General features: G+C 40.5%; 1 protein-coding gene, 2 non-coding genes and 3 pseudogenes across 3 annotated transcripts; 1 reads left to right on the top strand and 5 right to left on the bottom strand.

The window, feature by feature from the left end:
* Positions 1-6,671: 6,671 nt before the first annotated feature.
* LOC150023118 (uncharacterized) lies at positions 6,672-8,241 on the bottom strand (annotated as a pseudogene).
* Positions 8,242-23,574: 15,333 nt separating this feature from the next.
* Positions 23,575-23,653, bottom strand: TRNAR-CCU (transfer RNA arginine (anticodon CCU)). The gene has a single exon. It is a non-coding gene; the product is annotated as a tRNA-Arg (tRNA).
* A 10,835-nt stretch (positions 23,654-34,488) lies between these two features.
* On the bottom strand, positions 34,489-39,384 carry LOC150023117 (uncharacterized; annotated as a pseudogene).
* Positions 39,385-48,324: 8,940 nt separating this feature from the next.
* LOC150023116 (serine/threonine-protein phosphatase 7 long form homolog) lies at positions 48,325-49,384 on the top strand (annotated as a pseudogene).
* A 2,291-nt stretch (positions 49,385-51,675) lies between these two features.
* TRNAR-CCU (transfer RNA arginine (anticodon CCU)) lies at positions 51,676-51,748 on the bottom strand. The gene has a single exon. It is a non-coding gene; the product is annotated as a tRNA-Arg (tRNA).
* A 763-nt stretch (positions 51,749-52,511) lies between these two features.
* On the bottom strand, positions 52,512-54,336 carry LOC137831401 (rac-like GTP-binding protein RAC2). The gene is made up of 7 exons (XM_068639071.2): positions 54,090-54,336; positions 53,913-54,000; positions 53,602-53,711; positions 53,439-53,502; positions 53,284-53,348; positions 53,114-53,179; positions 52,512-52,834 (listed from the first exon to the last, which is right to left on the bottom strand). Exons 1-7 carry the CDS (start codon positions 54,186-54,188, stop codon positions 52,733-52,735), a joined length of 594 nt encoding a protein of 197 aa, XP_068495172.1. The 5' UTR covers positions 54,189-54,336; the 3' UTR covers positions 52,512-52,732.
* Positions 54,337-72,089: the final 17,753 nt, after the last annotated feature.

Below are 72,089 nucleotides of genomic sequence, written 5' to 3'. Positions count from 1 at the left end.
ACAACTTCAGGTGCGTGGCGTTCCAGGTGTGAGGAATCGCCCCTCCTTCCAGCGTCTCTAAGCGGTAGGCGCCGTTCCCGAGCGCCTCGGTTATTCTGAACGGTCCAGTCCACATGGGCGACAGTTTATTCTCCATCTCGTACTGGTGGGCCTTCCTCATCACCAGGTCGCCTTCTCTAAACTGCCTTGGCATCACCTTCGAGTTATATCTTCGTTCAATCCTCCTCTTCACCGCCTCAGCCTTCAATCTCGCTTCCTCTCTAACCTCATCCAGTAGATCCAGGTTCAGCCTTCTCTCTTCATTCGAGTCTTCCTCTACAAAGTTCTGGAATCTCGGCGAGCTCTCCTGAGTCTCTACTGGAATCATCGCATCACACCCATAGACTAGGCTGAACGGGGTCTCATGGGTTCCTGACTGCTCGGTGGTATGGTATGCCCAAACTATACGGGGCACCTCCTCAGCCCAGCTTCCCTTGGCTTTTTCTAGCCTTCTCTTCAAACCTCTCAACAACACCCGATTAGCTGACTCCACCTGGCCATTTGTCTGAGGGTGCTCGACGGATGCAAACACTTGTTGAATTCCCACCCCTTCGCAAAGCTTCTTCAACAGGTGGCTTGCAAACTGAGTCCCATTATCCGACACCAGGCGTTTAGGCACTCCAAACCGGCACACGATGTTCTTCCACACGAAACCTTCGATCTTGTGTGCGGTGATCTGGGCCACTGGTTCTGCTTCGATCCACTTGGTGAAATATTCAATCGCCACCACCAAGTACTTCATCTGCCTGATCGCCAGCGGGAAAGGTCCCAGGATGTCGATTCCCCAGGTATGAAACGGCCAAGGGCTATAGATCGACTTCAACTCCTCGGGAGGCGCCTTATGCCAATCGGCGTGCTGTTGGCATTGTTTGCAACATTGGGCATATTTCTTGCAATCTTCTCTCATCGATGGCCAGTAGTATCCTGCACGGAGAGTCCTCGCGGCCAGAGCTCGACCCCCGACGTGGCTTCCGCATATACCTTCGTGGAGCTCCGCCATGATTCTCGTGCACTTCTCGCCATGTATACATTCCAGGAGCGGGTGAGTGAACCCAAACCTGTACAGATCGCCATCAATCAGGGTGTACTTGCTAGAATTCTTCTTTACCTTCCTAGCCTCAGTCGGATCCAGCGGGAGAAGGCCATCCGCCAGGCACCGCTTGTACTGTGTTATCCAAGTGTCTGGCTCATGGGTAGCGCAGACCTGCATCACGTTCACCTTCTCTCCCCGACATGCTCTAATTCTTGGCGATCTCAGAGTTTCTTGCGTCAGGGACTTATGGCTTCTCGCGGCTTTCTCCGTCGACTTGCTTATCCGAAGGACCAGGTGATCTGCCACAAATGCTCTCGGCGTTTTCAGAGTTTCTTGAATCACCGTCCTCTGCCTACCCCCCTTGCCTGAACTGGCGAGCTTAGCTAGCAAGTCAGCTCGGGCATTCTGCTCTCTGGGCACATGCACTACTTCAAAGGAGGCAAAAGAACTCTTCAAATCCTGCACATATTCCAGATAGGCCGCCATTTGTGGATCTTTAGCCTGGAACTCGCCTGTTACTTGCCCTGTGACTAGCAGCGAGTCACTCTTAGCCATCAGCACCCTAGCTCCCATCTCCTTGGCCAGCAAAATTCCGGCGATCAGCGCCTCATACTCTGCTTGATTGTTACTGGCTTTGAAGGCAAACCTCAGAGATTGTTCGATCAGCACGCCGTTGGGTCCTTCCAATATGACTCCAGCACCGCTGCCCTGCTGGTTCGACGATCCATCCACCGAAAGTACCCAACGGAAATCGTCCCCTTCAACTCGCATTGCCTCAGATGAGAGCTCGACCACGAAATCTGCAAAGATTTGCCCCTTAATCGGGCCTCGGGGCTCATATTTGATATCAAACTCTGACAATTCTACTGCCCACTTCACCATCCTTCCTGCAACGTCAGGCTTCTTCAAGACCTTCTGGATGGGCAGGTCAGTCATCACCAGTATTGTGAAGCTATGGAAGTAGTGGCGCAACCTCCTCGCCGAAAATACCACAGCTAGCGCAGCCTTCTCCAGGGCCTGATATCTCGTTTCGGGGCCCTGCAACACCTTGCTCACAAAATAAATAGGCTTCTGAGCCTGACCTTGATCCTGGGCGAGCACCGCACTCACCGCCCTCTCAGTTACAGCAAAATACAACCTGAGAGGGGTTCCCACCAGCGGTTTGCACAGAACCGGCGGGCTCGCCAGATACTCCTTCAGCTTGACGAAAGCTTCCTTGCACTCTTTCGTCCAAAGAAACTTATTGTTGCGCCTCAGGCACTGAAAATAGGGATGGCCCTTTTCTCCGCTAGCGGACACGAAGCGGGACAGGGCTGCCATCCGACCTGTTAGCTGTTGAACCTCCTTCATCGTAGCTGGGCTCCTCATCGCCAAGATGGCGGCACACTTATCAGGGTTGGCCTCTATGCCTCTTTCAGTCAAGAGGAAACCCAAAAACTTCCCAGCTTCCACGCCGAAAATACATTTCTCTGGATTCAGCTTCAATTTGAACTTGGCGATCGTCGTGAACAATTCCTCCAAGTCGGCAACGTGCTTGCTCTTTTCCGGCGAGGTCACGACCATGTCATCGACGTACGCTTGCACGTTCCTTCCCAGCATTGGTGCCAGTACTCGATCCATCAGCCTCTGGTACGTGGCCCCCGCGTTCTTCAGCCCAAACGGCATCACCTTGTAGCAATAGCACGACCTCTCCGTCATGAAGGCTGTCTTCTCTTCATCCATGGGATGCATCTTGATCTGATTATACCCCGAGAAGGCATCCAAGAAACTCAGCAACTTACACCCTGCAGCACTGTCAACCAGGGCGTCTATACTTGGTAAAGGATACGAATCCTTTGGGCAAGCTTTGTTCAGGTCGGTGTTCCCGTTACTCTTCTTCACCAGCACGACATTCGCCAGCCATTCAGGGTACTGGACTTCCCTGATGTGGCCTGCAGCAAGGAGCTTCTGTGTTTCATCTCTAATCGCCTGCCTCCTCTCCTCGTTGAACTTTCTTCTTCTTTGTCGCACTGGTCTCACCAAGTTGTCCATCGCCAGATGATGGCACAAGAAGTCGGGATCAATCCCGGGCATGTCCGAGGCGGACCATGCAAACGCGTCCAGATGCCGCTCAATCACCTTGGCGATCTGGTCCTGGAGCTCGACCTCCAGAGATCTTCCCAGCTTGAAGATCTTTCCCCCGATCTCTTTCTCGAGCCACTGCTCGACAGGTTTTGGCCTGGATTCTCGGGCGATCACCGCCCTGGCGATTCCCTGCTCTCTCGCTTCCTCAGGGCGATTCCGCGCCTCTTCCTCCTCCAGACCAGTGTTTCCCTCCACTAGCTCAGCGTCCACCATCTCCACGTCCCTTCCGACGGTCTCTTCCGCTACCGTCGATCTGGGCTTCACACCGGGAGGTGGGGTGGTTGTTACATAACTCACTGATCTCTTGTTTTTCAGGCTATTCTCATAGCACTTTTTCGCTTCTTTCTGATCAGACTTGATCGTGATCACCACCCCCTCCATAGACGGCAACTTTACCTTCATGTGCCGAGTCGACGGAATGGCGCCTATCCTGTTAAGCGTGGGCCTTCCCAACAGGATGTTGTATGCTGAAGGAGCGTTTACGATGAGGTACTTGATTTTCTCCATCCTCGAACCAGCCTCATCTGTAAACGTGGTTCTGAACTCAATATACCCCCTGACCTCCACCTGGTCACCAGCGAACCCATACAGGCACCCTCCATAGGGCCTTAGCTGGTCAAGGGGCAACTCCAGCTGCGTGAAAGTCGGCCAGAACATCACGTCTGCCGAACTTCCCTGGTCCACCAGAACTCTGTGGACCTTCCTTCCCGCCGTAACCAACGAAATGACTATGGGATCGTTGTCATGGGGCACAACGTCCCGAAGATCCTGCTTGGTGAACGTAATGTCTACCTCCGGCGAGTGATCTTCAAACATATCCACTGTCATCACCGACCGCGCGTACTTCCTCCTCTGCGATGCGGTGCATCCACCACCTGAGAAGCCTCCTGCAATGTTGTGGATTTCCCCGTGGATAGGCATCTCGTGTTGCTGGGCTTCTCCACCTGCTGGCTGGGAACTCGACGCTCCCCCCGTCCTCCTATCCAGCAGATAGTCATTTAGGAACCCGCTCTTAACCAGATCATCGAGCTGATACCCTAAGGACAAACACGAGTCCAAAGTGTGGCCAAAGCCCTGGTGAAACTCACACCAGGCGTCTGGCTTTGGTCCCAGCACCTTGTCGCCCACCTTCTCAGGCGCTTTCAACCTAGCAGATATATTGGGAATGACGATCAGGTCCGCCAATCCCATAACAAACTTGTGCTTAGGCGGGCGATTGTATTCCCGGCGTGCTGGCTGCTGGCGTCCCTGGCCCCTCCCCTTGTTCCTCCTATCATAAGGATGGCGAGCCCTCTGGTCCTTCCTGGCCGCCGCCGCTGTCTCCAGTACCCTTTGCGGCTGGATCCTGGTCTGGGCGCGTGGCCTAGCGGGAGCCACGCTCCCTCTCTTCTCGGCGACCTCACTCTCGTCGGCGATGTGAGCCACCGCAAGTCGCCTGACCTCAGCAAACGTTGCAGGGTGAGCCCTGATCAAGGCCTCGCAGAATGGTCCTGGCAGCACGCCCTTCTTGAATGCATAGACCAGCATTTCTTCATCTTTAGCCGGCGATCTGACCATCTGCGCTCCAAAGCGATTCAGGTAGTCTCTGAGGGACTCTCCCTAGTACTGCCTTATATCAAACAAATCATAAGACACCCTGGGCGGTGCCTTGTTCACGATGTATTGCTCGACGAAAACCTTCGAGAACTGCTGAAAATTGGTTATGTGACCGTTAGGTAGGCTCACAAACCACTCCAACGCCGTTCCCTGGAGCGTGCTCACAAACATCTTGCAATACACGGCGTCTGACCCTCCCGACAGCATCATCTGCGTATGGAATGTGGTTAGATGAGCCTCTGGATCCTCCACGCCGGTAAAGACAGCCTTGACAGGGACCACACTCGTAGGAATTGGCGTGTCAGTAATCGCCTGAACAAAAGGCATAGGGAAAACACGAGGTGGCGATGACGGCGCCACCTCTTCAGCAGAAGAACGCCCTTGCTGCTCCTGAAGAGCTTGACGCAGCTCCTCAGTCACCTTGCTGAGCTCCTCATTCCTGGCGCGAGAGGCGACCAGGTCCTCATGCATTCTCGCCTGCTCTATGCGTGAGGCTTCCACAGTTGCCTGCAACGAACGCATCATCTCTGCCATCTGCGCCATGGTCATGGCAGCGACGCCTTCAGCAGCGACGGGCGCAACTGGACTTGAGCGATTGCTTCTCATTTTTCTCATGAAACTCAGCGAATCACAGAATGCGGCGAACAACACTTACTTTAGCTACGATTGAGTCAGCGATCAATCGGAAAAACTGTGCGAAACTCCGCGAGAAAACTCAAGAACACCGCAAACCTTCAAAGAAACTTGCAACTCCACCAAAAACCACTGCTCTTCCCATGGACAACCAAACGAGCGAAAGAACTCAACTCCACCGAACAAATCGCGCGAAAACAGCAGAAAAAACCTCACTCCACCGATCAAAAACCCAAACGAACAGTGTAAAACGCGAATTCACCGAACGAATCTCAAGCAAACAGCGAACGATGGTTGCACCAGCACACAACCACGCAGAAAACTTCGAAAACCTCCAAGAACTCACGCTGTGGATGGGAGCAAGTTTTACACGGCCCCACGGTGGGCGCCTGATGATACTGCCTGTTGACCAGAACGCTGGAAACTGCCTCGTCAAAGGATCGACGTGTGCACCGCTTCACACCTCCGTTCCTCTTCGAGATCCACCTCAAGAACCTGCAAAGAAACAGAGCGGCGCCGCTGCGGCCGATCGCACTCCAACGCCCAAGTCAGTGACCGAATCACCAAATACTAAGAGAACAAGAACCGTGCAAATCCTCTCTCACAGTGTGCTCTAGAACTCGCAAGCGTAAAGTGTATAATCTGAACGTGCGTACCTCAGAAAGTTCGTTGAGAACTCTTATATACCTGGTTACTTTCTCTCTCCTGGCAGTTACAGACTTGGACACGTGGCTCGCATCTAGTCGTACACGTGCCTTCATCTGGAGCCTCCTTGACTTGGGCGCTGCTCCTGACTCTCTCTTTGGCTAAGTTATTTATGCATGGTGCTGCCCAGTACATAGCTAACTTGGGAGTGCGATCTCTACTGGAACTGGCGAGTTAGGGTGCCTTCATACACCTTCCCTGTGGTCTCGCCGGCCGCCTTCATAATCTGCACCACCTTCATCTCTGGCGATGTGCTTTCTCTGGCGATCTCCAATCACTAGGTCGCCTGAGTCTACATCTGGCGACTTCATCTCCAACCTGGTGATCGCCGGTTCTGGTATGCTGGAGATCGGAACACGCCAACTTAATAACTGGCGACTTCACGAGCCCCCCGACTTCCTTCCCTTCTGCCAACCTGGCGCCTTGTCAACACGCCTATATTGTAGCTTGATGCCACGTCATCACTTCCGACTACCAGGGCGGTACACATGTTAATAAAGATTTATCTGAAAGGTCTCAACATATGCAGTACCCACAAGTTCTAGAACTTGAAAAGATATTTCAGAGCCTTTTCAACCACCTTAATATATCGAGTGGACAATGGTTCACTCACTAGGAGATCTTCCTCCCCAAAGGCTATTATCAACTTGTCACCAATTATAAACTTCAGCTTTTGGTGTAGGGTTGAAGGTAACTTCAACATAATGGACCCTAGGTCGTATCAATAAACAAGTATATGTCAGTAGTATGTCCATTACCTGTAAGATGGATTGGGAGTTCGATTTCCTCCATCACTTCCCTTCTACTTCCATTGAAAGTTCTCACAACCATGGCACTTGGACACATATGAACTTCGTCACATGAGCCACTGTAAATGAACACCCATGTTGTAACATAGTCCATGCATTTTACAGATACACCAAAGCCTTGTTATGAGCTATTCCTTTAGCTGGAACCTCGTCATCAGTAAAAGTGAGGTAATTATTACTAACAATCCCTTCAAAGTTATCAAGTGATATATCCTGCTCTACATGGGCTCCGCTTACTATTTTCATAAGCAATGTCCTATGGGTGACTAAGTGCATCAACAACTCTAATAATAAGATATTGACTGTCATGCGATTCAATTGATCCACTACTTTGTATTCGCTATATAATAAAGGAATTTGAGGAACTCTTAAGAATTCTTACGTTTTTTGGGGTCACCTTGTAGCGAAGCCTTACTCTATAGTTCCCTTCCTTCCTTGAGTCTTGCTAGAGATGTGAGTACTAGGGGCTTCATTAGTTTGCTTTCCCTTTTGCTCTCCTTTTATCACATGGACATCATATTTCGAGGGAATTGCTTTTTCACTTTTGTAAGGAAAGGAGGATCATGTTTGTATCACAACAAGGTGTCATGCTTGCGACATATGCAAGGTTTTAGTGAAATGGATCACTAGTGATTTGGGCCCAGACAAACTTTGTTCCTCGCTTGCATAATATGTCTGTCAATTAAATCTTGCAATATACGCTTGAATTCGGAGCAATCATCAATAGAAAGCTTGGTGTCTCCTTGTTTGTATTTAAGCTTTAAAAGCTTGACTTGGAAAAGCGGAGTGAAGATGCATTTCATGGAACTCCGAATTTCGTCGACTTCTCTAATCAAATGATGTCCCTCCCCCTTCATGGTGATTTTTTTTTTTTTTAAGATTTTGCCTATGTCAAAAGAGGTTTTTTTTGACCATGATGGGTTTTTTTTTTTTTTTTTTTACCAAAATGGGGTTCGTTTAAAAAAAATTACAAATTTACGCAATTCGTGCCAATTCGACACGACTTCATATGCAGAAGTCGTCCCAATTAGGCACGACTTCTGTCATGTCATACTAAAGTCGTGCCAACTTGGCACGACTTCTGTCCTGTCATACTGAAGTCGTGCCAACTTGACACGACTTCTGCCCTGTCATGCTGAAGTCGTGCCAACTTGGCACGACTTCTGCTCATTCTCCACACCATCAGATTCCTTACACGTATAACTTTTTACCTTCTCCTTCTGGTACTTTTTCCACTCCACCAAATATATTTGGAATTTTGGCTTTCACCCCTCTTTCTGCATATAATCCAACATCATCCATGCACTATCGACCCACAATGCCCTCACCAACATCTCATAATGAAGCCAATAACAACGATGATGAACATGTCGTTGATGATCCTCTTCCACGAAGACCTCGACGACAAATACAATGACCACATTGTGTCACGTCTTCCCATATATAATTTACTTCTAGTTCAACTTTATAGTTTTATTTTATATCTTGTAATGAATCTTACTAATTTGTTTAGTTCTAATTAATCTCTTCTCATTATTACGTGTTCTGTAAAATCATTACTTCTCAAACTATTTATTTTGCAAATTCACAACAATAATTCTCTATTTATTTTCCAAATACAATAAATTTTCATTTATGTATTTATTTCCAAATTCAATAACAATTTTCTTCATTTTTTAATTAATCAAATAATCAAGTTATTGTATTACATTACCGTCAAACATGATCCATACACGATTATCCAATTTTTTGTTCCTTAAAACTAACACTCTTAGAAAATTATGTATCAAATTAATTTTTAACATTACATAACTTACTACCCAATATATAAACAATAAAATTAAAAAAAAATTATGATGTGGCAGAAGTCGTGCCAAGTTGGCAAGACTTCTGTATGACAGGGCAGAAGTCGTGCCAAGTTGACACGATTTCAATATGACGGGGCAGAAGTCGTGCCAAGTTGGCACGACTTCAGTATGTCAGGGTTGAAGTCGTGCCAAGTTGGCACGATTTTAGTATGACATGGCAAAAGTCGTGTCTAATTGGGACGACTTCTTCATATGAAGTCGTATCGAATTGGCACGACTTGCCTAAATTTGTAATTTTTTTTAAACGGACCCCATTTTGGTAAAAATCAACAAAAATAACCCCATCATGGTAAAAAAAACAGCCAAAAGATGATTGCCCTTACACTAGGTTTATCTTCTTGGAAGGTCAACCGTTCAGAATCAATCAAGGAGTGTACCTTGTGTCTGAAAGCTAAACACCTTTCAGTGAAATCACCAATAGTTCCTCCATCATAATCACATTTAGCATTTGTGTCATAGTTTTTAGGGTACAGTAGTTGTATAGACTTCATGGGACATACTGCGACTAAGGAATTACGAGGGAGGTTTGGTAGGATTTCTGTGTAAGTTACATGAATGAGAGTAAAATGGACAAAATTTATTTTTTGATTAAAATTGCTCTTTCAGTTTGAGCTATAACTTAGGCCTTTGTTGGAATTTAAAACCTACATCAGTTTTCCAACCTTGTTGGTGAGTCTACGAATGGTAAACAAGCTTGAAATTAGCAATGTATGAGAGTTTTGCTGCAGGTTGTTGATAATTCTATTAATAGCAGGGTTGAATGTGATGGAAGAGGCCCAAACTCAGGCCCTAGTTCAAGCCAACCAACTAGATGGCAGAGAAACGTTTCTTTATATGTTCAAGAGGACCACAAGAAGTAAAGCCCAAACCATGAGAACTAGTTTCTTTATTTGTAATTTTAGTAGAATAGGGTTCCTTTAGCATAATGGGGGTGGTGTGCTTATCACTGTAGCTTGAGTAAAGCCTTTTAGGGTAAGAAGTTAACCTAACTTCTAGAAGTTTGCTCTTAGGGTGCGACATTGACTTTAGTCAAAACCTTAGCAGCCGCTCTTTTGTGTATTTCCCATCCTACCCTTGCTCCTTGCTCTCCAAGCCACCATCTCCTATAAATATGGTGCTTTGACTCATGTTTTGTAATATCAATTTTATGAGTAAAATGCTACCAAATATTGCAAGCTTCTACTCCCTTGTCTAGTCTCTCTAGGTTAGACATTTTGATCTTCACCTCCACCTTTCTCCAAGTGATATGGCCCAACCAATCACTCTCCATACCTTTCATGCACCTACAAGGAACCCATAGATATATATGAGCCCTCCTTGATCCATCACATCCATTGCTTCTGCCACCCTTTTCAAATCTCCAAGAAGAAAAACCCATCATTTGGTATCAACCCATCATTTGGTATCTAGAGTCAAGGTTCTTCAAGAGATAAGTGTTATCTTCATTTTATTTTTGAGTTTTCTTCAAATCTGTGTTGTTCATCTTGCCTTGATTTTCTTGTTGTTTTTTTATGTCATTTTAATTGTGTTGCTGTTTTAAATTGTTGTACGGTTTTATTTTGGTTCAAATTGTTCTTGGAAAGTTATGTTCATCCTACAATGTCATAAATTCCTAGTGGTGCCTTTTATTGTTGATTTGGTTGCTTGATTTTGATTTTTAGTGCAGTTTATATTTCTGTTTTTGAAGCTTTGATGTCTTTTATATTTTCATATTTGAGTTCATACTTGTGTGTTAGTTCCCTACAAGTTCTTTTCCAATCATTTCCATTGTGTTTTTGAAGTTTCCTTGTTGCTTTCTAATTCCAGTTTAGAATTTTCCTTGTGGAGACAAATCAAGGGACAACAACAACCTCACTTGAACAATTCACAAATATACACAAAGGAACTACAAGTGAAGGAGTGCATAGAATAGAACTTGATTTTTTGTGCATAAAAATAAAATAAAATTATTGACCTAATTTCATTGTATTTCTTTGAGTTGTAATTTGCAAGAACTTTGATTAATTAGTGGATTAATACACTTTAGTCGGTGAGTGTGTCTTCAAGGTTCCAAAGTGCCAAGAAGCCTCACCTTAGGATTCGACTAATTTTTAAGCTTTCTAGATAGCAATTTTCTTGTGTGTTTTATTGCTTTACATTGTTTTCTTGCATAAAACTTTGTTTTCATATTTGATTGTGCTCTAAGTGAATTACTTAGAGAAGGGCTTGTGAAAGTATTATGGAATAGAATCTAGCTAGGAAAGGCTTGGTACTTAAGTGATCCAAGGGATCCACCTCCCTTTCCTGGGAATCTACCTTCGGTTCTCCACCTCCCTTTCCTGGGAATCTACCTTCGGTTCTCCACCTACCTTTCTTTTGGTAAATTGCTTCTAACACATAACTTTCAACATGTCTTCTCATTTTCTAATCCAAGTGAAAGTGATAGAAAGTCTATAAAATCTCTTTTAAAACAATTAGCCTAAGACTTTCAATCAATATCACATAGACAATTGCAAAATGAGGCCCAAATCATAGATGATAAAATAGAAAGGGATGCTCATCTTGCTATTTTAGAAGAGGAGTTGAAAATTGTGAAAGAAAAGGATGAATACATTAGAAACTTAAAAAATCACATCCATCACATGCATCTAGTTCTAGGTCGTGTGACTCGCATGCTGAGGGGAGTCTGAGAGTTAATGATTATTATCAACCTCCACCAACAAGAACTAGAAGAGAGAGCCACAAAGAGATTAGGGTAGACCTACCTCATTTTTGTGGAAAGGAAAATGTTGAAACATATATAGATTGGGAAATGAAAGTAGAACAACTTTTTTCTTGCCATCATGTTAGTGAGGAGACAAAAGTACCCTTAGCCACTTTAAGCTTTCAAGGAAACGCTATGTATTGGTGGACAACCCTAGAAAGAGATAGACGCCTCCACGGGGACCCTCCCATAGAATATTGGAATGACCTTAGGGGAGCCCTGAGACGCCGCCATATTCCTTCATACTACAATAGAGAGTTAATGGACAAGCTCCAAAGACTCCAACAAAAAACCATGAATGTAGAGGAGTATAGGCAAAAGATGAAGCTTTACATGATGAGAGCCTCTATTAGGGAGGAAGAAACCACCACCATAGCTAGGTTCCTCAATGGTCTCCATCTTGAGATAAGGGATAAAGTTGAACTTTTGCCCTATAGGGACTTGAATGACTTGATCCAACTTTGTATAAAAGTTGAACAACAAAATTTGAGAAAAAGATCAAGTCGCAAGGAGAGTTCTTACTCTAACTCTTATCCCAAGAAAGAGTATGAAAGACAAAGGGAGGATAGTCTTTCAAATGATAAACCCAAAGAAACTCCCAAAAGTGTAGGAAAAGATGTGTCTACCTCACAACTCCACAATAGAGATATCCAGTGCTTTAAGTGTCTTGGTAGAGGTCATATAGCATCCCAACGGCCAAATAAGATAACCATGGTCTGAAGAGAGAGGGGTGAGTATAGCAGCCAAGATGATGAGTCTAGTGGGGAAGAAGAGAAAGAAGATAGTGAGGGGGCATATCCTTGTGAAGGAGAATTAATGATGATCAGAAGAACCCTCAACAATCACCCTAGTGTGAACTATGAAACACAGAGAGGGAACATCTTTCATACAAGATGTAAAGTTTTGGAAAAAATTTGTTCTCTCATTGTGTTTAGTGGTTCTTGTTGTAGACAAGCGAGTAAATGTCAGTCTTTATGTGGGGAACTATATAGATGAGATTTTATGTGATGTAGTACCCATGGAAGCCTGTCATATCTTATTGGGAAGACCATGGCAATTTGATAAGAAAACTATGCATAATGGTCTTACCAGCGAGATTACTTTTATTCATAAGGAAAATAATTTTTTACTTTATCCTTTAACACCCTCACAAGTGGTAAAGGACCAAGTACAAATGAAACAAAAAAGAAAAAATGAGAGAAAAAAATAGAAAAAGCAAAAAAAGACCTTAGAGAGAAAGCTGAGGCGTGGGAGAAGAGTGTTCCTTTCCACAAGGTCATTCAGAAAGAAGAAAAATTTGAAAATAAAATTGAAAAGATACTTCTATCTGAACAACCTTCAGGCCTCCTTCTTTGTAAAGGAACACTTGCATGCACTGCCACACTTTCTAAAGTTTGTGAGCTACCTCCTCAAGTCCAAAAACTTTTAAAAGATTTTGGTGATATATTCCCTAAGGAAGGACCCATTGGACTTCATCTTGTTAGAGGTATAGAACACCAAATAGATTTAGTTCTGGGAGCTAGTCTACCAAATAGACCAACTTAAAGAACTAATCCTGGGGAGACTAAGGAGATAGAGTCACAAGTTCAAGAATTGTTGGAGAAAGGCTGGGTTCAAAAGAGTCTAAGTCCTAGTGTTGTACTTGTTTTGTTGGTGTCAAAGAAAGATGGCAAGTGGAGAATGTGTTGTGATTGTAGAGCCATCAACAATATCACCATCAAATACAGGCAACCAATTCCTAGACTTGATGATATGCTTGATGAATTGCATGGGTCCACTATATTTTCTAAAATTGATCTCAAAAGCGGATATCACCAAATAAGAATCAAAGAGGGTGATGAGTGGAAAACTGCTTTTAAGACCAAATTTGGATTATATGAGTGGTTAGTGATGCCTTTTGGACTCACTAATGCACCTAGCACTTTCATGAGGCTTATGAATCATGTAATTAGGGATTGCATAGGTAAATATGTAGTATTTTATTTTGATGATATATTAGTATATAGTCAAAGCCTAGAGTCACACCTAAGTCACCTTAGGGAGGTTCTTTTAGTGCTTAGGAAAAATAGTTTGTTTGCTAATATAGATAAGTGCACTTTTTGTGTAGATAGTGTAGTGTTTTAAGGTTTTATAGTAAACAAAAATGGGGTACATGTTGACCCCGAGAAAATCAAAGCCATCCAAGAGTGGCCAACCCCACAAAATGTAGGAGATGTTAGGAGCTTTCATGGTCTAGCAAGTTTCTTTAGGAGATTTGTTCCTAACTTCTCATGTCTAGCTTCACCACTCAATGAGTTAGTGAAGAAAGACAATCCATTTTGTTGGACGGAGAAGCATGAGCAAGCCTTTCAAAGGTTAAAAGCTCAACTCACTAATGCACCCATTCTAGCTTTACAAAACTTTTCAAAAACTTTTGAACTAGAATGTGATGCATCGAGAGTAGGAATATGTGTTGTGTTGTTGCAAGGTGGGCACCCAATTGCATATTTTAGTGAAAAACTTCATGGTGTCGCCCTCAACTATCCCACCTATGACAAAGAGCTCTATGCAAAGTGGATGGAATTTCTTGAACAATTTCCATATGTTATCAAATACAAGAAGGGCAGTACAAATATTGTGGCAGATGCTCTATCAAGGAGACATGCCCTATTTACTAAACTTGGAGCCCAAATTCTTGGATTTGAAAACATACCTGAACTTTATAAAGAAGATCATGATTTTGCACCCACTTTTGTTGAGTGTCAACATAAAGCACAAGGAGGTTTTTATGTTTCTGAGGGGTACTTATTTAAAGAAGGAAAACTTTGCATACCCCAAGAAACACATAGAAAACTCCTTGTAAAAGAAGCATATGAAGGAGGACTCATGGGCCATTTTGGAGTTGATAAAACTCTTGAACTTTTAAAAAGAAAATTCTTTTGGACACACATGAGGAAAGACGTCCAAAGACATTGTCGTAGATGCATTTCATGTTTAAAAGGTAAATCTAAGACAATGCCTTACGAACTCTACACTCATTTACCTTGTGCAAGTGCTCCTTGGGAAGATATAAGCATGAATTTCATATTAAGCTCTTCTTTAAAGAAGTGGTAAGTCTACATGGTTTACCTAAGACCATAGTTTCGGATAGAGATCCTAATTTTGTAAGCCATTTCTGGAGAACTCTTTGGGAAAGGCTTGGAACAAAGTTGAATTTCTCAACTTCTTGTCATCCTCAAATGGATGGACAAATTAAAGTTGTAAATAGATCTCTTTTCACTATGCTTAGGTCAATCATGAAAGGAAATCACAAATCATGGGATGAGTACCTTCCTCATATTGAGTTTGCATATAATAGAGTAGTTCATAAAACTACTAACATTTCTCCATTTGAGGTTGTGTATGGGTTCAATCCTCTTACTCCTTTGGTTTTGTTACCTCTACCTAATCCACAAGATTTTGTGCATAAGGAAGGAGTAACAAAGGCTAGATTTGTAAAGAAAATGCATGAGAAGATTAAGAACAAAATACAACAACAAATAGAGAAATACATGAAACATAACAATAAGCGGAAGAGAGAGGTGATTTTTGAGGAGGGAGATTGGGTTTGGCTTCACCTTAGAAAAGATAGATTCCCTAATCAGAGGAAGTCTAAACTTAGTCCCAGGGGTGATGGTCCCTTCCAAGTTCTCAAAAGAATCAATAATAATGCATATCAAATTGACCTGCCTGAAGAATATGGAGTACATACTACCTTCAATGTTATGGATCTAACACCTTTTGCAGGTAGTGAAGATGAAGAGACATAAGCATGTGATTTGAGGACAAATCCTCTTTAAGAGGGAGGGGATGATGGAAGAGGCCCAAGCTCAGGCTCTAGTTCAAGCCCAACAACTAGGTCCATGGCAAAGAGGATTCAAGAAGATTGGGACTCTACTACTGATGGCAGAGAAACGTTTCTTTATATGTTCAAAGAGGACCATAAGAAGTAAAGCCCAAGCCATGATAACTAGTTTCTTTATTTTTAATTTCAGTAGAATATGGTTCCTTTAGCATAATGGAAGAGGTGTGTTTATCATTGTAGCTTGAGTAAAGCCTTCTAGGGTAAGAAGTTAACCTAGCTTCTAGAAGTTTGCTCCTAGGGTGCGACATTGACTTTAGTCAAAACCCTAACAGCCGCTCTTTTGTGTATTTCCCATTCTACCATTGCTCCTTGCTCTCCAAGCCACCATCTCCTATAAATAGGGTGCTTTGGATCATGTTTTGTAAGATCAATTTTATGAGTAAAATGCTGGCAAATATTGCAAGTTTCTACTCCCTTGTCTAGTCTCGCTAGGTTAGAAATTTTGATCTTCACCTCAACCTTTCTCCAAGTGATATGGCCCAACCAATCACTCTCCATACCTTTCATGCACCTACAAGGAACCAATAGCTCTATATGAGCCCTCCTTGATCCATCACATCCATTGCTTCCACCACCCTTTTCAAATCTCCAAGAAGAACCCATCATTTGGTATCAACCCATCAGAATGGAAGATGTAGCATGGGCTTTTTCTTTTTCTTTCTTCTTTCCATAATTAAACCCATGTTTTTTAGCATTTGTGACCATGAGTGGGTTATGTTTAATTTTCCCACTTTTCAACTCGATTTCAATTCTTTGTTCGATGATGAAACAAAGTTGGAAGAGACACTGCCCACCATGTGTTCATAGAAAGGAGACTGCAATGTGTCTATAAACATAGCCACCATTTCCTTGTCGTGTAATGGTGGCTCTAGTTAGGCATCATCTCCCTCCACTTTTAAGCATATTCCTTGAAGTTTTCATATTCCTTGTTCTTCATACTTTGTAATTGTAGTTTTATACTTTGTATCATGTAAACATTGTATTTTCATTAATATGTCAATCTAGTCTTTCCAAGAATGGACATGAGTTGGCACAAGATGCTTTTCTATTTTACTGCAGTTCCATTTTAAATTCAGTTTACATTTCTTGCCATCTTCAATTCAGTCTTCACATTTATTTCCCCAAATCCTTAATTTGCCAAAAAAGAAACTCTTCAATGAACTCAATGTACTTATGTTCCTTAGATTGACCTAGGTTGACCCTATACAACATTTTAATTTTAGTTTACATTTCTTGTCATCTTCAATTCAGTCTTCACATTTCATTTCCCCAATCTTTAATTTGCTAAAAAAGAAACTCTTCAACAAACTCAATGTATTTATGTTCCTTGGATTGACTTAGGTTAACCCTATACCACATTCGGGGAAACTTAGTTTTGTTTGAAAAACTTGATGCAACTAAGATTTTATCACATACTAACGTTGCAAGATACAAACAGGTATTGTTTTAGCTCGTAGTCACTCATAACTAACCTGTGCAAGTATTGTTTGGGAATATAACCACTCTTGGCTAAACTGTCAAGTATTCTTTAACAATATGTCAATCATGGCTAAGACGAAGATTGATGTGATCAAAAGATCATAAGGTTGCTCACTAGAGAGAGGTTGTGTCTTTCAACTTTTACAAGGTTAAACACTCTTACTAGTTTGTTGGATGAACACAACAATGTTCCTACAAAGCTGTTTTAGGGCATAAAAAGCATATTGACAACGTTTCACCACTTTTGCAAATTGAACTCCTTGCTCTTCTTCATGAAAGATAACTTGATATAAGCTTTGAAGAAAATAGTCATTACAAATCATTTTCTAGTTGTTGAGTAGCTTGCAACTCACTCATTTTCCTTGTGTTTGAGTAGTTTGGATGTAGAAGATGTATTAAATGTGTTCTATGCATGCATGCATTAAATGTTTTTTTCTTCTTTAAGCAACATCCCGAAAGATGGATGCACTTATATTTCCTTGGACAAAATGTCTTTACTCTAAATTAATTACATAAAATATAGAGTCGTACGAAGCATATTAATCAATCCAGGTTTGACAATGCTAACACTGGGGAGTTATTGAAGCAAAACAACTATAACTCATTTTCCTAGAGTCCTTTGATGTGATATATGCTTTGTGTGTGGATCATCTTGGTCAGACACATAAAACAAACATTCCCGTGGAACATAAATTACGCATACAAATATTTTTGAAGTATTATATTAACTAAGACTATGTGCATATCGTTTAAGGAAACAAAACTTATCAAATATAAAACAAGACTACAATGTTGTATCATTTAACAGATAAACCACTTATATCTTATATAATATGATATGTTATTGTTCTCGCCGGCTGACTTCGGTCGGTCTTTGAGGTGAGCTTCACTTTGACTTGTCTCCACGTGATGCTCCGAGATGTTAATCCTTTGGAAATGAGGCTCTACCTGTTGATCACACTCCGACGATCAAGTCAGTGAGAGAATCCAAACTATCAATTTGTATCAGTTCAGGGTTCAGCAAAAAGCTTACCTTTACTTAGGGTCTTAAACCCCTTTTATAGACATTCCTTCAATGATTTTCATCAACCAGAATATTATTTCAATAACAAGAATACAATCTCAATAACAACAATATAATTTCAACAGTAAGTATATTCTGTTAACGTGTACCTTTTATTTTTGGGTACAATGCCACAACATCCTTAACAACTTTTATTTGCCTTTAAGTATATATATGCTTTAACTAATTCAGATATTTCTTCTATTGTTTTTACTTTAATTACTTTTTCCATATAGACTACCAAACCTCTGGACCAACCTTATAACGTGTCATTGGGCCCATACCTGCCCTAGGCTAAGTTGGGTATTTCTCACATAATTTGTCTAACCGAGCTTACTACACTTAAGTGCTTGGACTGAGGATTCGAGCACATCCGACTAGTACACAAGCCCCCAAGGCTCGAGCCGAGCTTGACAAGGCGAAGAGGCTCTCTAGTGTTGGTGGCTGACATGACGTTTTCTCAAGGGGTAGCTAGGGTGCGATGAAGTGTCTTGTGAAAGGACATTTCACCTTGCTTAATGTGGAGCGTACACGTGGCGCCTGCATCAACGGTGGGAAAATCCTACCATTTTAACTTCATCTTTTTCCGAAATAACCCTTTTGTTCTCCCTCTAAACACTCTTCACTCTTTCACCCCTGACTCACCGCTGCGCTCAAGTTCTCTCCCCTTTACAAAAGACTTCTCATTCCTCTTTAGCGCCATCACATACCGTCGTTGCTTACTGGAAAACCAGGTATGCTCTATCCATTTAACTTCACTAAATGATTGTTATTGATCTCACCTTGGAGAAATGCATCTTAGTTTACGCCGATTCTATTCATTCTATTTTGGCCTGAATTGCATTCGTATTTTGCCTTTGTTTTATGCTTTTAGTTGTTTTTGACAATGGATTATAGTTTTGCATACCATTGGGCTAAAAAGGAACTCCTTAAAGAGACCTCTTACTATACCACCCGTTTACGAATTAGAGAGTTAAGGGAAGCTAGGTGTTGTTTGAGTAAAAAACATGAGGGTTTCGTAAAAGTAGTAGAGTGTAAGGAAGGGGAACCGATATGCTGTGATGAGTCATCGGACTCTGATGGTCCATTTTGTTTTTTCTATGCTACGTTCTTAAAAAAGGTCTTACTTTGTCTACCTTTGTCTATTTTTTTAAAAGGAGTTGTTGATCGAGCTAAACGTAGCTCCCGCCCAGCTACATCCAAATAGATGGGCATTTATATGAGGTTTTATAATCATGTGTTCCTAGCTCGACATTTCACCGACTGTGCAGGTCTTCTTACACTTTTTTTAGGCCAAATACTTGGGCCGCCAACTGTGGGTTTCTCTTAATGGTGCCCCTGGGAGAGGTTTACTTATCCTCTTCCAGTTATCCTAGATAAATTTTAAAGGTCGATTCCTCAAGATCCGAGCTTCGGCAGGAGGTCCGTCCTTATTGGACAACTTTCCTTTTATTGGATGCCCAATCCTAGGTTCCAAAGTGCTCGACGCTTGGAAGACCTGCCTCCAAAGGACCAAGGAATTTGCGAATTTTTGACAAGTTTGAAAGTCATCTTTGATACCACAACATTGTTGACCAAAGAGTATCTTCCTGGTGCCCTATACCGGTACACCCCTTTCCTACCTTTGAAAAAAAAACCTAAATCACAACCACTAATCATTTATTTGTTTTTGTAGATAGCATGCTCTCCAACATCAGCAAGGCTGAGCTCACTAGGAAGATGAGAGCATCAACGAGCCTGCCCAAGGAGTCATTACCACAAAAAAGAAAGGCTCCAACTGTGGTTACACAAATTCAATCTGACCAAGACAAGCAGACTGCCTCAAGGCTTGTCTTCAAAAGGAAAAGACCAACGATCACTCCCCCTACTGAGCATTCACATTCAGATGGCCGAGCTCCACACCAAGAGGTCATCATAATTTTTAGGAGTGCGAGGCCGAGAGCTCGTGGGACCCCGACTTTGACGTCCCAACTCATGGTAAGTCATTCTTTTAGCCCAGTGAGGATAGAGCTAGGCTAATGGTTCATGACGAAGATCACCTTCGTCATGATACCTTGAAGCTACTCGAACAAGCATTTGCCATGCCTTGCCTAGTCGACGTTAAGGCAAAATATCGAAAAACATCTGAGGACCAAATGATCAAAGAGAACATGGAGCTTCGCAAAAAATGGAACACCTCCAGGCTGAGATTAACTGATTGGGTGGTCTGCATCAAGAAGTCGAACAACTCTAAGCTGAGAATACCCAAGAGGCATTAAGCTTGGCTGAAGAGAAAAACAAGTTTTTAACTAAAGTTGAAGAGGTGAAAAACGAGGTGACCCACAAAGGGATGACACTAGCTATCTTGTTCACGCAAAGGCGCTCATATTCTCCGAGATGAAACTAGCTATCTTGTCCTCTAGCTCCTTAGAAAGCGAGGTGCCGAGCTTGAATTTCTTTCCCTTTATCTCCCTCTCTCAAGTTTCTTCAGCTGGCCCAGGTTGCCTTTCGTCGCTGATGCCGGCCTTTGCCACCCATCCCGACTCTCTGTGTTGGATAGTAACTGTATAGGTTCCCCTGCGATTTTTTAAGCTACTTTCGTAACATTTTCGGGCCATCTTTTGGTCGGTCTTCATCGTGATCACCTTTCCTTCAGTCGAAGGCAACTTCATCTTCATGTGGGTGGTTGAGGCCACCGCACCTAGCCTATTCAAGGAAGGTCGGCCCAGGAGCAGGTTGTATGCAGAAGACGCGTTGACGACGATGTACTTGATGGTAATCGATCTGGCCGTGCTTTCATCAGAAAAGGTCGTCCTCAATTCGACATATCCTCGCACCTCCACCTGGTTGCCTGTGAAACCTACCAGACAACCATCATATGGCCTTAACTGGTCAGGCATATTATTTGCGCTTAGAGGCTGAGCTCCCCCCTCCGGAGAACCCTCCTTCGATGGTGCTTAACTCTTCGAGGACTAGAGCTTCGTGCTTTTGCTCTGAGGATGTGATTTCCGCCTTCGACCCCTCTTGGTCGACCTCGAGATATTCTGTCAAGAGGCCCTCTTTGACTAAATTTGCTAGCTGGTAACTTAGGGCGATGCATCGCTCGATTCCATGCCCATAAGCTCGGTGAAAATGACACCAAATATCCCTTTCAGCCCCCAAAATTGGTTTGTCTTTTTGGGAAACTTCAATTTTTCTGACACCCCGAGCATGCCTATGAGTTCCTTGCAAGATACTCGAAATCTAGGTTTGATTGTTCTTTCTTCCCTAGGCTTTGCCTTAGGTTCATCCTTCTTGGCGACATACGGGACGTACCTCTGGTCCGCTCTTTTCTTGGTAGATACTTCATTGCTTTTGATAGAACGATTTCAGTTGTTCTCCTTGTACCTAGGTTGTTTAAAATGTGAGCTACCGTTTTTCCTGAGTACGACCTCGATATGGGCTATAACTCGTTGACACACCTCAGATAACGACTCCACCGAACTCCTGATTAAGGAATCACTGAACGGGTTGGCTGTTATCCCTTGTACAAAAGCAGCAACTACCATCTCTTCATCTTGAGTTTGCAGTTTTACTGAGACTGCACAGTATCTATTCAAATGTTCTTTAAGCGACTCCCCTTCCCTCTGTTTGTCATTGAAAAGATCATACAATATTAGGGATTGACCTTATTAGCCGAAAATTGTTCGTTACACATTCTAGAGAATTGAGGGAAAGAGGTGATGTTTCCATCCGGGATTCCGCTAAACCATTGTAGAGTTGTTCCTGTGAATGTTCTCATGAGCATCTTACATCGGATTGCATCCGACCCCGCAAAGATGATCATTTGAGCCCGAAACGCCTTTAGATGACTTTCAGGGTCCTCTACCCCAGAGAAAAGGGCGATCTTGGGTGTGCTATAATGGAGCGACATGGGCTCTTCCATAATTTGCTGAGAGAACGGCTTGGGTCATCCCTTGATGACAAGTATGGGGAACGTTCCTGGGTGGGACGTAGGCTCTGTCGTTGCAAGTTCCTCCACAGCTCCTCGTTGGTTTTGCGCAACTCCTCATTGGCTTGTGTGTGTTCATCCAAGCTATTCAGGAGGCCTCAATCTCTACCATGAGGCGAGCCAGGCTTAAACGCGTTTCCTCTCGAAGGCGTTCTTGGTCGGCTTGGGCTTCTGCTCGTAGTCATTATTGCTTGGCCTTGGCTTCCTCCTAAATTCGCCTTGCTCGCGTCGATATTCTTTGTTTGCCTCCTGGAGAACCCTCATGACCTCCATAATTTGTTGCTAGGCGGGGGCCTTGCTACCTTCAGATCCCAGCGGTTCTTGCCTTGTGTTTCTCATCACGGCAGAAGGCTCAGTCGCAAATGTGGATGGGATCAGGTTTTATCGGACCCCATGGTGGGGGCCAAATGTTCTCGTCGGCTGACTTTGGTCGGTCTCTGAGGCGAGCTCCGCTTTGACTTGTCTCCATGTGATGCTCCAAGATGTTGATCTTTTGGGACAAATGGGACTTTACTTGTTGATCACACTTCGACGATCATGTCAGTGAGAGTAGTCAAACTATCAATTTGTATCAATGTAGGGTTCAATAAAAAAATTACCTTTACTCGGGGTTTTAAACCCCTTTTATAGACATTTCTTCAACGATTTTCATCAACCAAAATATTATTTCAACAACAAGAATATAATCTCAATAACAATAATATAATTTCAACAGTAAGCATATTTTGTTAACATGTACCTTTTATTTTCGGGTACAATATCACATCATGTCTAACAACTTTTATTTGCATTTAAATAATTCAGTTATTTCTTCTGTTGTTTTTACTTTAACTACTTTTTCCATATAGACTACCAAATCTCTAGACCGACCTCATAATGTGTCATTGGGCCCATACCTACCTAGACTGAGCTCGGTATTTCTCACATAATTTGGCTAACCGAACTTACTACACTTAAGTGTTTGGACTTAAGATCCAAACACGTCCGACCAGTACAGTTATTAAACAAATACTTAATGATAAAACGTGTCCATGTTTTATATTTGTAACACGTAATCAAAATTATGAATATTTGACTTTTCTAAAACAAAATCAATCAAAATGCTTAAATTAGACACTACAAACTTTTACAAAGTGTGATATTCCTCCAAATCTATATCTGTAACTATTTTTCATCCTTTTATATTTTAAAAGATACTACATTTCCATTTATTAAACTGTCTTCTCCTCGTAAAGACAAAAGAAGTAAAACCTAATTTCACAAATTTCTTCCTTTAGAATAGATAAAAGTATAAATTCTCTTACTTTTTGAACTTTTTCTTCATGAATTAGGATTTTCTTTGAACTATTTCCAATATTAAAATAGTAGTTTTCTCCTTAAACATTTGGCATATTGAAAAATGTTTTATATAGTGCAATTGATCATAATATGATGAAGAATGGAATTCAAGATCATGCCTTATAACAAAATTAAACATAGCACTTAATTTAAATTTGTTTAACCATTATTCCAATTATTTCTGAAACTAAACAACAAAAAGCATAAAAGAATCTAAATTTGTTTAACCATTATTCCAATTATTTCTGAAACTAAACAACAAAAAGCATAAAAGAAATCTTGAAAAATGTGCGCGCCAGGTAGGGGTCAGGGTCGAACCTACGACCTTCTGCTTAGGAAACAGACGCTCTATCCACTGAGCTACAGGCGCTTTTAACATTACTTGATCGCAGTTTTACCAATATATATTTAAAACTATTATTGAAATTCCTTTTACTTAAACTTCTTGCGGCAATTCACATTTTTTTTTCTTCATTCGAAAACAAGAAAAATGGAAACTACCCAAAGTCTCCCCTCACCAAAAAATCATCAATATAGGAAAAGGAACATACTCAAGGTTTTCATTTTGGTGGCACTAAAATTAACAAGATGAGAGTAACAACACAATCGATTGCCCCCCTTTAAGTTGTGAAGTGTTTGGAATACACTTAATATGAAATTAGAAAAAAAAAGTGTAAACAAGCATTCTTTATAATATTCATTTAGGCTTAATTATAATTATTGTAATTTTGATCCTCATGTATTGTAAAATCAATTCCTACTTTTTTTTGTAATTTTAGTTTTTTTTTTAAAATTATTCATAACTTTTATTTTTATTTTTTTACACAAATTGAGTACTTTAATTTTTAATTATCCATCACCTTATTTAGTTTTTATTTTTAAAAAATATATTGAGGCACTACTAAATTATGTTTAGTAGCAACTCCTTATAATTTCTATCCTATTAAATTTTGTCAAAAATAAAACCACTAAATATTATACGTTTTTTTTCTCAATTTCAGTGTCATCTCCCTAAAATAGAGGTTTTTCTCTCAAATAACATTTTTTTCAATATTATTCCCCAATAGCACTAATCTGTGTCAAGGAAGAATTCGGTTCCCATGAAATCGAATTCTCACTTTCAATTTTTATTTTGAAAAATAATTCCCCTTAGAATTTAGTTTCCAGGTTCTGAGAATATTTTTTATTGAATTTAGTTTCCACATTCTGAGAGTATTTTTTTTTCCTGCTTTGTGAAAAATATAATTTCCACTTTTGATTTATGAATGTTCATCTAAAATTAATTATACGATAACGGAATGTTTTTGAGAATTGGTTACTGATGGGCTAAATTCCGTGGAAGTTTTCGATTTTTATTTCTTATTTTCGGTATTGGAGTGAAAGAGAATTTGGTTTTCCAGTGGATGATCAAAATCTGGTTTCCAATTTTTGACTTTGGTGTATGAATGTTTCATCTGACCGAATGTCGAGATGGTGTTTTGATTTTTTTTTTTCCTGATAATGAAAAGGATCGAAAAAAGATCGTTCGATGGATGATCGAAATCCAGTTTTTGAAAAATATAATTTTAGATTTGACGTATGAATGTTTATCCAAAATTAATTATACAGTAATCGAATTTCGAGATTGTGTTTTAGAATTTTTTTTTGCTTTGTGCATAATGAATGAAAAAGAAGAAAAGAAATATAAAATAAATTTAAGAAGAAATAAAATGATATAAATTTTGAATAAATTTTTTGTTAGTAAGAAATGTTTTGAAAATTTTAATTAAAAATGGGGAAAATAAATTTTAACTCAGAGGCAAAAATTATTTAATTATATAAGGTTAAATTATTAAATTTTGTTTTGTAGTGAATTTAAATATTTATAAAACTGAAATAGAAAGAAATTTAAAATTTGAAAATTAAAAATAAAAAATATAAAAATTTATAAAGGATAATATCAATACGAAGAGAAATTTTTTTTGTTTTTTTTTTAATTTTTATAATAAATTTGAATTGTGGAGAATAAATTATAATAAATTTGTAAATATATTTTATAATAAAATTAAAATTATAATAAATTATAATATTGTTACCAAATTAAATGTTGTTATTTTTGTTAGATATCAAAATAAAAATTAAATAAAATTATTTGGATATTTTATAAAAAATATTACTGAATGGTTTAAAAAATTATAAATAAAAATTAAGTTATTCATTGATGATATGTATTTATTCATAAATAAAATTAAGTGAATAAGTTCACTATTGGGTTTAAAAAAAATAAGTGTATACATTATAATTTTAAAATAAAAAAAGTAAATAATATTTAAATTGATAAATTATGTAAATAATGAGTTATATATTGTACCGTCCAGGTCATCGGGTGTGATGACGTAGGCAAGAGAAAGGTAGGTGGTCAAGAAGTCAACATAGTCGTCGTATAGTCAACATAGTCAACGTAGTCGCCGTATGTAGAAACGGCGTTCTTCAGTATAAATAATCAGTTATCACCGAGATGTGTCACCGCCAAGATGGATCACCGCCCATCGCCCAAGAGAAGCATCGCGCAAAGTAAGACATCGCCCTAAAGTTGGGTGGCGGCACTGTGGGACCCTCCGCACAGAATAAATGATCGAGTCAAAGGGGCACGTGGCAATGCCCACGTGCTCATTAAAGATATCCAGGGAAGGCTGCATGCATGACGCGTGATTAGTTAGGGCACCCACAGAGTATGATGGTGCGAGAGATACAACGCTCAAGTTAGAGCCCAAGTGGCCATAAGGTTATACATTGCACTCCAGATAAGGGAAGTCCATGGGCCGGATACGCTAAGATCCTAAAGATAGCGGCGCAAGGACCTTCTCCAAGGAACCCTAGATAATAGCAAGCAACGCAGAGGTAAACCCTAGTTTTTCACCTATATAAAGGGCACAAAGAGCCCTAGTAAGGTACGCTTTCATAATTACACAGAGCACTAAACCCTAGTTGTTCTTGACGACACACCCAGCTGTGAGCACAAGGCAATTAGGGCAACACAGTTCCAGTCATTGAGATACTCATACAGTCTTTAGTCACTTTGGTGTTTCTCGCTAGCTGACTTGATCGTCGGAGTGCAAACGGCCGCGAGGGCGCCCCTTTGTTCTTCTTTTTCAGGTACTCATAGACGAGGCAGAACGAAGGTGCCCTAGCTCGTTAGAACAAGCCACGCATAAAGACGACCCAGGTCAACCGGCCGGAACATTTGGCGCCCACCGTGGGACTCGATATAAAACATCAGTCCCACCACACAAGTTTTTCAGTTCCAGTTACAGTTTCCAACCTAGTTCCAGCCCTCAAATCGCAGATAGTCAAGGGGGGCTTCCAGAAACCACGAACATGAGACCCGCACGCACTAGGAGCGAAAGATAAAGAAATATTTTATTTGTTGTGATATTATATTTGTTGTGATATTATTATAGATAAAAGATAAAGAAATATTTTATTTGTTGTGATATTATATTTGTTATGATATTATTATGAAGATAAAAGATAATGGAATATTTTATTTGTTGTGATATTATATTTGTCATGATATTATTATAAAGATAAAAGATAATGAAATATTATATTTGTTGTGATATTACTATAGATAAAAGATAAAGAAATATTTTATTTGTTGTGATATTATATTTGTTATGATATTATTATGAAGATAAAAGATAATGGAATATTTTATCTGTTGCGATATTACTCCGAAGATAAAAGATAATGAAATATTTTATCTGTTGCGATATTATTCCAAAGATAAAAGATAATCTAGAGATAAAAGATAAAGAAATATTTTGTTTACTGTGATATTATTCCAAAGATAAAAGATAATCTAGAGATAAAAGATAAAAAAATATTTTGTTTGTTGTGATATTATTCTGGAGATAAAAGATAAATGAATATTTTATTTGTTGTGATATTATATTTATTATGATATTATTATGAAGATAAAAGATAAAGAGATATTTTGTTTGTTGTGATATTATTCTAGAGATAAAAGATAAATAAATATTTTATTTGTTGTGATATTATATTTGTTATGATATTATTATGAAGATAAAAGATAATGGAATATTTTATTTGTTGTGATATTATTTTGGAGATATAGGATAAAGAGATATTTTGTTTGTTGTGATATTATTTTGGAGATAAAAGATAAAGAGATATTTTATTTGTTGTGATATTATTCTAGAAATAAAAGATAAAGAAATATATTATTTTGGAGATAAAAGATAAAGAAATATATTATTCTGGAGATAAAAGATAAAGAAATATTTTATCTGTTGAGATATTATTTTAGAGATAAAAGATAAAGAAATATATTATTCTGGAGATAAAAGATAAAGAGATATTTTATCTGTTGAGGTATTATGCTGGAGATAAAAGATAAAAAGATATTTTATCTGTTGTGATATTATTGTGAAAATATTGTGATATTATTCTGGGGATAAAAGATAAAGAGAAATCTTATCTGTTGTAATATTATATCTGTTGCTATATTAAATTTTATCTGTTGTAATATTATATCTGTTGCGATATTAAATTTTATTTGTTGTGATATTATTATGAAGATATTGTGATATTATTTTGGAAATAAAAGATAAATAAATATTTTATCTGTTGTAATGTTATTCCCAAAGATAAATGATTATTATTTTTATCATGTTATTCTGAAGATGACGTGAACGATTAATTATCATTTAAATTTGTTGTGATATTGTTATCATGATCATGATCTCTCACAGTAGAGAAGTTATTCTTGTTGCTGGTCATAGAGCATAGTAGTGAAAAAGTACATGTCTAGGAAAGTTTTGGCGAGGAAAGACTTGGTATTTAAGCATGTCCGTTGGTGACCCACCTCTCTTTCCTGGGAACTTACCTGGTGTACTAGTTCACGATCTACAACATGCAAAAAAGATCAACTTTGACAAATTTTGCAGAACTCGTGTGTCGAGAATGACAAATTATTATGTCCTACCGTAGCTCGACGGTAAAGGGCAGTACAACATCAAACTTTTACACCATGCAGGGTCATAGAAGTGTTGGACGACAAAGCCTGTCGATGAAAAGTCAAGCCATCAGGACAACTCCTCTAACAGGTACATTACGACTCATGTGCACTGACCCTTGGCTCGGAGACAATCTGGACATGGGCACCCTTGATCGCAACTCGCCACCGTTGTGGTTCGAGCCTTTGAACAGGTCCGTAGCGACTCTCAAGTCGCCGCTCGCCACCGTTTTGGTTTGCCCCTTTGTCTTTGCAGGTGAGAGGTTTCTTGATCAAGGAAATACGATTCTCAGACGGAGATAGAAGGGCTAAAGTCTACCGTTGGAGTTAACCAACGAGAAGAGGCCTCAGCCAGTCGAGGAGTGACTTGAGAAGAAGATCAACGGCAAGACGTTTAAGCTGGGGAAAACTTTAGACGGCGAGACACAAGACCAGATTGCCAAGGTAATAATTAGAAGTAGTTTCAGTTAAAGCAGTTTTTCAAGGGGCACTCTTTAAGAAGTAGTTTCAGTTAAAACAGTTTTATCAAAGTTTCCAAGTTATTTAAGTTCGCATGCTTACCGTTTTAAGTTTTCAGAAAAAAGACCTTATCGCTTTTATGAGATTTAAGGCAGCAGTTTAAAGATTATGGCATGCATTTAGTACAAGGTTTTAAAGCATAATGTTTTAACTCCTCATCGCTATATGGCGATCGGAGGCACAAGTGTGAAGTTTTTTAGTCCTCCTCGCCGTGAGCGAGCGCAGGGGAGAAGAGTTTGGAAAGACCTTCCTCGCTGTAAGCGAGTGTAGGCGAGAAAAGTTGAGAAAGACCTTCCTCGCCGTAAGCGAGTGTAGGCGAGAAAATTTCAAAAAGACCTTCCTCGCCGTAAGCGAGTGTAGGCGAGAAGAGTTTAAAGAAGACCTTCCTCGCCGTAAGCGAGTGTAGGTGAGAAGAGTTTAAAAAGACCTTCCTCGCCGTGAGCGGGTGTAGGCGAGAAGAGATTAAGATACATTTGCCTTAGTTTTTTTTCTTCCATGTAAAATCAAAGATCAAAGAAGAGAACCAAGATGGCGTCGCCAGAACAAGGCATTGCCAAGACAAGGCGTCGCCAGAACAAGGCATTGCCAAGACAAGGCGTCGCCGAGATAGCGATACCAAGAACATGTATCACTAGAACAAAGCATCGCCAGAAGTAGACGTTGCAGCCAGATAATCAATCAGAAGTCAAGTTTAGAGCAAGATAACAGGTATGTTCATCATAAGTCAAAATCCAATTTATCGAAGTTTCCCAGTTATTGAGTTTGCATGATTGTCATTTTAAGTTTTCAAAGAAAAGACTTTGTCGTCCTTGTGTAATTTAGGGCAGATTCAGATCGCATGCATTCAGTCCAAAGTTTTAAGACCTCATCGCCACCTCGCGATCGGAGGCAAAAGTATAAAGTTTTAAGCCCTCATCGCCAGTTGGCGATCGGAGGTAAAGGTTAAGTTTTAAGTCCTCATCGCTGCTTGGCGATTGGAGGCACAAGTCAAGTTTTAAGTCCTCACCGCCACTCGGCGATTGGAGGCACAAATTAAGTTTTTAAGTCCTCATCGCCACCTAGCGATCGGAGGCACAAGTATAAAGTTTTTAAGTTCTTGTCGCCACCTGGCAATCGGAGGTGAAAGTTAAGTTTTAAGTCCTACTCGCCTAGAACGAGTATAGGCGATAATAGAATAAAAAGTCCTACTCGCCTAGAGCGAGTATAGGCGAGAACAGATCAGAAGTCCTACTCGCCTAGAACGAGTTTAGGCGAGAACAGATTAAGAAGTCCTACTCGCCAAGAACGAGTATAGGCGAGAGTTCAGAGCAAGATGACAGATATGTACAGTATGAGTTAAAATCCGGGCGCCTAGTCCTTGAGCAGGGGTTAAGGGATTCCTTTCGGACGCCCCCTCCTCAAGTATGAATAGCTAGCCTCGGTACCAGATAACAGTTCAAACCCGGGCGCCTAGTCCTTGAGCAGGGGTTAAGGGATTCCTTCGGGACGCCCCCTCCTCAAGTATGAATAGCTAGCCCCGGTACCAGAGAAAGTCCTCCTCACCCTCGAGTGAGTTCAGGCAAGATGAGATTGAAAGTCTTCAGTGCATCCAGGGGAAAGGTAGCCCTGGGCAAGTTGAGGCACCAGAGAAAGTCCTTCTTACCCTCGAGTGAGTTCAGGAAAGATGAGACTGAAAGTCCTCAGTGCATCCAGGCAGACCCCTGGGCAAGTTGAGGCACCAGAGAAAGTCCTTCTCGCCGTCGAGCGAGTTCAGGCCAGATAAAGTCCTTCTCACCGTCGAGCGAGTTCAGGCCAGATAAAGTTCTTCTCGTCGTCGAGCGAGTTCAGGCCAGATAAAGTCATTCTCGCCGTCGAGCGAGTTCAGGCCAGATAAAGTCCTTCTCACCGTCGAGCGAGTTCAGGCTAGATAAAGTCCTTCTCGCCGTCGAGTGAGTTCAGGCCAGATAAAGTCCTTCTCACCTCAGAGTGAGTTCAGGCAAGAACAGAGTACAAGACCTCTTTGCTTAAGCAAATTGAGGCAAGTTCGAAAGTCCTCAGTGCAGAACCAGGCCGACAAAGTTTTAGGCGATGACCTAGAAATACACATGTCACTTGGCAGATCAGGCAAGCGAGATTTCAGATACTAAAAATGACTCCCGCCTACTGCTCAGTAAGTAATTTCGTGCCAAATGTTATTGCTATAGATTAACCGTTTGTTTAAGATAAGTGGATTGCCAGAAAATTAAGCATCAGTATGTGCCAAGTTAATTGGGTTGAGAGAATCCAACCAAGTTATCAGGTGATCACACAACAGATAAGTTATCAGGGGGTAAGAAGTCACAGGGTGACTGAGGTAGGTCCGTAAAAGACACCTCACTACCCAGATCAAGTCATTTCAGATTAAAGGCTCAAGGAAGGCAGAGGGGGTCCGAGATTGATAGTTCAAGATATGAAGCCGCTCCCCAGAGGACGCCTTGGCAGATAAAAAGGAAAATAGCAACCAAAGAAGCCCGCGACTTTGTGATTGAAGCTCGAAAGAAGAAGTACACGGCGAGAACTAAGTTAGCAGAGTTTGAGGCGATGACATAGAAATGCGCATGGCATTTGGCAGATCAGGCGAGCTAGATTTCAGATACTAAGAATGACCCACACCTACTGCCCAGTAAGTGATTTTGCGTTAAATGTTATTGTTATAAACTAATAGTTTGTCCAGTTAAGTTGATTTTCACAAAGCTAACACCAGTTGGCGCTAAGTCGATTTCTTTAAAGCAAGAGTTAGTCAGTTATATCAGATGATTACACAGCAGATAAAGCGAAACCATGTGCACACTTATATGTATTGAAGAAGAAAATGGAACAGTGAACTTCTTAGTCTTTTTGCTAAAAACAAGTTATCAGCTCAAGACTGGGGGGCTTGTGTACCGTCCAGGTCATCGGGTGTGATGACGTGGACAAGAGAAAGGTAGGTGGTCAAGAAGTCAACATAGTCGTCGTATAGTCAACATAGTCAACGTAGTCGCCGTATGTAGAAGCGGCGTTCTTCAGTATAAATAATCGGTTATCGCCGAGATGTGTCACCGCCAAGATGGATCATCGCCCATCGCCCAAGAGAAGCATCGCGCAAAGTAAGACATCGCCCTAAAGTTGGGTGGCGGCACTGTGGGACCCTTCGCACAGAATAAATGATCGAGTCAAAGGGGCACGTGGCAATGCCCACGTGCTCATTAAAGATATCCAGGGAAGGCTGCATGCATGACGCGTGATTAGTTAGGGCACCCATAGAGTATGATGGTGCGAGAGATACAACGCTCAAGTTAGAGCCCAAGTGGCCATAAGGTTATACATTGCACTCCAGATAAGGGAAGTCCATGGGCCGGATACGCTAAGATCCTAAAGATAGCGGCGCAAGGACCTTCTCCAAGGAACCCTAGATAATAGCAAGCAACGCAGAGGTAAACCCTAGTTTTTCACCTATATAAAGGGCACGAAGAGCCCTAGTAAGGTACGCTTTCATAATTACACAGAGCACTAAACCCTAGTTGTTCTTGACGGCACACCCAGCTGTGAGCACAAGGCAATTAGGGCAACACAGTTCCAGTCATTGAGATAATCATACAGTCTTTAGTCACTTTGGTGTTTCTCGCTAGTTGACTTGATCGTCGGAGTGCAAACGGCCGCGAGGGCGCCCCTTTGTTATTCTTTTTCAGGTACTCATAGACGAGGCAGAACGAAGGTGCCCTAGCTCGTTAGAACAAGCCAGGTCAACCCAGGTCAACCGGCCGGAACATATATAAATATATATTATAAAGTATAATAAGAACTATTATATAATCATATTTAATTATAAATAATTATAAGAAAATATAAAGAGAAATGAAATATGTGGTGACAACTAATTAAAATACAATTTATATATTAGTTAAAGGTGGATGAACGGCAATACATGACAATAATGAAATCATTACTAATTTAGAAAAGTGTAGGTATTGATTTGCTATGATGGTTGATGTAGGTACTATCCTCAAAATCCTAAGCAACTTCTTATGGTGTTGCACAACATAAATTTTTAGTTTGGACAAACAATTCAACTGTTGTAGTTGAATATTCACGTTGCACACTTTGGGTTAAGAAGTTGAGTAGTTTTCCAACGATTAATCATTTGTTGGACGTCAACATGATTTTGTATTTGTACTATTTCGTGTACAAGTTTTTTATTGACAACTCTAAATGGATGATAGTAATTTATTTCTCTAACCTGTTTTCGGTCTCCATATTGTAATATCTCTAATATGTTGTGAAATAGTTTATTAAAAGAGCAGTTATTTGGGATTGACATTCTATTAGGATTGACACATTTGTAGGTTAGACCATAACCATTTCTACTTTCTATTATGGTGGCCCGTTGGATAGGTCCTCCACAGTAGATTATTGCTTCAGTTGAAGTGATTGAGTCTTGAATTGTAATTGCAATCAGTGTGTTTAGAAGACATAAAATTTCCTTTTCAGATCTTGTTAACTTGACATACACTTCAATCATTGTAGGAAATGGAAATTGAGACTTCCAAGTTAACAATTCTGAAACATTTTCATCAGTTACTATCTGAACAACATCGTACCCCATTTGCCCTTGTGTGGTTAGTTAAGGTCGGTAGTAGTACAACTTCATCAACAATGTTTGATCTTGTAGTCCCAAAGCGTCGCACACTTTCTCCTTTAAATGGGAGAAGGTACAATTATGAGGGATGCGAAAAAATTTAGCAGACGAACATTCAAAGTGCCTTCATCATTTTCTATTATCCAACCATTTGCAAAGACAACAAGATCAGAATTGTAAAAATTCTCATTGTTATGTAAAAATGGTCCATCTGAAGATGAAATCAAAAGTTTTGGAAAAAGGGAAGAATTTGTACATATTTTGTGTTAGTTGAATGGTTTCAAAGTGGTGTAAGGGTGAAAGCGTGAATTTATAGCTGAAGAATGATTGAGATAAAAATAAATATGGTTGTTTATGACGTGTGCAATGAACTGTGTGTATTAGATGATAAATTTATTACACGTATTATCATGTGCACATTAAAAGAGAATCTGAGGTTGGTACATTAGTGTTGTTGAAATCTATCTTTTGAGGCATGTGACATGAGGAAAAGCAATTGTGGAGAAAAGATGTAACGATTCACATTATTGTGTTGTGTGGCCTTAGGAAAAGCAATAATGGAGGAGTGATGTGACCGTTCACATTATGAGTTGTTTGGCCTGAGGAAAGAACCTATGAAGAGTGATGTGACTATGAATTTTATTGTGTTGTACAACCTAAGGAAAAATAAATTATGGATGAGTGATGGGACGATGTACATTATTATGTTTTGTGACTTTGAGCAAAATCAATTATGAAGAAGTGATGTAACGATGCACATTATTGTCATGTGTCACACGAGGAAAAATAATTATGGAGGAATGATGTGACAATGTGCATAATTGTCTTGTGCATCAATTTTTAACACATTTTGTATCATTACTAATATTGTGAATTGTTTTTAAATGTTTTCATGTTTATTAGTTGAAAATTGTTGTTAGTTATTGAAATGATGTAGTATATGTTGAACATAAAAAAGAAAATAAATGGAAAATGCATATTAATTTAATATTTTATTGAATGGTACATTAAATAGTTTGTATGAAATGAAGCATAATTAATGACGAGAAGTGGACGCTTAAGTAATGTTGGGAAACGTTCTTTTTGCGTGTCCTGACGCCTGACAAGATGACCATTTTTTGATCCAACCATGTTGTTCTCTTACGTCCATATTAGTCCTTATTCAACTTGACATAGGCCTTCCCTTTGAGGTTCTTTTCATATGGGGACTTGGGCATACTATTTAACCAATGTATGCAGACCAATACTCTTCCTTTTGAGTTCACCAAATAGTCTTTCATAAACATGAAAGAACTATTACAATGTGTACACAAGTGAAATGTACCTAGCACAATTGTGGTAAGCATGCTTGTATGCAACAAGCACATGAGAGCCTAGTAGGTGTAGCTTTTGGAATTTCCCACAATCACACCACAATTCGTTCAAGCGAACTGTAAATCGGCCTGGTGATTATACTTCTCTTGAATTTTGTCTTTCTTCTACAAAAAATATGGTATTCCTCCTATAAAAGGAAAACATTGTATTAATGTTTGCCTTTGATTGTGCATCTTCCAATGCTTTTGCTACAACTTCAAAGTATACATATCCAAAAATCACCATGACTTCCACTTGCCTGCCTCTATCAGTGAATAATTTATTGCAACGGGTGTATCTTGCCATCACCATGGAAGATATTGGAAGGTTTCTTGTTTTCTTCAAAACAGAGTTCATCGACTAAGCCATATTTGTTATCATATGTCCCCACCTTTGACCGTTGTCCCATTCAAGAGTCCACTTCTCTTTTAGGATATCATTCAGCCATTGATCTGCCTCAGGGTTTTCTTGTCTAACTATGTTGTAGTAGTAGAAAAAGTGGCTCTGTCATTCCATATGCTGTAATTATTTGTTGCAAATGTAGTTAGTAAACAAAATTGACAAAAACAATATGTATAATTTGAAAGAACTCATTAACTTAATGGATGAGAACAATTACCCATGTTGACAACATCTTTCTTTAGTGTTGTATTTCTAAACTGCCTCATGAAGTTATGTGCTATGTGCCAAATGTAGTACACATGCCAAAATTATTGTTGTTCCAACCAATACCATATTTAGAGTATGCGCTCTTTATTGATTCGTGGTAGTCAGAAATGAGATAGAGACCATCTTGCGGAGTGATATATCTTCGTATGTTTCGCAAGAAAAAGAACCAAACCTCAACAGTTTCACCCTCTACGATGGCAAAGGAAATTGGTAATATGTTGTTGCGACCATCTTGCGCAACTACGACCAATAATGTCCCTCCACATTTCCCATACAAGAAAGTTCCATCAACTTGGACCACATGCTTGCAAAATTTGAAACCATCAATGCATGGTTTGAAACATCCAAAATACACACTTGAAGATGATGTGGTCTGCATCCAAATGGTGTTATTCATTAGCAGGTTGAATCTTTAATTTCCAAATAAACCCAGGAACATAAAGTTGCATTGCATTTAAGAGTGTTGACAATTTTTGGTATGACTCTCCCAATTGCCATATACCTTTTCTATGGCCAGGTGTTTTCTTGGTCATGCCTTTTATAGGTGACTTCATGTGTGCTACTATGGTTTACACTGGTGTGGAAGTGATACAAACCAAGTAGCCAAGCAAATGACCAAGGATACAAAAGACACTTCACACTTTGATCAATCATCTTAGCATACAAGACAAGGCCCCACCAAATATCAGAAGAACAACTGGGCATAGACCAGAGCATCAAATGTTCTCTCTTCTAGTCTTCTTACAAGACAAAAATGTGTGTAAATAAATTGGGCTCACTTTGGGAGTTCCAAATAGAAGAATAAACTAGAGTATGGTGTGCTTAGTAATTTGAGCTTGTGTCAAGCCCACCTTTCCTGAAAAGTGCTTTTAGGTTTAGGGTTTATTTGACCTACCTTCTAGAAGGCTTCTCACAAATGACACCCCTACCCCTCTATCTTGTTCTTCAAGACACTCTCCTATAAATAGAGTGCATTGCCTCATGTATTTCACACATTGAATTTTGAATAGGAAAGAAACTCTGCAGGAGTGTTTAGTGAGTCTGAGCACTCTAGAATTTCGGGTCTTATCGTGGGTGTTTGTGCACTTCAAGTGGCGGCTCTTCACCACTTATCTTGCAGTCTCCTCCCCCTCCAAATGGCGTGATTCATATTCCCATAAGCATCTCTTAATCTTTTTTTGTTTTTATTTCCTTTTCTATGCGCCATTCTTCCATACTTTTATTCATTTATGTTTGGCTTTCTTCATACATTTAAAACATTCATACATCATTTGGCGCCATTTTAAATGTTTAGGTTTTGGGCATATAACTGCCAATTGTCCAACCAAAAGAACCATGATGGTAAAGGGGGGTCTAGTAGTAGTGACCACATTGATCAATCTTCTAGGTATACCTCTCCTACCTCTTCAAAAACCCCTAGTGAAGATGAATGTGAGATACCTTGTGAAGGTGACTTATTGATGGTAAGGCGAATGTTGGGAATAATTCAAAAACCTTTGGACGAAACCCAAAGAGAAAATATTTTCCACACCCACTGCCTTATCAACAACAAGTTATGTTCCATGATAATAAATGGGGGTAGTTGTGCTAATGTGGCAAGTACAAGAGTAGTGGAAATGCTTGGATTACCCACTATCTCTCATAAAAAAACCCTATGAACTACAATGACTTAGTGAAGAGGGTGAAATCATGGTTAATAAACAAGTCCTCATAAATTTTGCTATAGGAAAGTATAAAGATGAAGTTTTAGGTGATGTTGTGCCAATGGAAGCAACACATATTCTATTGGGAAGACTTTGACAATATGATAGACAAGTTTTACATGATGGTCATACCAATAAAATGTCTTTCAACTTCCAAGAGTATAAGGTTATCTTAAAACCCCTCTCTCCCAAAGAAGTTCACGAGGACCAAATAAAAATGAAAACCAAAAGAGAAAATGAAAAAATAGAGGAAAGTAAAATGGGTCTCATCATCTCATCTCACGCAATCAAAACAATAATGTTGACCCATACGAAACTAACTGCACCTCTTAGGTATACTTCTTCCTTCCGTTTTTCATTACCAAAACATTCTAAATACTTGACATCTTTGATAAAGAAGTTTAGGGATGATCTTCAAAAACCTCCTAAAGGTTCTCACATTCTAAGAGGATTTTCACAAACAAATCATTTATCCCCTAAACATTCTCTACAAACATGGCATGTATCTAGAACTCAACCATATGAACTCCCAAAGCTTCATGAACATACATTTACTTCACAACTCACATCTCACAATATCTTATATGTGAACGAACTATGTTACTTTTAGGAGTTCTAAATTTGAGGTCGAATTCTTTTTAACTTGAGGGGCATGATATAAACCAAATAGCTAAGCTGATCACCAAGGATACAAAAGACACTTCACACTTTGATCAGTCATCCCAGCATACAAGACAAAGCCCTACCAAATATCAGAAGGACCTCAGCAGAAGAAGAATTGGGCATAGACCAAAGTGTCAAATGTTGTTTCTTATAATCTTCTTACAAGACAAAAATGTTTGTAAATAAATTGGGCTCACTTTGTGGGTTCCAAATAGAAGAATAAACTAGAGTAGGGTGTGCTTAGTAATTTGAGTAGGGTGTGCTTAGTAATTTGGGTTTGTGTCAAGCCCACCTTTCTTGTCAAATGCTTTTAGGTTTAGGGTTTCTTTGACCTACCTTCTAGAAGGCTTCTCACAAATGACACCCCTAGCCCTCTATTTTATTCTCCAAGACACTCTCTACTTCAAATAGAGTGTCTTACCTCATGTATTTCACACATTGAATTTTGAATAGAAAAGAAACTTTGTAGAAGTGTTTAGTGAGTCTGAGTACTCTAGAGTTTTGGGTCTTATCTTGGGTGTTTATGCACTTCAAGTGGTTGCAGTCTCCTCCCCTTCTAAGTGGCATGATTTATATTCCCATAAGCATCTCTTAATCTTATTTTTTTTTTATTTTTCTTTCCTTTTCCATGCGCTATTCTTCCATACTTTTATTCATTTGTGTTTGGATTTTTTCATCATATTATGCTTCTTTTCATGTCTTTCATTTCCACACCTTCATCATCATAATAACCATACTTGTGTTTTCTCTTTACCCTCTAGAAGTGCACCTTCTCACTTACTTAACCACTTGGTTAAGTTCGTGTCAAGTGGGAATCTTCTTTGGGTTTCTCACCATACTCTGTTTAAAACAAAAACTCATAAACAAAGTGCAACCCTTAAAATGTGCAAATCTAAAATCAACTCACATCAGGAAGGGTCAACATGGACGATTTCATGAATGCTTTGTGCAATCATTCGATACCCCAACTTATTGTGGTCATGTGAGATCATAGGGGGTGTACATCTTCCAACTTCATAATTTCCCACAATTGGTTCTTGGTTTGCAAAATCGCTCTACACCTCTGTGCACAATCATCATGAACACATTGAACTAAAAGGCTTGATTGATTTGATGATGACACCTTGTACGTGCAATGATTGATAATATGGAAACGATTGATGACATCTTGAGCTTCTTCTTTTGTGTTGAATCGTTGCCCAACAAAAGGTGTCTCTGGAGGATACACTATTGTGTCACAATAAAAAAACATTACCAAAATTTGGGTAATACATAGGTTATTTAGGTGGAAAGTGGAAGAAATGCTCTGGTGGGATCTTATGTTCATGTTGTTGATTGTTTGTATGGTGCACACATGGTTCTTCTGCCTCGTCACCATCAACAGGTACAAGAATGTCAACTTCATCCTCACTAAAAGGATCGAAGACTTCATCGGGAAGAGCAACAACCCCATGCTCTTGTGGTGGTTGTTGAGGGAGTTGTTGGTTTTCGTGTTTGCCTAAGTTGATATATGGACCACTTAACGGTTGGGTATATGACTGCATATGTTCTTCCCAGTCCCCAACATTTTATGGGAGGGTCCATTCAAATCTAATGAGAAAGAGTGTGGTGCTTCATGGGACAATAGTTGTGATGGGTGGTGGTATGAAGGTTGAACTTCTTGTGATTGTTCAAAATGATTGTTTAGTGAAGGAGAGCAATGTGTGGGTAGACATTGTGTTGATGAAGATGAAAACCTTTCAAATGTGACATACATTTCGGGTCTGGTTTGTTGAACCTTGTGATGTTCAATGTTTTGAAGAATCCAAATCCTTTGAAGGATGTTGAAGCCTCTACTTTGCTTGTTGTTGTTGTGCTGGTTTAAGCTTTGTTCTGGGGTAGTTTATATGTTGTATCCACCCTTGTATTAAATCTCAAGCAATTAGCATCTCAATCCTTATAAAAGTAAAATGTTTTTCAAACTAAGTTGAAACAACCGATTGTTTTGTCGAAACAACCGATTGTTTATACTTAGGTGTTTTGAGAAAGATTGAAAACTGTTTTTGAATGGTTGAAACTGTTAAGTACCAAAACAACCGATTGATTCGAGGAAACAACCGATTGTTTGTTTTGGAACCATAACAGAAAAACTGTTTTGTGTTTGACTGAGCTTTAAATGATTTAACTGAATACGCTCCAGTCATTAAATGCTTTGACCAATCTTTTAAAGCAATTTAAAAGTTTGTTAAGATTTGATAACAAACTATATCTTGGTATAAATTCAGAAAAACAGATTTGAGAATTAAGAATCTTTTGACAAAGTTTTTCTAAAGAGTTTTTCAAAGTGCTGAGATTGCTTAAGAGTTTGTGATTGATCAAGGTGCTGGAATAGGATTCTACTTGTATTGATTTCAGATATTCATCTGTAACAAGTGTAATCTTTGTAATTTGTTGAACAATTCGTTTCTGTGTTTGTTGAGATTGGCTGTGTGTTCTTGAGGTGTTCAAGATCAACAATCTTAGTGTTGGCCAAGGAGAGTGTGTTTCTTGAGGTGTTCAAGGTCATTCTCTTGGTTGTTGTGTAAGTGATCAAGGTGTGATTACTTAGTGGATTTCCTCAGGGTTCTGAGAAGACTGGATGTAGCTCTGGATTTGGAGTGAACCAGTATAAACAACTGTGTACAATTTCTCTATCCCTATCTCTTTAAATTCAGTTTTGTCATTTTGAAACTGGTATAAACAACCGATTGTTTCGCTAAAACAACCGATTGTTTTTCCAGCTTTGTGCTTTTGCTGTTTGTTTTGAAAAATTGAATCCTTAATCAAGGTTCTTTTGAAGAATTTTCATTCTAAGGTTAAAAGTTTACTAAAATCTTTCTTAAACAATTCACCCCCCCTCTCGTTTAAGGCCATATATTCTAACATGGTTTTTAGTTCAATGGAGTCGTAGATGCCGAAGAACGCCTCAACATCATCATCCTCGGTCATCTCAATGGCGGTGTAATGACTTACCCCTCCGCAAAGTCTAGTTGTGTAGCAGAAGTGAATTGTCACGAACCTTTCTTGTGCTTCCCTATAAAGTTTTCTGAGGGTGACTTCTTTTATTCTTTGTAGAGTCATTCCCCTTTTGAGAGCAACAACTTTTGGTGTTGTAGAAGTGAACGCAAATCCTTCAATGGGACATTCTTTCATTGATCTATCTAGTGAACAACATATATTGAATCCATTTGTTGACAACAAACAAAATGTTGGGTGTGTAATAGAAAAGGAAAAATGAGAAATGAAAAGTGGGAATTGGTTGTAAGTAAGTTTCATATAAGAACACATAGGTTGTATATATAATTGCATGCGTGATTCAATCTTCAAAGCAAAGCAACATTCTATCCCTTACCTTACTTGTCCTTCAATTCATACTCCTAACACATTTGTCAATAAAGTCGCACAGTCACATTCTATCACTAAACTTGTCACACAGTCACATTTCATCAAAGCACTATTGATATAATCAAACGTTGTGTAACGATGTTGATGGTTCTTTCACACATGTTAGTGGGCTAGGGTCAAAGGCTAACATGTCCGCAAAGCAAGCCTAAGGAATAAATTTGTGACATGGTCACGTCTCATTCAAGCACTTGTCACAATTTATCTTAGTATAATGAAAAATATGTGAATGTATTCGTGTTCTTAAAAAAAGACATTAAAAATAAATGAACATCTTTAAAATAAAATTCCAACACCTTCATATGGAATTCCTTTTTCTTACAGTTGAAGAATAAGTTGTCATCCACAAACTATATTCAATTCATGAAGTAATGAATAGTATCCCAAAACAATCTTTCCAGCAAAGCAATGTTGTATCCCTTACCTTACTTGTCCTCTAGTTGATACCTCTTGTATTACAACACATAAAAAAACATAAAAATAAGCAAACATAAAAATTAAATATATTAAAAACAAGATACAAAATTGAATATTATTTGTCGGATAACTTTGTTAGTGTTATGTTTTAGTGGGAAAATTACCCGTTTTTCCCAACAAGTGGTATTAGAGCCGAAGGTTCGCCCTTAGGTTGTTCTTAATATTGAATACTATATTTTGAGTTTGTAATGGAAAATCAAGAAGAAGAAGTGAATGATGTATCCAGAGTGTCGGGCTCCTCGTCATCATGGTCGAGGTTCCCGGTGTCCACTTTGAAATTGGCGGTGGAAATATTTGATGGCACTAGACATTTCAACATGTGGCAAGGAGAGGTCGGACTCTCTTTTTCAGTAGGGTCTTGATATTGCTATTGAAGGAGAGAAACCAGAAGAGGTAGAGGAGAAAGACTGAAGCATCATCAACTGGTTAGCATGCGGAACTATTCGATCCTGCCTGTCTAGAGAGAAGAAGTATGTTGTAAAAAACGAGACTTCTGCACACAAACTGTGGAAGGCATTGGAGGACAAGTTTCTAAAGAAGAGTGGTCAAAACAAGCTCATGATGAAGAAAAGGTTGTTCCGATTTGACTACCAACAAGGTACTACTATGAATGCACACATCACTGTGTTTAATCAATTAGTAGCATACCTATTGAATTTAGATTTGAAGTTTGAGGATGAAGATTTGGCTTTGATGTTGTTATCATCTCTTCCCGATGCATTTGAACATTTGGAGACTACGCTCCTTCACGAGAAAGAGAATGTGTCGTTAGATGTTGTTTGTTCTGATTTATACATGAATTTGAGAAAGCAGGATAAGATGAAAACCAAATCAACGACATCAGAAGAAGCATTGGTGGCAAGAGGTCGTCAACAAATCCAGGCAAAGGGGAGAAGAGGGAGGTCTAAGTCTAAAGGTCGAGCCGTTGCCAAAGATGAGTGTGCTTTCTGTATGAGAAAGGACACTGGAAGAAAGACAGTCCAAAACTACAGAAGAAAGGGAAGGCTCCGCAAGATGCAAATGTTGCAAAATGCAAAAGTGATGTGGAATCAAATATCTCTTTAATTGTCTCGCTTTCAGCATCATCGTATCCAGATGAGTGGATATTGGATTCAGGTTGTACCTATCATATGTGTCCCATTCGAGAATGGTTCTTTGAATTTCAAGAACTTGATGACGGGGTTGTTTACATGGGTAATGATAATCCATGTAAGACAACTGGGATAGGTTCAATCAAGTTGCGAAATCATGATGGATCCATCAGAATTTTGCGGGATGTACGGTACGTGCCAAAGTTGAAGAAGAATCTCATCTCATTGGGGGATTTAGAATCTAAAGGCCTAGTTGTGACAATGCGGGATGAAATTCTTAAAGCAACTTCAGGAGCACTGGTGATGTTGAAAGGCGCGAGGAAGAACAATCTGTATTACTATCAAGGTAGTACAGTGGTGGGGACAGTAGCGACAACAACTTCTAGCTCTAAGAAAGATGTTGAGGCAACGAAGTTGTGGCATATGAGGTTGGGACATGCTGAAGAGAAATCCTCGCAAATTCTTACCAAGCAGGGATTGTTGAAAGGTACGAAGGCTTGCAAACTTGAATTTTGTGAGCATTGTGTTCTGGGAAAACAACGAAGAGTGAAGTTTGGCACTGCAATTCACAATACCAAGGGTATTCTGGATTATGTGCATTCAGATGTGTGGGGACCTGCCAAGACTCCGTGAATTAGAGGTAGGCATTATTTTGTCACTTTTGTGGATGATTTTTCCAGGAGAGTTTGGGTGTTTACTATGAAGAACAAAAATGATGTGCTTGAAATTTTCTTTAAATGGAAAACTCAAGTTGAAAACCAGACAGGAAGGAAGATTAAGGTTCTCCAAACAAACAATGGAGGAGAATACAAGAGTGATCCGTTCCTGAAGGTATGTCAAGATTGTGGCATAGTTCGACACTTCACTGTTAGAAAAACACCACAGCAGAATGGGGTGTCGAAGCGTATGAACAAGACACTTGTGGAGAAAGTTCGTTGTATGTTGTCTAATGTTGAGTTAGGAAGAGAGTTTTGGGATGAGGCTGTGACATACGCTCAACATCTCGTCAATCATTTGCCATCATCTGCTATAGATGGCAAAACCCCGTTAGAGGTATGGTCTGGAAAACCTACAACTGATTATGATTTTTGCATGTTTTTGGTTCTATTGCATATTATCATGTGATTGAATCAAAGTTGGATCCACGGGCAAAGAAGGCTCTTTTCATGGGCTTTAGTCCTGGAGTGAAAGGATACCATTTGTGGTGTCTAGAGGAAAAGAAGACGATTATCAGCAGAGATGTTACCTTTGATGAATCTGCCATGTTAAAGAAGGTAAATCCAGAAGGAGTTGATAGTACTCTGCGATAGGTGGAGTGTGCCCAGAAGCAGTTGGAGTTTGAGCAGACAGTGGTGATCCCAACACGAAATACTACAAGTGACTCTCCTATGGCAGAAGAAGAGATAGATGAGGAAGAGGTTCCTACCCAAGAATCTCAACAGCAATCAACGCCAATTGATGTTAGAAGATAGAGACGAGATATTCAGAAGCCTGCTCGTTTCATGGATATGGTTGCCTATGCACTTTCAGTTGTTGATGACATTCCATCCACTTACCCAGAAGCCATTCTGAGTTTAGAGAGTGGTAATTGGGCAGGTGCGATGGAAGAGGAGATGCAGTCTTTGAAGAAGAACAAAATGTGGAAGCTGACACAATTACCAAAAGGTAAGAAGGCAATTGGGTGCAAATGGGTATTTGCAAAGAAAGAAGGATTTCCTAATAAAGAAGATGTTTGCTACAAGGCAAGGTTGGTTGCTAAAGGTTTTGCTCAGAGGGAGGGAATTGATTATAATGAGGTATTTTCTCCAGTTGTTAAACATTCCTCCTTTCGAATTTTGTTGGCCTTGGTAGCACAGTTGAATTTGGAGCTAGCTCAACTTGATGTAAAGACCGCGTTCCTACACGGTGATTTGAAGGAGGAAATCTATATGAGTCAACCAGAAGGATACAAGGTTGTTGGTAAAGAAGATTGGGTTTGTAAACTTAGCAAATCGTTGTACGAACTGAAACAATCTCCGAGACAGTGGTACAAACAATTTGATAAGTTCATGAAGGATCAGAAGTACAAGAGAAGCAAATATGATCACTGTGTGTATTTGCGCAAAATTCAAGATGGTTCCTACATTTACTTACTCTTATATGTTGATGATATGCTGATTGCAGCAAAGAGCCAAGTTGAGATTGACAGGTTAAAGGCTCAGTTGAGTAAAGAGTTCAAGGTGAAGGATTTGGGGGAAGCCAAGAAGATTCTCGGCATGGAGATAAACAGGGACATAGAGAGGGGAAAACTTTGGCTGTCACAGAAGCAGTATTTGCAGAAGGTACTACAACGTTTTGGTATACACGAAGATACAAAATTTGTAAGTACCCCACTTGCTCCTCATTTAAAATTGAGTAGCCGTTTATATCCGACGACTGATGAAGAACAAGAGTACATGGCGAAAGTCCCATATGCAAATGCAGTTGGAAGCTTGATGTATGCAATGGTGTGTACGAGACCAGATATTTCACAGGCTGTGAGTGTCGTTAGCAGGTACATGCATGATCTGGGCAAGGTTCATTGGCAAGCTGTGAGATGGATTCTACGGTACCTCCAAAATACCTTAGATGTTGGATTGACATTTGAGCAAGATGAATCACTTGGTCAATGCATAGTTGGATATTGTGATTCTGATTATGCAGGTGATTTGGATAAGCGACGGTCTACAACTGGCTATTTTTTCACTTTAGCAAAAGCGTCAGTTAGTTGGAAGTCTACCTTGCAGTCTACAGTGGCTTTGTCTATGACAGAGGCAAAGTATATGGCGATTACAGAGGTTGTGAAGGAAGCAATTTGGCTTTATGGGTTGCTTAAAGACTTGGGAGTTGGTCAGAAACAACTTGAGTTATATTTTAATAGTCAGAGTGTTATTCATTTAGCAAAGAATCAAGTCTTTCATGCACTGACGAAGCACATTGATGTTCGCTATCACTTTGTGCGTGAGATTCTCGAAGAAGAGGAGATTGTTCCCCAGAAGATTCACACTACGGAGAATCCTGCAGATATGCTCACCAAGGTGGTTACAAGGGCCAAGTTTGAACATTGTTTAGACTTGATTAATATCTTGCACATTTGAAGTTGGCGTCCGGAGGCGCATATTTGAAGCACTGCAAAATTTGATTTTGTTATATTTTGAGAAGATTTGTATTAGGTGAGACTTGAAATTAAGCCAAGGTGAAGATTTGTTGATTTTGGCTTAATCCCGAGTCCCACATCGGTGGGTTCATTGTTTGGGAAGGAGGTTTGAGGGTTATAAATTAACCTCTCCTCCTTCACTGTAATATATCCCAATTTGTAATATCTTCTCCCATAATAATAAAAGCGGGTTGTTTCTGCTGTGCTCGGAAATTAGGCTAAATTGGCCGATCTCCGTTAACAATTTTCTAGTGTGTTTTTGTTTCTCTTTATCTCTTTTATTATTCCGCTCTATTTATTAGTATTAGGTTGCTTTCTCTTTTGTTATGGTATTCAATATTATTTGTCGGGTAGCTCTGTTAGTGTTTTGTTTTAGTGGAGAAATTACCTGTTTTTCCCAACAGTTCATACATCATTATGTTTCATATAAAGGAATCCAATGCAAACCCATTATTATAACACCTACATATTCCTATATGCATAATAAAAAGAATCTATGTTGAATAGTATATATTAAATATGTTAGAATTTTTTGCTTTGACAATTGATGTCATTTCTTATCAACTATAAATGTAGGTCATCATTACCTACACCTACATGAAACATCCAATCAATTGTCGCATGTTTGTGATTATCACAAAATTACTTCATCAAGTATCATTGCTTTGGTGCATTGCAATGACCACATCATCATTGATGAGCTTCACTCCACCATCTTTATCAGTCAATTAACTGCTTTAGTTGAGGTTTATCAATACATGCCTCTATCAGGTCTTAAAAGCCTCATTCTACATTTGTTTGTTCCAAATGATGACAAGTCATATTATGTTGATTTATTTTATCGGTGTCTAGTGTATATCAATGAAATTAGGAATTCATATTGATGTGTCCAGATTCAAGATGACGACGACATGCAATGTGTCATTAGTTTTGGAAAAAGATATGAACCTTATGCAAGGTTTGAACTTATGGTATTTATCCAGCAACATGATGATTTAGGGAATCAAATTACTTCCAACATGTGAGAGGGCATTGAAAAGCAATTGAACGACTCTTTAAGGATCAAGTGAGTGTATGTTCGTCGTTGTTACCTTCTTCAACGTTTGTGCTTTTGTTTTATTATGATTGAGTATTGTATTACGATTGAGTGTTGTATGTTTGGTATTGTATGTGTTTTATTCCTACAATGATAATTTTGTAGAGCATTAATTCATTACTTGAAAAAAAAAAACACATTGAAAACAAATTCACACCCATTAAATGAAACAAAGGCACAACTAAACAAAAACTGGACATTAATAACCCACAAATTATTGAGCAGTGTCAAGCCAAAAAAATGTCCCAAATTGAATCTAACCCCATCAACCATCCATAATGAACCACACAAAGCACGAGGCATTGTGCCACAAATTCTGGAGCATAATGCCAAGTCAAAAGAAACATCCCATATTGAATCTTACCCCATCAACCATCTACAATGAACCACATAAAGCACGAGGCATTGTTCACTCATATTATTTCCTGAAAAAGCCACAAATTATTTAGCAGAGTTCAAGCCAAAAGCAATGTCTCACATTCAATTTGACCCCATAAACCATCCACAATGAATCACAAAAAGCACGAGGAACTGTTCTCGCACATTATTTTCTGAATAAGCCACATTCTTCAGTAGAGTATATTGTCAAAAGCAACATCGCAGATTGAATCTCACCCCATCAACTATCCATAATGGACCACACAAAGCACGAGACATTGTTCACCTACATTGTTTCCCGAACAAGTTATACATTATTGAGCTATAAATATAACTTCAACACATTTAACCATTCATGACATTTTAGAGAATATTGCTTGTTAATACTTTTTTGACTTTTTTTTTATTACAAACTAAGTTTTAGTCGAGCAATATGTTATTGTGGAATCAACAAAAATATAGTTCTGCTTATATTGTTACTATGGTAAGTTCATTTAAATTATTTTGAAAAACCCATTTTTGTGGGAACCTTTTTATGTTGTATTCAATTTGGCAGGACCCCAAAAATGATGTTGTGGAGTCTGCTTTTCATTCAATGCCAAAGCCACATCCTTTGACAATTCCAATCTTGGAACAAGCAGGATTTACTAACATTGCAAAACTAAGACATTTAAAAGTGGATCATGCCTCAGTAACTTCGTTGGTTGAGAGGTGGAGACCTGAAACTCACACATTTCACCTTGCAAAATGCGAGTGTACCATCACATTACAAGACATTTCACTTCAACTAGGTCTCAGAGTAGATGGAGCACCGATTGTTGAGGAAAAAATGTTTGATTGGGAGGAAATGTGTGATACCTATTTGGGTGTTGCACCAATGAAAGGTTAATCACTCATTGGTTCACAAGTAAAACTCAAATGGCTAAGAGAAAATATGATCCCATTGGGTCAAGATACAACAGAAGAGCAACTACACACCCATTGTAGGGCGTACATACTAGGTTTGATTGGAGGAGTTTTAATGCCAGATAAACAGGAAAAAAGTTCATATTATGTACTTACCATTTTTAACTAACCTACGTAGAACAAGTCGATACAATTGGGATTTGTTTGGCAGTCATGTACAATAAATTGTGTAGGGTAACAAATGCCACATTAAAAACAATGGCAGGATGTGCATTACTTCTGCAATGGGCATGGTATCGCATGCCATACATCGCGCCTCTTTCCAGACAACAACTTCGTACCCCCTAATTTGTAAATGGAGTGGTAGCAAGGTTCTTAACTTCAGAAACGTCCCTCACACTAATCTATTGGGGTACAAGTCTATGATTGAACACATACAAGTTGATCAAATAATGGAAAAAAATATTAATTCCAATTTCATTTAAAATTTAAAAATTTAACACTAATCTTCTAATAATTATAATGACTTACTGTAGTTTAAATGAAATCCATAAAAGGACACTAAGGCATCCACCCCGCTAGAAGCATACAGGGATACTGAACTTTGGACAATATGCACTCCTATCCTTTGCTTTGCAATAGTGGAATAATCTAACAGAGTTCGTTTGCAATTTGGTCTGTTTCAAGAGGTCTTAACATCGCCTAATAATAAACTACACAAAATTGATATGTGGGGACGATCTGATGAAAATTGGCACACTAAACATGCAAAGTGGATCAACATGTGCAACAACCGTCACAAACTAATGTTAATTGGTCGACCAATGCATGGACCTTTGTTCCATAGTAGAGAATACATGAAATGGTACATCGCTAATTCTATATATTTATTGTTAGTGCTACAATTACTAAATGATTCATGCACACATAGAAAACCACCACCGGATCCGACATTCCTAGCTGCAGCTAATTACAACAATGAACAACATGATCCTTATTGACATATTTGCAGTTGCAACAGATTATTATCAATCACAACAAGAAACTTACCGACATTCGTTCGCAACTGAAGAATTCAATACACCTCAACAACAACCTACAATGGACGATAGAAAACAATCATTTGCGTCTAATTTAGTTGATTTCTTATATAACTTGTTTGGAGAGAATATAAATACACCACCTTATACTAATGATTACATGCAATATATGCATCCAACACACTTGTACAATGAAGCAAGAAGTTCTTTCAATTTATTCAAAATGAATACAACACCTCCACAATTTGAATCCAATGATCAACCACAACTACAATCACCACAATGCAACCCACCATGTAACAAACGTCGTCGTCACTGTAGAACTGGACACCATTATGGAGACTAACAATTCTCATGTCACAAAACAACTTCAAAAATTGACTTTATTAATAAACAACTTCAACTTCCCATTCCAATATTATCTGTATGTCCATTACTAATTAATACTAATTGTCTTTGTTTTTTTTATAATTATGTATTGTATCTTTTACTTGAAATTAACATGAGATCATTAATAAAAATAAAAATTAAATATTAGTAACATCTATTTACTTTAACTTTACATCTGATTTATTGTTATATATAGCTTTATTATTATTTTATTTTATTTTAGTTCCATACAACAATTTTTATTTTCAATTTATGTTTACAGATTCAACTTTATGTTGTAGGTTTTTAAATCCTATGTTAATTTAGTGTCATCAATATTATTATTATTATTTTTTTTTTATTTATTTTTTAATAATAATATTAATATTTATTTTCTTCATTCTCATAAAAAATTAAATTTTAAAATAAACATTTTTAATTCATTATTTTCTATTTATTTTGTAAAAACCATTTCTTTCTTCAATAATTATATTTCTAAGTTTTTAAACATTACAAATATTTCTATTTTTTATACAACCAATACATTTATTTTTTAATTCATCCTAAATTAAAATTATCAATTCTTTTTAATTTATGAATTTCTTTTCATTTTTAACCACATAATAATGATAACTTTAATTTTAAAAAATATAACAAATTAACAATTTTCTAATTCCGGATAATGCGTCCACTAGAGAGTTCATCTTGGATAAAGTCTTACACTAAAAAAAAAAAAAAATACATATCTAAATTATGATGACTTATTGGACCACACTCATACACTCTCTTCTACCCAATGCTGAAAATAAAGAAATTAAGTTCGTAAAAGTCACCCACCGGAAAACCCACATCTCTTTTACTCCAACACCAGAAATAAGAAATAAAAATTGAAAACCAACCCCAAATTTTGGGTCATGGGTAACCAATTCTCACGAACATTTGGTCATCGCATAATTAACTAAGGATGAATATTCATACGCCAAAGTTGAAAATCGGAAACCGGATTTTGATCATCCACCGGAAAGCCAAAATCTCTTTCACTCCAATACTGGAAATAAGAAATAAGAAATAAAAATTGAAAATCGCCCTAGAATTTGGCTCATCAGTAACCAATTCCTAGGAAAATTTGGTTATCGCATAATTAATTTTGGATGAACATTCATACGCCAAAGTCGAAATTATATTTTTAGAAACCGGATTTCGATTATCCACCGAATGACCTGTTTCCGCTCCTTTTCATTATTGAAAAAAAAAATTTCAAACCATCTCAACATTCGGTTACCACATAATTAATTCCGAATGAACATTCATATGTCAAAGTCGAAAATTGGAAACCTAATTTTGATCATCCAACGGAAGATTAAAATATATTTCACTCCAATACTGGAAATAAGAAATAAAAATCGAAAACATCCCAAAATTTGGCCCATTAGTAACCAATTCTATGAAACATTCGGTTATCACATAATTAATTTTGGATGAACATTCATACGCCAAAATCGAAATTATATATTTCAAAAATCACATTTCGATGATCCTCCAAACAACCTTTTTCCGCTCCTGTTCTTTATCATAGGAAAAAAATATTCTTAGAATTCGGCTCCCCAGATACCAAACCCTATGAGCAATTTTTTTCCAAAAATAAAAAATAAAATGGAATTCTTACGATATATATTAGTGTTATTGGGGGAAATAAATTCTAAAAGATGCTATTGGGGGAAATAATGTTGAAAAGAGTGTTATTGGGGAAAAAACTCTCTAAAATATAGTAAGCTACATATATAAGTGAATTGAAAATTGAATGGATAATTAGAAATTACTGATTTTTTTTATAAAATTAGATAAAGGATTAAAAATTACAAAAAAAAAATAAAAATTATAAACGCGCCAGGTAGGGGTCGAACCTACGACTTTCTGCTTAGGAAACAGACGCTCTATCCACTGAGCTACAAGCGCTGTGTAATTTTGTATTTTCATTTAAAATTATTTCTTACAATTCTCCACATTTAAAATTACGAGGTACATGTTGTCTAATTTTACGTTGTAGAATTGAGTTTTGGTTTAAAATGAATTGTCAGTAAAAGTAATTTTAAGTAACTTTTATGTTGGATAACTAAAAGTTATTATTTTTATTATAAATAAAATGATCTAAGATTTTAATTAAAATAAACTCTCAGCACATACTTAATAGAAAAATGATACATTGAGAACCTTATTCCACTCTACAACATTCTTTCTTTACTTAAAATTTCAAATTTTACATGAAATGACAAAAATATCATTTTTTTATATTATTGATAAGAAGTTGTATAATGGAACAAGATGTCAAGATATTATTGCTCTTATATAGTTATACAAATCCTTGCATCACACTGTTATTTTGTAGTAGTATTCACTTTTACATTTCATAGAGTAAATCAAAACAATGATAACAGAACAATTCTATGGCCTTATTATATCTGACTTCAAATTCCAACATGACTTGTTTTGCGCAGTTTTTTTGCTGCTGTATTTAATCACTCCAAAGTACCAATCACTAGCCATTAGATTTGGTCAGCATTTATGACACTAAGACCTTATCATTGCAATATAGGTGGGTTCATTGAAAACAGAAGAACTATGCGATTTGGATTTGTGATGTGCTTTATATGATTGATAATCTTAGCATTGTTAGAGAATCCTAACACAACTTAATGGGGAGGTTTTTGGAGCTAAAAGATTAACATCAAAATGTTAACTAATTATATTTTTCGTATCATAATCTGGAGTTCAGTATACTTTTACAAGTAGACATACTGTAGAACAATATAGTATAGAATTTGCAGTGCTATTTAAGAAATCAAATAAAAGGAAAAACAGATCTGGAAGAAGGATCTGAATGTTATAGGGTGAGAATTTAACTTGAACACTATCACTGCAACTGCAATTCAACAACTTGAATCAGAGGAAAACACAAGGAGTGTTCTTCTTCTTTCCTTTTTTCTTGGACTTAGGTGGCTGCAAAACAACCTTGATGGCAGCATCAAACACAGCCTTTACATTCTGAAATATTGCAGCAAAAGCATAACTTAGGCCATGACTCCATGTAAAGCACACACACATATATAACAAAGTCTAATGCTCTCACAAATTTATGCTTCTAATTTTAAATATTTAATTATTATGATTTTTTTAAAATAGGTATATAATTATAACATAATCTTGAGGTCCAGGGTTTGATTGGTATTTTTCTCATATTTTTCTATGATAATTTCTTTAGCCGGAAAACAATAAAGTTAGTCAAGTTCGGCTACATGCATCTTAACAAAAAAAAAATTGAACCTGCTGAGTCTTCGAGCTGCATTCTATGTACACAGCAGCACCAATTGCCTTCTTCAGTTCTTCTCCCTACACAATATTTTATGGCATTTAGGGGCTTTTTAAAATGGTACCAAAAATATTCTATCCTCAATGGTTCCAACAAGAAAATATGTCAGTTACAAATTATTTGCCTGGGCAGTAGTTATAGCTGTGGCACCAGGATGATCAATCAAATACTGTTTGTCTTCCCTCAAATCTGTGGTCAACCAATGTGAAATGACAATGCAGTTAAAGTACTAGCTTAAGTAAGTGAGGCAAAGTCATTAAGTAAAGTTTAAGATGATACCAAGTTTGGTTCCCACAAGTACAACTGGCACAGTTGGGGCATAGTGTGTCAGTTCAGGAATCCACTGTATAAAATTGGCCTAATGTCAGTTTTTGTGGGCTGAAATTTGTACTAAACAACATATCCTTTGTGCCTTAGAAAAGACTTTGGTGATTAGAAGAACCTTTTTAGATATATTCTCATAGCTGGCTTTGCTGATTAGAGAAAAGGCCAGCAAGAACACATCTGCTCCTCTGTAACTCAATGGCCTAAGCCTGTTGTAATCTTCCTGTCCTGAATTGATGAAGCAAAAACACATGAAGTATTACTTATTGATATTCTACATGAAGAATAACCAAGGAGTATGATTTCCCAAGTAAACATTTTAGTTGCAGAAAGTCTAATAGTTTTCAGTCATAATCACTTTGGTAATTGGCTGAAGGTAACCATATATAGCAAGCACAAATTTCATCAAATATCATATGTAATACTTACCAGCAGTGTCCCACAATCCCAGGTTAACTATGCTGCCATCTACCACAACATTTGCACTGAAATTGTCGAAAACTGTAGGAACATAATCCTTGTTTATTTTTTTAACAAGAAGAACAAGTTAATGTGATGTTGTCAAAGTTCAAAACACTAAAACATTGTGACTACGCCTTGTCATACCGTGGGGAATGTGTTGCTGGTGTAAGAGATAAGCATGCACGTCTTTCCCACAGCTCCATCACCAACTGTAACACACTTAATGAACCTTGCTGTGCTCATCTTTCAGAAATGTTTGATCTACTACTTCCTCCCTTCCATCCCTGCAAGCTCCTGTTCTTTGTTTCACTTTAAAGTTTGGAACCAAAACAAAAGGGACAATTTGAATTTTGAATAGAAATGGAGGGGAGAGTAGCATTTAATAAGTGAAGCCTCTTGGCACCAACTTCAGTGTCCTTTTTTATCTTTACCATTATTGCCTTTGTCTTTCTGTTTCTTTAAGGGGAAGGCCAAAAGCATTAGATCATTGATCAAAGGATGGTGCGTTTGGTGATGGAACTGTGCTAGTTAAGTATAGCACAAGGGAGATCAAGGTGAATAATGAGTATTTAGTGAACTTTGCTTGGTTAAATTGGCAACCTAAAACTGATGCCATAAATGATAACCAAAAGGGTCAGAACCGTTAATTACGCAAGGCCAACAACAACAAAAGCTGATGCTGCTGCTGTCACTCTCAGTGAATGGACACCTCTAAAGTCGCCACTTTAACTCACTTTAGAATGTTTAGCAACTACCTTAAAAAACTCACCACTTCAAATCTTTAAAACACGTATTTAGTGAATACCTTGTGTTAAATACTCACCTATGTTTCTATAGTTAAATTATTCAAATTAGGTGGATGAATTTTGAAAAATTTAATTAAAATTTAGACACTGAAAAAATAATTCAATCTTATATGTTGACAATCCTACTTGAATTTCTACATAAAAATAACATTTTATTGAAATGTCATATGAAGAGAGAGAATTTTTTTGAAAGAATGTAAATTGATCTTTTAAGTATTTAATTGTTAAAATAACATTTTTCAAACTAATTTTTTGTTTTGTGATTAATGTCATTGAAGACATATTAACTTCGTTCTTCACTTCAAAACGAATAATAATTTTGTATGTTTTGATAATATACGAGACATTATTATCATAATATGCGCTGATACTATTATATGCTTTTTTGCGTTTTGCATTCTTTAAATAAATAAACAACGAACTATTATTAAATATTATAATTCAAAATTTGTAATTTTTTTTAAAAGATGTTTATATTTTTAAAATAATTCAAATATAAGGTGAAATATTAACAGATATCAAATAGAGGGTCACGGAAAGTCAGAAATTATATGTTTTATATATGAAGGAAACATTTATATTTAAGTATAATTTTGAAAAAAAAAATATACTAAACAAGAATTTACCCATTAAATATTGATCCTGCCTGTTGACCAGAACGTTAGAACCTGCCTCGTCAAAGGATCGACGTGTGCACCGCTTCAAACCTCCGTCCTTCCTCAAGATCCACCTCAAGAACCTGCAAAAGAACAGAGCGGCGCCGCTGCGACCGATCGCACTCCAACGCCCAAGTCAGTGACCGAACCACCAAATACTAAGAGCAAGAACACTCTAGAACTCTCAAGGAACCGTGCAATGTTCTCTCTCACAGTATGCTCAAGAACTCGCAAGCGTAAAGAGTATAATCTGAACGTGCGTACCTCAGAAGTTCGTTGGGGAACCCTTAAATACCTGATTACTTTCTCTCTCCTGGCAGTTACAGACCTGGACACGTGGCTCGCATCCAGTCGTACACGTGCCATCATCTGGAGCCTCCTTGACTTGGGCGCTCCTTCTGACTCTCTTTTTGACTAAGTTACTTATGCATGGTACTGCCCAGTGCATAGCTAACTTGGGAGTGCAATCTCTACTGGAACTGGCGAGTTAGGGTGCCTTCGTATACCTTCCCTGTGGTCTCGCCGGCCGCCTTCATAATCTGCACCACCTTCATCTCTGGCAATGTGCTTGCTCTGGCGATCTCCAATCACTTGGTCGCCTGGGTTTACATCTGGTGACTTCATCTTTAACTCGGTGATCGCCGGTTCTGGTATGCTGGAGATCGGAACACGCCAACTTAATAACTGGCGACTTCACGAGCCCCCCGACTTCCTCCCCTTCTGCCAACCTGGCGCCTTGTCAACACGCCTATACTGTAGCTGGATGCCACGTCACCACTTCCGACTACCAGGGCGGTACACAAGCCCCCCAGTCTTAAGCGAAGACTTGTCTAGCGAAAAGACTAAAAGAGTCACGTCATCTACGTGGCACTGGCGCAGAATTCCAAGTGGTTGCACTTTCTGCTCCTCTGACGCTCCACCAAACATTCCCCATCGTTCGACACGTGGCTTCATCAACGGTTACCTTCAGTTAACGTTTGCGCTTCCCAAACCCATTTCGAAAAACCCTTAAACCCATTTTCGCTCCACTGTTCCATCACTTTTTTTCGTATCCTCAAACGCTCCAACTCTCTTCTGCAAAAAAAAAAACTCTCAGCGTTCTTCAACACTCTGAATCACCAACATTCTTCATCGCCTTCCTGATTATAAAAAGGTACTTCCTTTCCTTCTTCTACTGGTTTTTCCTGCATTTTAATCGATTCGCATAATCCTTTAACTGTCTGGTGCATACGTTGTGGGTTGTTTTTGCGATTTCTCCTTCTTCGTAACTTAGGGCTCTGTCAACGTCACAACGAACCTACGTTCGTTCGTTTTTCACCTTTCTTCCATGATTGAGTCAGCCACTGTGAACCCTGATCATTTTTCCTTTTCTTCTTCCTTTGCAGCTTCAACAATGACTCGCTCAAAGATCACCCCAAATCCTCCTCCTTCATCACGAAACCCTTCCTCACGAGCACACGACCCACCGCGAGCACGCGGCGCTTCGTCTTCTCAGGCTGAGAGGCCTGCACCTTCCCGTCCCAACCTGGCCCAGGCTACTCCACCTGTCACCGGAGGAGCCTCCGTTCCCCCACCAGACTTCAAAAAACTATATCCCTGGGCCAACTCGACCCTGTTGGGGGAAACATCTTCTGTGAACACTGCTGGGGCAGTTCTGCGACTGACGAAGGGGGATGAACCTCACCAATCATTCCACAAGGAGCACGACGAGAAGATGACAGTGCTACCTTGCCCCCCTGGCCTACCAGTTTGTGCTGACGACAAGGCAAACAACGGTGGACCCTTCTGCTTTGTCTACACAACCCTGTTCAAGAAGGTGAAACTCAGGTTTCCCTTCACCCGCTTTGAGAGGGAGCTTCTCACCGAGCTCAACATCGCCGCCGCCCAGCTTCATCCCAACAGCTGGGCATTCGTGCGAGCGTTCCAAGTCATGTGCGACCACCTGGGGTTGCCAGCATCGGTGGATGTCTTCTTATTTCTCTTCGAAGCCAAGCACCCAGGAGACCGCCTGTGCGTAAGCTTGAATGGGATTGCTGGGAGATCGATCCTCTCCATCTTCCAGCAATCCTATAAAGACTGGAAGGGCAAATTCGTCCAGGTGCGTCCCAATGACAAAGACGCTTCCTTGCTCGACGGTTTCCCCTTGTATTGGGTAAACAAGGGGAACAAAGAGTCCAAAAGCTGCTTCAGGAGACCCAGAAACCCTGATAGCATGGGCGCTTTGGACAGAGATCTCTGTTTCTTCTGGAAGAGTGTGGCGGACGCCAACATCACCTTCCTCACCACCACACTTATCTGCTTCGAGTTCTTCGAGGACCAACTCGAAATTCGAATAGGTTAGAACGTTCAAGCTTTTGTTCTAATACTACTTCTGTTAACTGTTTCTGGGCGTCTTGTGCGTTGTGCGCAAGACTTTGGCTTTACTTTTCTGCACCCTTTATCTGCTTTGCTGCATATTGCCTTATGCATTTATTTTCTTCTCTGAACTAACCCACGCACTTTTGCTCTATGCAGATAATATGTTGGGCCAGGGCAAGCTCGCTGAGCTGAGGGCGCTCGCCCGAACCCACGGGTTGGCATCGGGTTCCCAAACCGTGCCAAACTCTGTGGTGGAGATCGCCGCTGCTCAAGGCAGATCGCCACCCAGGGGCCCAACTTCTTCTGAGGCCCAACCCGCCAACCAACGGAAAAAACTTGTCCTCAGGAGGCCCAAAGGAAAACTCCCCAAGTAGTCCGCGAGGAGGAGGAGGAAAGCGACGAGGCAACTGAAGATGGCCTTGTCACGAAGAGGAAGAGGGTGGCACCTTCTTCTCCACCTGCTCCACCCCCACTTCCAACATCAACACCGCCGTCAACGCCCGCTCCTCCTCCATCATTGCCACCTCCACCAGCTCCTGCTTCACCAGTCCAAGCCATTCCATTGGCATCCGCGCCACCTGCGGTTGAGGCCCCCGAGCCAAACTTCATGGAGGACCCCCCGAGCGCCTCCACACCTTGTGCAACAGTTGGAGGGGGTCCTCCTTCAAATGCCTCAGCCGCAGATGTTGCTCCAACCGGGGATGAAGTTGCTCATGACTCTTCAATCTTAATTACTGAGTCCCCGACGTCGCCACCTCGCCAAGAAGCACCTGCTGATCAACCTACTAAAGAAGGTGGCGGCGAGAGCCAACAACAGGCCCAACCGGCGCCTCCACATGCAGGTCTCTCCACCGAGGTTAAGAGGATGTGGGAGCCTTTCTCTGCTAAACTGAAGATGATGGCAGAAGACTTCCCCACCATCATCTCTAGAGCTGTGGAGAGCTCCACCAGGAAGCTCCAGGACGACCTCTTCAACCTTCGAACTGAGAATAGCACTATGAGGGTTGAGGTGGAGAAGTTGTCCTTCAATCTGACACTCGCGGAGGTTGAACACTCCCGAGTAGAAGATGCGATGAGCACTGAGCTCCGGTTGGCGCGCAAGGAAGCTACCGACCTCCGCCATAAGGTACAACTCTTGGCTCAAGAAAAAATCGAGCTGGAGAGCAAGATTGTGCCTTATCGCGTCAAGGTGGCTGACCTGGAGGCTCTCATAAAAACTGACACCGCCAAGGTGAAGAAACTGGAGCAAAGGTCAGCCGACCGGGAGGTCTTCCTTGGGAAAGTGGAGAAGGCGAGGGACGACGCCATGGCTGAGCTTGCCGAAGCCAACAAAGAAAAGGGGAAGATCGCTGCTGAATTGGGCCAAGTGCAAGCAGAATCCAAGAAGGTTGCTGAAGACCTTCTCCAGGCTCAAGAAACCAACGAAAAACTCAAGAAGCAAGTTGAAGAGCTGAAGCAGCAGAACAAGGGGCTGAAGGAACAAACTGAAGAACTTAAGAAACAGATTGAAGAGCTTAATCTGAGTTCTGCCCAAATTCTGGCTGCTGGATTCGAAGCTGCACGGGAACAGTTCGCATGCTTATTCCCTGATCTGGATCTCAGCATGGTGTCCCTCAACAACGAGGTGGTGGATGGGAAGGTGGTTCCCGCTGAAGACTGATCAATTTCCTCCATCCACCACCTTTATGCTTTCTCTTTGCATATAATTTGTAATAAACTTCATATCTTCTTTTTCTGTATACGTGTTCTGAACTTGATATTTACTTAATGAAATTACCTTTGCATTTCCTCTTGTAACTTCTTTGGTTGCTTTAGCTTCCCTTGCGCAATTTACTTCAGAGAAATGACTTAGTAATTTCGTAGGCACGATCTTGTACTTAACTGTTTCGAACCATTTCAACTTCGACTAATAATCACTTTAACAACTTGTAATCTTAAGGCAATCAACCTTAGCACAAAATTACTCTTCAAGCGACGAACTTTAACTCCACTATTGGCTTAAAGCATTGCTTCACCCGATCTGCTTCATCAAAACAGGTTTTTAACTTCCTCGCCCCTGTTTGGACTTTTTCCGGTCGCCAAAGACTCCTGGCGATATCAGCTTCTTTCTGGCTTCATACCTTGGCCATTGTTCTTCATCTGGGGTAGAGGCGCCTTTCGGATCCTTCTCTACCCTCCTGAACTTCAGAACAAAAGACCGGGTGGCTAGGTGTTCTCTTCGAACCTACCTTAACCACCTTCCAAACTTCGTCCACCCTTAACACCATACCTGAACTCGTTCGAGACGAGAAGGATTTTACCTTGCCTGAACTCGCTCATCGGCGAGAAGGTCTTTTACTTGCCTCTACATTGCCCCGGGGGTTACATCTTCTCGCCCCCAGAAACACTGAGGACTTTTCACTGGTGCCTCTACATTGCCCCAGGGGTTACATCTCCTCGCCCCCAGAAACACTGAGGACTTTTCGCTCTTCCTCGCCTGCACTCGCTCGACGGCGAGGAGGTCTCTAACTCGCCTCAGGACGCGCGAGGGCGTTGAGGTCTTTTAGCTGGTGCCTCCGATCGCCGAAAGACGATGAGGACTTTAACTTTAACTTGTGCCTCCGATCGCCGAAAGACGATGAGGACTTAAAACTTTAACTGGTGCCTCCGATCGCCGAAAGACGATGAGGACTTAAAACTCTTTAGAAAGCATGCAATATATCTTTAACTTGCCTTAAGCCACATACAAGTGACAAGGTCTTTCTTCAAAACTTTCTGAAAACAACAGGCACGCAATCTAAAACAACTTGTACTTTGAAAACTTCTCTTTATTGGGTGGCCTCATTAAAAACCCTCCTTAGGAAAAAAAGAGTGCCCCCTTCAAACTGTTTTAACAGAGACATTGTAATATAACTTCGTGTTTGTCTTTACTTACAAGGCTTCTTAACTGTAATACAACTTCAGGTGCGTGGCGTTCCAAGTGCGAGGAATCGCCCCTCCTTCCAATGTCTCTAAGCGGTAGGCGCCGTTCCCGAGCGCCTCGGTTATTCTGAACGGCCCCGTCCACTTGGGGGACAGTTTATTTTCCATCTCGTACTGGTGGGCTTTCCTCATCACCAGGTCGCCTTCTCTAAACTATCTTGGCATCACCTTCGAGTTGTATCTTCGTTCAATCCTTCTCTTCACCGCTTCAGCCTTCAATCTCGCCTCTTCCCTGACCTCATCCAGCAGATCCAGGTTCAGCCTTCTCTCTTCATTCGAGTCTTCCTCTACGAAGTTCTGGAATCTCGACGAGTTCTCCTGGATCTCCACTGGAATCATTGCGTCGCATCCATAGACCAAGCTGAACGGGGTCTCATGGGTTCCTGACTGCTCAGTGGTATGGTACGCCCAGACTATACGGGGTACCTCCTCAGCCCAGCTTCCTTTGGCTTTCTCTAGCCTTCTCTTCAAACCTCTCAGCAACACCCGATTAGCTGACTCTACTTGGCCATTTGTCTGAGGGTGCTCGACGGATGCAAACACTTGTTGAATTCCCACCCCTTCGCACAACTTCTTCAACAAGTGGCTTGCAAACTGAGTCCCATTGTCCGACACCAGGCGCTTGGGCACTCCAAACCGGCACACAATATTCTTCCACACGAAACCTTCGATCTTGTGTGCGGTGATCTGGGCCACTGGTTCTGCTTCGATCCACTTGGTGAAATACTCAATCGCCACCACCAAGTACTTCATCTGCCTGATCGCCAGCGGGAATGGTCCCAGGATGTCGATTCCCCAAGTATGAAACGGCCAAGGGCTGTAGATCGACTTCAACTCCTCGGGAGGCGCCTTGTGCCAATCGGCGTGCTGTTGGCATTGTTTGCAACATTGGGCATACTTCTTGCAGTCTTCTCTCATCGATGGCCAGTAGTAACCTGCACGCAGAGTCCTCGCGGCCAGAGCTCGACCCCCGACGTGGCTTCCGCATATTCCTTCGTGGAGCTCTGCCATGATTCTCGTGCACTTCTCGCCATGTACGCATTCCAGGAGTGGGTGAGTGAACCCAAACCTGTACAGATCGCCATCAATCAATGTGTACTTGCTAGAATTTTTCTTTACCTTCCTAGCCTCTGTCGGATCCAGCGGGAGAAGGCCATCTGCCAGGCATCGCTTGTACTGTGTTATCCAAGTGTCTGGCTCATGGGTAGCGCAGACCTGTGTCATGTTCACCCTCTCTCCTCGACACGCTCTAATTCTCGGCGATCTCAACGTTTCTTGCGTTAAAGACTTGTGACTTCTTGCCACTTTTTCCGTCGACCTGCTTATCTGAAGAACCAGGTGATCTGCTACAAATGCCCTCGGCGTCTTCAGAGTTTCTTGAATCACGGTCCTCTGCCTACCCCCCTTGCCTGAACTGGCGAGCTTGGCCAGCAAGTCAGCTCGGGCATTCTGCTCTCTGGGCACATGCACCACTTCAAAAGAGGCAAAGGAACTCTTCAATTCCAGCACATACTCCAAGTAAGCCGCCATTTGTGGATCTTTAGCCTAGAACTCGCCTGTTACTTGTCCCGTGACTAGCAGCGAGTCACTCTTAGCCATCGACACCCTGGCTCCCATCTCTTTGGCCAGCAAAATCCCGGCGATCAGCGCCTCATATTCTGCTTGATTGTTGCTGGCTTTGAAGGCAAACCTCAAAGATTGTTCGATCAACACGCCGTTGGGTCCTTCCAAGATGACTCCAGCACCGCTACCCTGCTGGTTCAACGATCCATCCACCGAGAGTACCCAACGAAAGTCGTCCCCTTTAACTCGTGTCGCCTAAGATGAGAGCTCAACCACGAAATCTGCAAAGATTTGCCCCTTGATCGGGCCTCGGGGCTCATACTTAATATGAAACTCTGACAGTTCGACTGCCCACTTCACCATCCTCCCAGCGACGTCAGGCTTCTTCAACACCTTCTGGATGGGCAAGTCAGTCATCACCAGAATCGTGAAGCTGTGGAAATAGTGGCGCAACCTCCTCGCCGAAAAAACCACAGCCAGCGCAGCCTTTTCCAGGGCCTGATATCTCGTTTTGGGGCCCTGCAACACCTTACTAACAAAATAAATAGGCTTCTGAGCTTGATCTTGATCCTGGGCGAGCTCCGCACTCACCGCCCTCTCAGTTACAGCAAAATACAACCTGAAAGGGGTTCCCACCAGCGGTTTACACAGGACCGACGGGCTCGCCAGATATTCCTTCAGCTTGACGAAGGCTTCCTCGCACTCCTTCGTCCAAGCAAACTTGTTATTCCTCCTTAGGCACTGAAAATAGGGATGGCCCTTTTCTCCGCTAGCTGACACGAAGCGAGACAGGGCTGCCATCTGACCTGTTAGCTGTTGAACCTCCTTCACCGTGGCTGGGCTCCTCATTGCCAAGATGGCGGCACACTTATCAGGGTTGGCCTCTATGCCTCTTTCGGTTAAGAGGAAACCCAAAAACTTTCCAGCCTCCACACCGAAAATGCATTTCTCTGGATTCAGCTTCAATTTGAACTTGGCGATCGTCGTGAACAACTCTTCCAAGTCTGCAACGTGCTTGCCTTTCTCTGGCGAGGTCACGACCATGTCATCGACGTACGCTTGCACATTCCTTCCCAGCATCGGCGCAAGTACTCGATCCATCAACCTCTGGTACGTGGCCCCCGCGTTCTTCAGCCCAAACGGCATCACCTTATAGCAGTAGCACGATCTCTCGGTCATGAAGGCGGTCTTCTCTTCATCCATGGGATGCATCTTGATCTGATTATACCCCGAGAAGGCATCCAGGAAGCTCAACAACTTACACCCTGCAGCACTGCCCACCAGGGCATCAATGCTTGGCAAAGGGTATGAGTTCTTCGGACAAGCTTTATTCAGATCGGTGAAATCGACGCACATGCGCCATTTCCCATTACTCTTCTTCACCAGCACGACATTTGCCAGCCATTCAGGGTACTGGACTTCCCTGATGTGGCCTGCAGCGAGGAGTTTTTGTGTTTCGTCCCTAATCGCCTGCCTCCTCTCCTCGTTGAACTTTCTTCTTCTTTGTCGCACTGGTCTTACCAAGTTGTCCATCGCTAGATGATGGCACAAGAAGTCGGGATCGATCCCGGGCATGTCCGAAGCGGACCATGCAAACGCATCCAGATGCCGTTCTATCACCTCGACGATCTGGTCCTGGAGCTCATCCTCCAGGGATCTTCCTAGCTTGAAGATCTTTCCCCCGATTTCTCTCTCGAGCCACTGCTCGACGGGTTTTGGTCTGGTCTCTCTGGCGATCACCGCCCTGGCGATTCCCAGTTCTCTCGCTTCCTCAGGGCGATCCCTGGCCTCTTCCTCCTCCAGACCAACGTTCCCCTCCCCTAGCTCAGCATCCACCATCTCCACGTCTCTTCTGGCGGTCTCTTCTATTTCCGTCGACCTGGGCTTCATACCGGGAGGCGGGGTGGTTGTCACGTAACTCACCGATCTTTTGTTTTTCAGGCTATTCTCATAGCACTTCTTCGCTTCTTTCTGATCGGATTTGATGGTGATCACCACCCCCTCCATAGATGGCAACTTCACCTTCATGTGCCGAGTTGACGGTATGGCACCTATCCTGTTGAGCGTGGGTCTTCCCAACAGGATGTTGTATGCTGAAGGAGCGTTTACAACAAGATATTTGATTTTTTCCGTTCTTGAACCCGCCACATCTGTAAACATTGTCCTCAACTCTATGTACCCCCTGACCTCCACCTGGTCACCAGCGAAACCATACAAGCACCCTCCATAGGGCCTCAGCTGGTCAAGGGGCAACTCCAGCTGCGTGAAAGTCCGCCAAAACATCACGTCTGTCGAGCTTCCTTGGTCCACCAGCACCCTGTGGACCTTTCTTCCTGCTGTTATCAGCGAAATTACTATGGGATCGTTGTCGTGAGGCACAACATCCCTAAGATCTTGCTTGGTGAAGGTAATATCCACTTCCGGCGAGTGGTCTTCAAACATATCCACCGTCATTACAGACCTCGCGTACCTCTTCCTCTGTGATGCAGTGCATCCACCTCCTGAGAAACCCCCTGCAATGGTGTGGATCTCTCCGTGCGTAGGCATCTCGTGCTGCTGAGCCTCAGCACCTGCTGGTTGGGAGCTCGACGCGCCCCCCATCCTTCTATCCAGCAAATAGTCGTTTAGGAACCTGCTCTTAACCAGATCGTTGAGTTGGTATCCTAATGCCAAACACGAGTCCACTGTATGGCCAAAGCCCTGGTGAAACTCACACCAGGCGTCTGGCTTTGGTCCCAGCACCTTGTCGCCCACCTTTTCTGGCGCCTTCAACCTAGCAGATATATTGGGAATGGCGATCAGGTCCGCCAAACCCATGACAAACTTGTGCTTAGGCGGGCGATTGTATTCCCGGCGTGCTGGTTGCTGGCGTCCTTGGCCCCTACCCTTGTTCTTCCTTGGATCATAAGGATGGCGAGTCCTCTGATCCCTTCTGGCCGCCGCTGTCTCCAGCACCCTCTGTGGCTGGATCCTGGTCTGGGCGCGTGGCCTAGCGGGAGCCACGCTTCCTCTCTTCTCGGCGACTTCGCTCTCGTCGGCGATGTGGGCCACCGCAAGTCGCCTAACCTCAGCAAACGTGGCGGGGTGAGCCCTGATCAATGCCTCGCAGAATGGTCCCGGCAGCACGCCCTTCTTAAACGCGTAGACCAACATTTCTTCATCTTTGGCCGGCGATCTGACCATCTGCGCCCCAAAACGATTTAGGTAGTCCCTGAGGGACTCTCCCTGATATTGCCTTATATCAAACAAATCATAAGACACCCTGGGCAGTGCCTTATTCACGACGTACTGCTCGACGAAAATCTTCGAGAACTGTTGGAAATTGGTAATGTGACCATTAGGCAGGCTCACAAACCATTCCAGCGCCGTTCCCTGGAGTGTGCTCACGAACATCTTGCAGTATACGGCGTCTGATCCTCCTGACAACATCATCTGCGAATGGAACGTGGTGAGATGAGCCTCAGGATCCTCCACGCCGGTGAAAACAGCCTTAACAGGAACCACACTCGCAGGAATAGGCATGTCAGTAATCGCCTGAGCGAAAGGCATAGGAAAAACACGAGGTGGCGACGACGGCGCAACCTCTTCAGCAGTAGAACGCCCTTGCTGCTCCTGAAGGGCTTGACGCAGCTCCTCAGTCACCTTGCTAAAATCATCATTCCTGGCGCGAGAGGCGACCAGGTCCTCATGCATTCTCGCCTGTTCTATGCGCGAGGCTTCCACAGTTGCCTGCAACGAACGCATCATCTCTGCCATCTGCGCCATGGTCATGGCGGCGGCGCCTTCAGCAGCGACGGGCGCAACCGGACTTGAACGATTGCTTCTCATTTTTCTCATGAAACTTGGCGAATCACAGAATGCAGCGAGCAACACTTACTTCAGCTACGATTGATTTAGCGATCAATCGGTCAGAACCTCGCAAAACTTCGCAAAAACTCAAGAACACCGCGAATCCTCCAAAGAAACCTGCAACTCCACCGGAAACCACCGCTTCTCCTACGGATAACACAACGAGCCAAAGAACTCAAACTTCACCGAACAAATCTCGCGTAAACAGCAGAAAACCTCACTTCACTGAACAAAAACCCGAACGAACGGTGGAAAACGCGAAATCACCGAACAAATCTCAAACGAACAGCGAACAGTGGTTGCACCAGCACACAACCACGCAGAAAACTACGAAAACCTCCAAGAACTCACGCTGTGGATGAGAACAAGTTTTACACGGCCCCACGGTGGGCGCCTGATGATCCTGCCTGTTGACCAGAACGTTGGAACCTGCCTCGTCAAAGGATCGACGTGTGCACCGCTTCAAACCTCCGTCCTTCCTCAAGATCCAGCTCAAGAACCTGCAAAAGAACAGAGCGGCGCCGCTGCGGCCGATCGCACTCCAACGCCCAAGTCAGTGACCGAACCACCAAATACTAAGAGCAAGAACACTCTAGAACTCTCAAGGAACCGTGCAATGTTCTCTCTCACAGTATGCTCAAGAACTCGCAAGCGTAAAGAGTATAATCTGAACGTGCGTACCTCAGAAGTTCGTTGGGGAACCCTTAAATACCTGGTTACTTTCTCTCTCCTGGCAGTTACAGACCTGGACACGTGGCTCGCATCCAGTCGTACACGTGCCATCATCTGGAGCCTCCTTGACTTGGGCGCTCCTTCTGACTCTCTTTTTGACTAAGTTACTTATGCATGGTACTGCCCAGTGCATAGCTAACTTGGGAGTGCAATCTCTACTGGAACTGGCGAGTTAGGGTGCCTTCGTATACCTTCCCTGTGGTCTCGCCGGCCGCCTTCATAATCTGCACCACCTTCATCTCTGGCGATGTGCTTGCTCTGGCGATCTCCAATCACTTGGTCGCCTGAGTTTACATCTGGCGACTTCATCTTTAACCCGGTGATCGCCGGTTCTGGTATGCTGGAGATCGGAACACGCCAACTTAATAACTGGCGACTTCACGAGCCCCCCGACTTCCTCCCCTTCTGCCAACCTGGCGCCTTGTCAACACGCCTATACTGTAGCTGGATGCCACGTCACCACTTCCGACTCCCAGGGCGGTACAAATATCATTAAAGTTATAGCATCAATTAATTAGTATAATATTAGGTGGTTATAATTTTAATCAATAATTAAAGCATTCATATATTATATTATAGTATTTGTTTTCACACGTGAGATTTAAAACAATATTCGATATATCTCAATATCCATGCGCGTAATATAGTGACAAGGGATATATATATATATACATATATATATATTAATTACTTTTTTTCTCTATATTAAAAGTTAATAGTCAATTTATTATAATAATTTAAAAAAATAATTTGATTTTATTTTTTAAAAAAAAATATACAATTCCTCCTGTTAAATTGACATCATAAACGTCGTTAACTTGAGATTACGTGACAAATTTCGTTGCACACATTGACAATTTTCTTTATACATGCCTCACACCAAATTAAACAAAATAAAATAATTGCATTCAAAGAAATTGTTTTGTTTTTTTTATTATTTAATTATGTAAGTTTTAACTAACGAGTTTGGTGCTTTACTGAATTGAGTTGCACAGAGGATTGCTTCTCGCTAACTAGGAAAAACAAACAAAGAAATCAAAATCTATTGGAGCAATATGTCTAATAACAGAAGCATTTCAAAATAAAAAATGTGCTACACTTACAATACAAATCCAAAAAATAAACCTTTGTAGTATCCACCATCCACAGTTTGAATTCCACTGTGGAAGCCCCTCTCCACCACCACCTTCTGTCCACACTCAGTTATTTGAGCTCAAACAAGGAAGGATTTCAAAGGGTTTCTTTAGCTCCTAAACCTTTCTCAACGCACCATACACAAGAATATTAAATTGGGGCTTTTATGTATTTTCATGGCAAACCTTTTCGTTGGGACCTAACAAATGCAACTCAATTTAGGGTTAGAGAAAGGGGAAATTTGCAATGAGAAATAAGGCTCGAGAAAAGGGGAAAATGGGTTGTGTGTGAAAATAGTACTAGTGCAATTTTTTTTTTACAATAATATATTAGGCCATTAAACGAGAATCGGTGCAAACAAAAATGCAGTGACATTTTTGTAAATATTTAGTACATATTACATTGGTTGGATTAAGGTAACTCTTCATACGGTAAGCCAAATGGCTAACGAAGGGTGATTGTGGACTTAGGGGTGCGCTTAGTGCGTATGGAGTCTAGGTCAAGTAAGTGTTTTCTTTCAAATGTGTCTTAGGGCACATAGTGGTTAGGTTGCACATATAATGAAAAGTAGCGTAGCACCATGAGTAGGGTGCCTACATAAGCAGAATGGACCCCTGATGTTGGTACATGAGTTGGTGCCCTGGTGGTTATTCTTGTTAGAATATATGGCTTTAAACTAGAGGGGGGGGGGGTGCATTGTTTAAAGAGAGTTTTCGCAATCTATTGAGTCTTGAATGAAAATACTTCAAAAATACCTTGATTAAGAAATCAGTTTTTCAAAACACAAAGCCAAAAACACAGCACTGGGAAAACAATCGGTTGTTTCGCAGAAACAATCGGTTTTTATACCAGTAAACAAATATCAAAACTGAATTCTAAAGGATAGAGAAAATGTACACATATGTTTATACTGGTTCACTCCAAACCCAGAGCTACATCCAGTCTTCTCAGAAACCCTGAGGAAATCCACTAAGCAATCACACCATGATCACTTACACCACAACCAAGAAAGTGATCTTGAACACCTCAAGACACACACTCTTCTTGCCCAACACACTAACACTAAGATTGCTGATCTTGATCCCCTCAAGAACACACAACCAATCTCAGCAAACACAGAAACGAAAACTTGTTTCACAGAGTACAAGGATTACACTTGTTACAGAAGATAATCTGAAATCAATACAAGCAGAATCCTATTCCACAAACTTTGATCAATCACAAACTTTCAGCAATATCAGCTCTTTGAAAAACTAAAAAACTCTTAGCAAAAACTTGTCAAAGATTAATTCTCAAATCTGTTTTTCTGAATATATTCAAAGATGTAGTTTGTTATCAAATCTTAACAAACTCTTAAATTATATTAAAAGATTGGTCAAAGCATTTAATGACTGGAGCGTAAGCATTTAAATCATTTAAAGCTCAGTCAAAGATAAAACAGTTTTTCTGTTATGGTCCCAAAACAAACAATCGGTTGTTTCCTCAAATCAATCGGTTGTTTTGGTTCTAACAGTTCAACCATTTGAAAATCAGTTTTCAATCTTTTCTTAAAACATCTAAGTATAAACAATCGGTTGTTTTAACTTAGTTTGAAAACATTTTACTTTCACAAAGATTGAGAATGCCTATGCTTTAGATTCGATCAAGGGGTGGATTACAACACTCAAACTACCCCAGAACTATACTAAACCAGCACAGCAACAACAAGCACAACCAAGGCTTCAACATCCTTCAAAGGGTTTGGATTCTTCAGAGCTTGAACATCACTTGGTTCAACAATCTCCCCCTATTTGATGAAGATAAATCCCTGGTGCTTGTGTTTGATCTGATTGAATCTGAAGCAGTACCTGCAAAAATAGCATTTATATTATCCAATGCTTCTTACAGCAGCAGGTTAGATTTTTATATATTCAAGGCATAAAACATGATAAACAATCGGTTGTTTACACGAAACAATCGGTTGTTTTTATTAGCAGCAGCAGAAAACACTTTTATATCAGAGATTTTAACAGATTTTACAGTATCAGATAAGGATATACAAGAACCAATTAATTCTCCCCCTATTTGTCTTCACAAATGGACTTTAGCATGTATCAAAACAGATTTAGGAGAGATTATTAAGATCAAGGATACCTAACTCATTTCTTAAGAAGAAAAACCTCTCTTTCGGTAACGGTTTTGTGAAGATGTCAGCTAACTGCAGTTTGGTCTCCACAAACCTCACTTCACAGTTCCCATTGTTTACATGATCTCTGATGAAATGATGCCTTATCTCAATACGTTTGGTCCTTGAGTGCTGAATCTGATTTTTGGTAAGATTGATGGCACTTGTGTTATCACACATCAAAGGAACCTTGCTGATTTGTAATCTAAAGTCTGCAAGTTGTTGTTTGAGCCACAAAATTTGTGCACAACAACTTCCAGCAACAATGTATTCAGCCTCAACAGTAGAGAGAGCAACACATGCTTGCTTCTTGCTATGCCATGAGATTAGGCTTGAGCCAAGAAGGTGACAAGTGCCACTTTGCTCTTTCTATCTAGCTTGCAACCTGCAAAGTCAGAATCTGAATAACCAATTAAATGAATTTCAGAGTGAGAAGGATACCATAATCCAATAGATGATGTTCCTTTGAGATATTTCAGAATTCTTTTTGCAGCTTTGAAGTTTGATTCTTTAGGATTTGCTTGATATCTTGCACAAAGACACACCGCAAACATGATGTCCGACCTACTAGTTGTTAGATAAAGCAAAGAGCCAATCAATCCTCTGTATTTTGTTTGATCTACACTCTTTCCAGCAGCATCAGCATCCATGTAACAGCTTGAAGACATTGGAGTGCTTGCTTCTTTGCAACTCTCCATTCCAAATTTCTTGAGAATCTCCTTGCAATACTTTGATTGACTTAAGAAGATCCCATCCTTTGTTAGTTTAACCTGTAATCCAAGAAAGAAAGACAGTTCTCCCATCATAGACATTTCAAACTCTCCTTTCATTGCAGCCACAAATTCTTCACACAAACTATCTTGTGTAGTACCAAAAGATGATATCATCAACATAGATTTGCACAAGAATTATTTTTGCATTTGACTTCTTGATGAAGAGAGTCTTGTCTACCATTCCCCTTTCATATCCATGAGATAGAAGCAAGTTGCTAAGCCTCTCATACCACTGTCTTGGAGCTTGCTTTAGTCCATACAAAACTTTCTTCAACTTGAAGACATGGTTGGGATACTTATGATCTTCAAAGCCCGGTGGTTGATCTACATAGACTTCCTCATTGATGTAGCCATTCAATAAGGCACTCTTGACATCCATTTGGAAGAGTTTAAAACCACTCATACACTCAAAAGCCTGCAGCAGCCTCACAACCTCCAATCTAGCAACAGGAGCAAAGGTTTCACCATAATTTATTCCCTCTTCTCGATTGTAGCCTTTGACAACTAGCCTTGCTTTGTTTCTTGTGATCACACCATCCTCATCTAACTTGTTTCTGAAAATCCATTTTGAACCAATAATATTCATTTCATTAGTTTTAGGGACAAGAAACCATACCTCATTCCTTGCAAACTGATTCAATTCTTCATGCATAGCTTCAACCCACTTCTCATCCTTGAGAGCTTCCTCAATTGACTTTGGTTCAATTTGAGAGACAAAAGCTGTGTGTCTGCAGAAGTTTGAGATAGAGCTACGTGTGGAAACACCTTTCTTTATCTGCCCTATGATGTTATCCACTGACAGATCTCTAGGAATCCTCCACTCCTTGGGCAGCTCACTCTGTTGCAAAATTTCAATTGGTTGTTTCTGCAAATCAACCGATTGTTTTTCTGCACAGATTTCCAGTTTTTTCAAACTGATGCTCTGTTCTTTTTCTTCAGTACTGGTCTTTGGGATTTGATTGATTCTGCGATCTACCTCATCAAAGACAACGTGAACTGATTCTTCTATAATCATCAACCTCTTGTTGTAGACTCTATATGCATGACTTGTGAGTGAATACCCTATGAAGATACCAAGATCCGCTTTCTCATCAAACTTTCCCAAGTTTTCCTTTCCATTGTTGAGAATGAAACAGCTGCAGCCAAAG

Source organism: Phaseolus vulgaris, chromosome 11 (genome assembly GCF_051622355.1).
Source record: "Phaseolus vulgaris cultivar YP4 chromosome 11, ASM5162235v1, whole genome shotgun sequence".
Taxonomy (NCBI): Eukaryota; Viridiplantae; Streptophyta; class Magnoliopsida; order Fabales; family Fabaceae; genus Phaseolus; species Phaseolus vulgaris.
The sequence above is the reverse complement of the archived record's forward strand: the minus strand, read 5'-3'. Positions and strand labels throughout refer to the sequence as shown.

Excerpts from the sequence above, each read along its gene's own strand:
- LOC137831401 (XM_068639071.2), bottom strand. The coding sequence starts at position 54,188 with ATGAGCACAGCAAGGTTCATTAAGTGTGTTACAGTTGGTGATGGAGCT. Across the intron at positions 53,503-53,601 it reads ATGAGAATATATCTAAAAAG|TGGATTCCTGAACTGACACA; the intron begins GTTCTTCTAATC and ends AATTTTATACAG. Across the intron at positions 52,835-53,113 it reads GCAGCTCGAAGACTCAGCAG|AATGTAAAGGCTGTGTTTGA; the intron begins GTTCAATTTTTT and ends GCAATATTTCAG.